The sequence below is a fragment of the Dermacentor andersoni genome, chromosome 6 (genome assembly GCF_023375885.2).
Source record: "Dermacentor andersoni chromosome 6, qqDerAnde1_hic_scaffold, whole genome shotgun sequence".
Classification (NCBI taxonomy): domain Eukaryota; kingdom Metazoa; phylum Arthropoda; class Arachnida; order Ixodida; family Ixodidae; genus Dermacentor; species Dermacentor andersoni.
Window position 1 is genome coordinate 168,511,379 of NC_092819.1, and position 72,089 is coordinate 168,583,467.

Below are 72,089 nucleotides of genomic sequence, written 5' to 3' on the forward strand. Positions count from 1 at the left end.
TCTCGATCCGTGTGACAAAGCTGAGCGAGGAGATGGATGTTCGTATTCATGAAAATAGACTAATGGTTTCTGCCAAGCCGTTTCCACCGTGGTTGTGGCGACCTATTGACTGTGACACGTCATTTGTGGAGGTAACGAAGCACGCTCCAGAGGCGCACATTCATATGCATTTTCTGGAATTACAATTTAAATACCCTTGTCCAGAGTATTACACAGATGCGTCTAAATCACATGCTGGCGTGTCATACGCAGCCGTCGGCCCATCCTTTTCCGAGTCCGATGTTCTGCACCCTCAAACAAGCATCTTTACAGCAGAGGCGTATGCAGTATGGTCGGCTGCAAAACACATCAAACAGTCAAAACTACGTAAGGTGGTCATATACACAGACTCATCAAGCGTTGTGAAAACATTGATGTCATGCTTCAACTACACAAATCCAGTAATTGCAGATCTTTTCTCTCTCCTCTGTACTGTTTATGCCTCTGGCCAACATGTAACGATATGCTGGGTGCCTGGACACAGAGTTATTGAAGGTAACGTCCTGGCAGACCGAATTGCTACCTCCTTAGGCACAAAAGCTTGCAACATGTCCGCAGCCGTTCCCGTCTCAGACCTAAAGCCATACTTACGGAAACAACTGAGAACCTACTGGTAGCATAAATGGGACTCTGAAACCCTTAATAAACTCCACATAGTTAAGCCAAATTTAGGATACTGGCCATCACTGACCAAGTCCAGACGAAGTGATGTCCTATTCTGTCGTCTCAGAATAGGGCACACTTACGGGACACATAGCTTTTTGTTGAGTTGCGGTGAACGTCCAATGTGTAGTAGATGTGGGGAGACACTCAGTGTTCAGCATGTCTTCCTACAAAGCCGCGAAACACTAGCCGAAAGGAAAAAAAACACTTCCCTTTAGCATACAGTCAGTGTATACCACTTCACCTGGCACTGTTTCTAGGCAGAGAACCGCTATTTCACATGCAATCTACCTTAGCCTTTTTAAACGACGTTGACACGCTCCACATTTTCTGTGCGAGAAATTCGTGACACGGCCTCTTGCGAGAGGCCACGGTTGTGATGTGAACCTTTGTTATAGCACATGCCTCCAGGCCCTTGTACTCAAGGGACCAGCTGAGGCTGTTGTGCTATTTGTAAACAACAATCACCTGTCAATTTTTATTCATGTAACGCTATTACACCATTGTTGTACATCCCATACTTACAGCATAGCCTACTTCAGCCATTCTCATATTTTTATTCCTTGTGTATTTTATGCAACGCATAGCTCTCAGTTTTAGGCCTCTCTAAAGCCATGTCACATCAGCCATTAGTCCATTCAGTACTCATCACCATTGCCTTGGTGCTCTTTGGCCACACTTGGCCCTTGCGCCAATAAACACTACATATCATCATCCTATTGGGTATCGGAGAGAACATCACGATATAATGCCTTTGCCGATTAAGAATAGGACACACTTACAGCACTCACTCTTACCTCTTGACTGGGGGGTATCCTCCCACTTGTAGTAAGTGCGGCTAAAATCTCACAGTCCTGCACGTTCTTATTCAATGTCCTGCAATAGAAGCACTGAGGAAAAAGTGTTTCATTTCCGCATATCGCGAAAATATTCCTCTTCACTCGAAATTTTTTCTCAGCAATGAACCGCTTTTTAATCCGAAACTAGTTTTTGAGTGTTTAGCTGAAACAGACACTCTCGAAATCATTTGGCCAGGAAATTTTAAGCTCACGTATAACAGCCCTGTACTCAAAGGCTTTCTTGAAGCTAAAGTGTCAATGTTATGTTTTTATTGCATCATGCTTTTAACGAAACCCCATTACAATACCCCACAGCACTACTTAGTCAGAGTCATTATTTTAGCAACTATATATTTTCCGCCATCCACAGCGACCGATCTTAGGCCTTTTTACAGCCATGTCACCATGAGAAATTCATTGTATAATTCATTGCCTGCATCATTCACATTACCTTTGTCATGGCGCTCTTTGGCCATACCTGGCCCTTGCGCCGTAAAACACCACACAGCATCATGGCTTGCGTTTCACCCATTCTGTTTTCGCTACCCTTAGGCAAGAGAAATTTCTGCTAGTCTCGCACTGTTTATAAGAACTTTTCTACTCCTATGCAAGGGTGTTATATTGTCAAGTTCTTGCGACTCTACTTCACCACTTGAACGCATACGTAACCGGCTTCTACTGTTATATGCTATTCCAGTCTTTATCACATGCGCAATATGGAATGAGTGCGCTCTGGAAGGACCACCGCTGCTTCACAAACTATTTTTTTACGTTGTATCATTAAGAACACTACATTTTAACAAGGTTGATTTTGAATAATTGCCTTAAAATGATGCGAACAATTCTCAATAATTTTAAATGGCAGAATCATTGCGTTCTTTCTTTATTTGTGAAAATAATGGCCGTTATCTTCCCTCAACCCAACAACACCATGCTAAAGAGTTCATAATATTAGATTTAAGGAACTCAGTTTAAGGATGTCCTATGTTCTGTGACTGCAGTCTTACGCACGATGTTCTTGTTATACTTTATTTACCATTCCCTTTTGCAACACCGAAGCGTTTTCTAGTACTAAAGCTGGAAAATGCACTTGCGATGGAAAATATTTCTGCTTAGTGGAATATTCACATAATGAAAGGGCATAATGAAAGGATTGTCGCGTAACCACAAAATTACAGTCGCGCAATCATATGACTCAGATAAATTCTGTGCTGCTATCATATATTGACGCTTAAGATTTTCTTTCGTTCTGCTGAGTGATCTCAGCCACCTTCTTCAGGTTTCATGGTATAGGAAAGATTGCAAAATAATCAACAAATCCCTGAAAGGAATCTCTAAAGAATGATGTTAGGGCACTATTGCACTACTTCATTTATGTACAACGAAGCCAAGTATTTTTTGTTAAGCACCAAAAGCACAATGCGTCAATAAAATTAATAATTGTGACGAACGGGGAGTGCGGAGACACACGTCGTGCACTTGAAATGTGCAGTCACTAATTTTGTTGCAGCCCAAAGAAAAGTTAGTGTTCACATCATCAAAATATTGACGCGTGTACTTATCTTTATCGGGCGACCACGTTTCGCCGCCTAACAAATGTAATCGCACAGCGCGGGATGCGCCTGCATGTATCCGAAGTTTCTGGAAAGTTATCGATGCTTCTATCCGGCTGCCTGTTGTCGCCGAACCATGTGTTATCTGATTTCATCGCGTGACGCGAATGGTGTAGAACTTTGTGGAAGGCACGCGGGTCCGAACGATTAGTCTGGAACATTCGACCACTGCAGTATAAAAGCCGACGCGCTTGACCCGCTGATCAGATTTCCGACGATCGCCGACCGTGTTCGCCGCTATCGTTGTGCTACAAGTGTAGCCTGTTTTTGTGGGCACAGGTTCGCCCAATAAAAGCTAGTTTTGTATTCCACCGTATTGGTGCTTTTCTTCACCGTCACTACCACGTGACAATATGTATACCACCATTTACGACTTCGATACAACCGCAGAACATATACGCTTCAAAAATATTTGAGCCGCACGCATTTATGCAAATACGTAGCAAATTATGGCCAATGTGATGCGTCATCTACATCCATCCACACTATTGTGGTCCAGCCAGTTTCTGCCAGGCGGCTACTCAGCCCTCTCTCGCAGCCAATAGAAGCAGGAGACGTCGTCCGATGTGATTCGATTTCAGCAACAATGATCCTCTGTTCACCTTTTGGCCGAAACGGTTCCGAACGGTTTCTCCAAAAAGTTCCCCTTCTTGTTCTCTTCCAACATCACTAAAGAATATTCTTCTGCCGCCTACACTCGCCAATGATTTCGCAAGATTAAATTGAAACAAAGCATTGACAGCTGCGTCTGTCACACTTTAGAGACTGTATACCATATGATGAGCGCGTTCTTTCAATATACGGCTGAGGGCACAATATTCTAGCTTACAGTAGATTGTCTGGGCTCTAGCCCCTTCTGAAAGAAAAATTTTGGCACATGAGGTGGCTTTACGATACGCTATGCACAATAATATCCATGCAAGGATTTGAAGACAAGGTCGGCTGAGCCAGCTTCACACCGGTGCAGCCGATCTGGGTATCTTGTAAGTTCTGGAAAAAAACAGCCCCTTCGCGCCTGCAGAGGGCCTTAGCGAGTCGCAAGAAGTATCAAAATTAATGTCTCAAGAAGACGAAAAGCAAGTGTGAGTCGCAGAGTAGTTAACAGTTACGGCATGGTTTTAATATTAGTCGCAAATTAACCGCATTGCATTACACAGCTAAAATGAGGCACCGCCATACATAAAGAAATGGTGATGCAAAGAAGCCATCCGGCACACTTTTGTGAAATGGGGATAGGTTGCATGGACTAAGCAGGACTGGCGCAACGAAACTATGTTTGGAAGGCTGCTCCGACTGCGCCCAGAGGAAGCGAGAATCAGTCGCAGAATATGTAAATGTTAGGGCAGGGGCGTTGTTAGCTCCAATATAGCGAAAATTAACCTCATTGCACTATATGCCTGTATAGGGTGCACTACCGCGGATATATACAGGATGAGGCAAAGCCGCCTTACAGCACATTTTTCGGAAATGGAGCGAGTTTTCTTGGACAAAGTAGGCATCGCGCAGTCGAACCAAGGGTATCCTCAAGGCGGCTACGGTTTTGTCCACAAGGAGTGGGTTTAGTCTTGAAATATGTAAAATTACCGGTGCGGACGTAATTCCCGCCAATAAATCCAGTATTAAGCGCACTGCACTATTGGCAATACAATCTCCCGGATGGCCCCACGTGGTCTCGGATTGAAAAAAAAAAGGGGGAGAGGATAAACCAAATGCCGATGCAAAAGAAGACAAGGTAGGCGCAATTGTGCTTCAAATAGGACATGACAAAAATACGAAACGAGCGAATGATGAACATGAGCAGGAACTGCATATAATATGAGCGGAGCATTAGACAGTCATCTAACCTAGCGTCGTTGTGCTCAGTGCCCCCTCCCCCACACTCTAAACGAAGGGGGGGGGGGGGGAGAGCGACCACTTCCATCACGAGGTGTGGTGCTTTTCTATGGCTCGTCCCTTTATTTTTCGACTAGGTTTCAAGATCGCCACGTGTCGCTTCGTCCTAAGATTTGTTTTTTCTCCGAGCACGGCAGCCACTTTCTCGTCGCTGCCACCGATGGGGCCGCAATTGTTTCGCACGGACGACGCGGAACCCTGCTCTCGTTGGAACAAGAAAGAAGATTACGCTTACCTTACAAAGTTCAGAAATTTTACTAAAAAGTCATCACGAATAACAAACAGAGCATATGTGCAGTTGAAAGTGTGCCAAATGGGAACGCACATGAAGCAGCGGTCGAGCACAGAAACATACCGAGTTCGTCCGTGTTTGTCGAGCTTATCACTGTGCTCTCGCCACGTGCCTCTTCGAATCCGCTTATTTCGTCGTCACTTGGCTGAGACGTTGTGGCAGACGCCACTCGCTCATGGTTTGAGATTTTTTCCATAAGAATATACCAGAAACAAGAATTACGGCTGCTGTCTCTAGACCACTGGAACATTTCGAAGAATAATAAACAGTTCGTGTTTGGAATATTCCGTTCTTTCCTTCGCAATGTATAGTGGGTAAGTTTTGTTGCATTAATTAGTTGGCCTTGGCTGCATTCGATTAAGAAATTATTAAATATAAACGAGCAATTGCGGCAATTTAAATTGCCCTTGCAAAGCGCAGACAGGTGTGAGGATGCTTTTCGCGTTTCTGTGCCACCACCCGACATTGCCTCATGAGGAAACTTTCGATTCTGAACCGTCACATTGAGCTACCAGAGCTGAAACTCGGATGAAATTAACTTTTTTCCACGTAAGACTTGATATTTATGGTGGTAATTATTATAACATCCATCTCATGTTTTGAAAAAATAAGGTACCATAGTGAGCATGCATAGGAATTAGTCGCATTTCTCCGTAGATTAAAATTCCGTTGCAAAGATGCATTTTTGCGTGACATCAAGAATAAGTATCCAGCCTTGGTGCTTCCTTTCGTAAACATTATTTTGTCATGATTAGGCCTGGGAGCCATGAAAGAAGCAGCTGAGATATTAGGGTGCTCTGATGGCAGGCAGTTATGCTGAAATACAATTATACAATTAGTAACTGTAACATAGGAGTCTTCATGGCAGCTAAACGCAGCCTTTAAAACATTGTAAAAGAAGAACAAGACGGACCACACAAACACGCTTGTCCTTCGACTTACGTGACTGTTCGCACGGCTGCCTTTACTAACAAATCCCTGCCACGTTGCTCAATCATGCAGGGCACATATGCCTTTAGTAGGTTAAAACATGTATTATAGTTTATGTACGTGATCTAGTAAGCCCACATGTTGTCTTTGAGGCCAAGTTAGTGTGTTTAGAAAAAGTTTATTTCGACAAGAGACGATACGAACACTGAGTCACAATCACGGCACAATTCTACCGGTACGATAACATGTAAGAAACGAAACACAGCACGTTTTCAACTTTATATTCTACTTTGCAACATGGAACAGCTCTCGTCAGTGGAGTCAATGTTTCGTAGATTGGCCCCCACACGCCACATTACACATCCTTCAAAGTGAACATGACTCTTCCCGTTGTTTTCGATTGGATATTTTACTAACATCAAGATCTTTTGAGAGCACCTGCAGAGATAATGATAAATATTCCTGCTCAGCATATGGCTTTTAATCTGTTTTCTGCATCAGCGAAGAAATTTAAGTGTACCATTAGAATTACACACATTTATCTAGTGAACGTAGCACTCGCTAATTACGCTGTGCCTGCTTTTGTATCCTTTCGGTAACTGCTTGAAGGTGCGTAAGAAATCGTCGTGAATGACATGAAACTCTGCAGCGACATCACGGTCAACGTTGAAGAAATAGTAATTGACATGCTGCCCAACTAAAACATTGAAACCGGCAGCAGTATTAGAGATTAGAATATAGAAACAATAAATGAGGAGATCCTCAGCGACGGGATGGAAACTAACAGAGAAAGTTACGAGCGCTGGACCGACGAGCTATTCGCAGCTGAATACATTGAAGCGTTGTGCCTTCCCATCACGTGGGCTACACACAGTGTTTAAATCGACGTCTCCTCTGCGCTCTTCAATAACTGCTTTTCCTGCACTTTAGATTTTCAGTAGCCGCGCCAACAAGTGGCACTTAGCCAGGCCGCGGTCAACGGGACATGTAGCATAAAGTTACGAGCACCGATTGCGATAGCAAGTTAGTAGATAGCTAAACTGAGTAAGGATAGTCGTTTTTTGGGCAGTGTAAACTTGTAAGCATTAGTTTAATAACTAACTTAAATATGATAAAATGTGTAAGCGCGACTGAGTGAGGACGAAGTAAGAAAGACACACACAGAGACAGCGCTGTCTTTGTGTGTGTGTTTCCTTTTACGTCCTCGTTCAGTCGCGCATACATATTTTCTGCTGCATTGCAACCAACAAGCGCGCCTACGTGTTTTAAATTTGCAAGCACGGTGCCCTGCGCGCGCAGTAAACATGAATGCATCTGGCTCGATGGGCGCGGAAACTCGCTGTCACAATGCCGGTGAGAGGAATCGCGGCAGCAGCAGCGATCGAATAGACCTTCGTGTATTTTCTCACTTCAATGCGAATGCAACGTCGAAAGCGCAGCGCTTTCGGAGCTGCCGTCATTACGCTTCCTCTGAAAACATGGCAAATTGATTTGAAGGTGATGGCTGAGTGGAAGCGAGGGGGTTCTCTCCACTCGGAGGCCTGGCGGAAAATGACGCCCCCCCCCCCCACCCCCGCATCCATCCAATCACCCCTGTGTCTCACCGATGAGCAAAACGTGAACAAGGTGAATGCAGGAGCCAACGTTTCGACAAGTGGACTTGTCTTCTTCAAGGCGACGTATGCTTTCCTCGCCACAGTATATATAGGTGGGGTTCTTCTAAAAGGGAGAGGCTGTGAGGCGGGAGGACGCGGAAACGAGGGAAAATGTGTTAGCGTGTCGAATTGAGAGTAAAGAAACTCTCAATTACTCTCAATTTACTCTCAGTTCGACGCGCTCACACATTTTCCCTCGTTTCCGCGTCCTCCCGTCTCACACCCTCTCCGCTTTAGAAGAACCCCACCTATATATACTGTGGCGAGGAAAGCATATGTCGCCTTGAAGAAGACAAGTCCACTTGTCGAAACGTTGGCTCCTGCATCCACCTTGTTCACGTTTTGCTCATGGTCTTGAATTTCCATCTCCCGCATTCCCCGTCTTTTTCCTGTGTCTCGCGTGTGACAGGAGCGGGCGCGCTTCCGGCCAGCCTTCCTCGCTCGCGCATGCGAGAATCAGCTGCGTTCGCGGGCTCACCATCGCAAACTTCCGCTCGCACTTACGGCATGCGGAGCCCGTCGACAATATTATAGCCCTTGGGCTTCACACGGAGACTCACGGCCCTCGCTTCCTGCTCGTCACATGCGAGACCTTCAGCTCTCCGCAGTTGTATCCTGGAGGCATTGACGCTGCTGCAACGGCAATATTTATCTCCGAGCGTTAGCGCCATCGGGCGCGCCCTACAACTTTCGAGCGGTGCTGTATCGAGCTGCTTTGTATCACCTCCCTCCCCCCTCCCAAAAGAATGGGGGGAGGGACGCACATGAAACGTTAATCGTTGCAAGATTCCGTTCCTCTCCTTGCAAAGTGTAGTTTCTTCACATTCATGCGTTAATAACGTGGCTTTTCCTGTATTTGATTAAGAAATTTTATATCTTGAACAACCAACTGCGGCAATTTAAATTCTTTGGCAAAGCTTATACTTCTGCGTGGATGCCTTTAGCGCTTGCCCACAAGCAGCTTTGATTGTATCATGACGAGACATTGAATTCATCGCTGTCACTTCGAGTTACCACAGCTGAAACTCGGCAGAAATTTTTTTTCGAGTAAAACTTAATTTCTTAGGTGGTAACCAATACCATAGTGTAGAGTAAGTATCTCGTGTTTTCATGGATTGCACAACAGATAAGAACAATAATGGGTATCGTTAGCATCTGTCCATACGTTAACTTTCATAGCATAGGTCCGTTGGTTCGTGACGTCAAGCACAAATATCCAGCTATGCTGCTTCCTTTGGCCATATTTATTTTCGATATCAGATGCTTGGACCCATGAGAATGCGGTAATAATAGGGTGCTATGATTGCATCCAGTTATGCTGAAATGTTGTGTAGTGAGGAAATGTAACATGCGTCCATTCATGGCGCGTAAAGGCAGGCTTGCAAGAAGAACGAGCTGTACAATTAAACGTCGTTGTCCTCGTTGTACTCGCTTTATTTACGTCCCTGATTGCACACCTGCCTTTAGAGACAACAAATCTCTGCCACATCGATCTCTCATTCCAGATATTTTTATTCCTTTGTTTAGTGATACATTATGGCCAATGAAATGTAGTGGAGAAGGACTGAACAATTAACAGTAATGAAATGTGCAGTAGGGTAAAGCTTATACTTATTCTACTTTATACAAGTACAGAACTAAGCCTACACGTGGTCTTCAAGCCATCATAATTTTTGTAATTATGCATTCGTCGTCACGGCGGCGAAGGCAACTCCACTGCCAATGGAGCAAACGTGCAATTGACAGGCTCAACCATGCCATTATATACGACCTTCCAAGTGAATATCGCTACATCCGCATTTTTGTATAATTACTTTGTTAACCTAACGAACCTTTAACGTATACTGCGAGATTCTTAAAAAACTTATCAGCAAATGCATTTTGATATAATGTCTGCAGCAGCGACGGAACATAAAGACGCCTTTAGCATTAGCAGCATTTATCCAGTAAAGGCAGCACTCGCTACTGCGGATATCCGGGCTTGGCAGACTTTCCATGTTTGCTAGCCGGGACTAGAAACACTGAGACAGCCTGGGGTAGGTCAACACCTCCTACGGGGTTGGACGCCTTTACGGCGATCCCCAGTCTCAGGGTACTGAGACGAGCCCGATAGGCTGCTTGCGCACTGGTTAGGCGCAAGCCTGAGGCAACGTTGGCTACACGATGAGCGTATAACCATCATGTGCACACAAACGCAACGGAATCGTCGAAAACAACATGAAAATCTCCAAGTAAATGGCTGACGGCACTGTAGAAAAATGAAACACTTGCCATAGCGTTTATTAGTCACCGGCGTTTGGGACCGGCCGTTAGCTCAGCGCAGGGACTCTCAGCACGAGCGACAGTCACGAGCAACACGCTGCAGAGGACAACCCTTTTCATCGTTCCAATCCTTCTCTATAATAGCTTTAGGAATCGAGGATAATGGTTTTATGGGCCGCGTAATCTTGTAAGCATTTGCTTACTAACCAAATTAAGAATGATATAATGTCTAAGCGGGTCTGAACGAGGGCTTAGAAATAAACGGACACACAGAGACAGCGCTTTCTCTGTCTGTGTGCTTCTTTCTACGTCCTAGTTCAGTCGCGCTGGCACATTCTATCATGGATTTAAACCAACAAGCCCGCCTATATGTTTTAAGTTAACAAAGACGATGTATTTGCGCGCACAGGCAAACATGAACACACATCGCTCGATGAGCGCCGAAACTCACTGTCAAAATGCTGGAGCGAGGAATGACGCCATCACCAGCAATCGAATTGACCTTCGGTTATCTCTCGCTTCAACGCGAACGAAACCTCGAGAACACAACATATACGAAGCTACCGGCAATACGCGCACTCTTCAAACATCGCAGGTCGCTTCCATGTTGAGGCCCGCGCGGGCGTTCACTTCGCTCACGTAACAGACGCTCGCGATCTACGGGTCTTGCACGGCCACGCCGTGGGCAGCCGCCGACGGAAAAGAACGCCCCCCCCCCCCCCCCCCTTCCCGTCCTCTACTCAACGCCGGGCTGAGAGTGAGCCGCGTTCGACGGTAACTCTCGCACGCTTTCACTCTCACCTACATCATACTGGGCGCGCCGCCGATTTTATCGACGTTGAAATTTACACGGAACCTCACGGCGTCGGCGACTGCAGAAATGCACCTGGAGGGTCCATATAATTGATATTGCAGTAAATTAAACATAGTAGGGTCGTCACGCAGTCACCGTTCGCAAAGCAGCCACGACTAACGCTGTTGGCTGCATGCATTCTGTAACCAAATGCGCGTACCAGACTTAGAATCCTCGGGACAGCACGCCGCACGTGATTCCCCATGTTGCTTGGTTTGCGGTATCGTTTTCAATGGCGTTTGCCGCTGTTGTTCGTGCCGCATTCTCCGTCTCATGGCGCTCGCTTACTGTTCGCCACATGCGAGACATTCAGCTCTCCGCAATTCTACGTGGAGGCATTGACCCTGCTGCTACGGCAACATTTATCCCCGAGCGTTGGCGCGGTCGGCCCCGCGCTGCAACTTACGAGTGGAGCATTACGTAGAATTGCAACATATCGCAGGGGCTCCTTGTATCACCTTCCTCCCGCCTCCCAAAAGAAAGGGAGGAGGGAGGGAGATGAAACGTTGATCGGGTAAAAATTCCATTCCTGTCCTTGCAAGGTGTAGTTTTGTCACTTTCACTGATTTAGTAACTTGACCTTTTCTGCATTTGATTAAAAAAATGAATAACTTCAACGAGCAACCGCGGCCATTTAAATTCTTTTGCACAGCTTAGACTGCCGCGCGGATGCTTTTCGCGGTTTGCCCAGCAGCAGTTTTGATAGTCACATGACGAGACTTTGAATTCCTCGCCGTCACTTCGAGTTTCCACAGCACAAAAGTCCGCAGAAAGTCTCTTTTTTCTTTTCGAGTAAAACTTGATTTCTTCTGTAGTAATCAAAATGTTAGTCTAAAGTAAGTTCATCTCGAGTTCACGAAAAATTCGGTCCTGATATGAACATCAGTGGGTATTATTAGCATCTGTCCATCCGTTAACTTTCATGGCATAGGTCCATTGGCTCGTGACATCAAGAATAAATATCCAGCCATGCTGCTTCCATTGGGCAAACTTATTTTCGAGGTGAGGATCTTGGAGCCACGAAACTTGGATATCAGGGCGTTCTGATGACATGCAGTTTTGCTGAAATGTTGTGTAGTGAGGAAATGTAACATGGGTGTATTCATGGCGCGTAATGGCAAGCATGGAAGTAGAATGAGCTGGACAACACGAACGCCGTCGCCGTCGTTCTATTTACGTCCCTGTTTGCACACCTGCCGTCACAGACAAGAAATCCCTGCCACATCGCTTTCTTATTCCAGGTATATTTATTTCTGTGTGTAATGTTATGTAGTGGCCAATAAAATTTAGTGGGAAATAGCCGTTAACAACCAACATCAATGAAATGAGCAGTACGTTAAAACTCATATTTACTATTCTTGATACGTGTGATCAAGTAAGCCTGCACGTAGCTTTCGAGGCATCAATTATTTCGTACTCGAGGTTTCTTTCCCAGCACATCTCAATGCCTAGTCTGTCGATGGAGCCATCATATAATAGATGGGCTCGCACATGTAACTATATAAGACCTTCAAAGTGTATATGCATAGATCTGGATTTTTGGAATTATATTTTATGAGCATAACAACTTTTTGAGAAAGGCTGCAAAGCTCGTGATAAGCTTTCTTACCAGCACATGATTTTAATACAATGTCTGCAACAACGAAGGACCTTAGCGCGCCATTAGCTTTGGCCACATTTATCTGGTAAACGTAGCGCTGCCTAATGCGGGTGTTCCGGCTTGGCACGCTTTCGGAGTTTTTCCTGCCGTGCCTACATTCGCGGTCAACTCCGTGTGGCAGTTTAGGAAAAGCTACGGGGGCGCAGCTTCTGCACACATGTTACCGCGCCAAGTATTCCGCCAGCGTTTGACAGTGCTTTCGGTTGCTCGGGACAGACGCTGAATCGACGCAGCTTTCACTTGCGGCGGTTTCGCGTTTGCCCAGACGCGGAAGGGAAAAGCCGCAAAATAACTAAACTTTTACATTCAGTGGCGCGTTTTGTCCCGTATAACTGCCGCTAATCAGATGCCTACGTTTTCTCTTCTGTTGCTTAAACTAACGTGAGTGAAAACACGGCATTCTTTCCAGGAGCGCTCCCTCCTGTGCGCGCTTCACTCCGTAGCTTTCCCTTCATTAGACAGTTTTAGTTTAGCCTACGCTATAGGGAGTATGCACTGAAACTCGGCCGCAATGTGGCGCTGCGGTTCCCCGAGCCCGGCGCCATGCTTGTGGTTGTGCCGCAGCAGCAGACGCATGCTTGCAGCTGTGTTCCGTAAGTGTTGTGTGGTGTTCCCTAGCATTTAGTTTTCTCGTGTGTTGCATGTGGCGTTGGTTGTTTGCAATACTGCTGCGTTGGAAGCTTCCTCTACGGATACACGCTGTAAAGACTTGGAAAAGTGCCCACACCGGAGCACGTTGTTGCGCGACAAAAAGCTGCTGTGTACGTCTCATTCGGCGCGACTGCAGTGTAACATGCAACTCAGCGACTACGCAAAGTCGCTGCCTGACCCCGAGCGCAGCAGATACATAATCAAAATCGCGAAATGCGGCGGAGATGACCCGTTGGCGCTGTCCGATGACCACTTTACGAACGATGTTGCTTTTTATCCAAGTGTCGACCGTGCGGACATCAGAGACTATCTAGTCCACGGGACGAGCTTCGTGACGCGGGATCAGCTAAAGAGCTATAAATCCCTGGAGGCTCATAATTACGTCACCAGTGGTCTCGTGGAGCCACCAAGAGTGAAAGTTCGTGATGGCAACGTCGTCGTCGTTGGAAAGGTAGGCTGTACTTATATAATGTACCGCATGTCAGCGGCTTGGGGCATTTTTTCAGTCGTCCAGAAATATAGCGATGGAGCAAGCAATGTATGTGGCGCCCAGTCCGTCGCACTTGTCGCTAGATCGTCGGTGAAGTTGCTGTAATGTTGTTCGTGCTTCATACGCCTGATTTCGTGTTCACAGTGTCTAATCGCGTAAGCTAAACACTGTGATGTATCTTTTCTCCCTGCGCAGGTCCGCCACTCTCAGGCGTTCAGAGATAAGCTGCTGCTGCCGTGGCTGTTGATTAAAGCTGACGGGGAAGTTTTGTGCGCGCACTGTACGTGCATGGCCGGCCTCGGGGAGGCGTGCTCACACGTTGGTGCAGTGCTCTTTTATTTGGAGGCTGTTGTGACACGCCGGGATGGTCAATCATGCACAGATGGGCAAAATGCATGGCTACCGCCTCATCTCGTCAGTCTGGAATGCCGACCGGTGGCAGAGATGGACTTCGCGTCTTCCGCAATGAAAAAACGCCGCCTGGACGACACTGAGGCTGCCCCCCGCGACCCACCAAGTGTTGAAATGCCCAAGCCGAGAGAGGACGAGATGTTAAAGTTTTTCTCGTCATTGAGTAAATCTGAGGGTAGGCCAGCACTTCTCTCGCTTGCCCAAAAATTTGCTGACCCCTACATTCCCTTGGGCTTGAAGTACCCTAAACTCCTCCTCCGCAATCTGCAAAGGAAGCAGTGCCCAATTTCCTTGGAGGATGTACAGGCAGAATGCCGTAATGTCTTGCAGGACCTCTCAATTGAGCCTGATGTAAGTTTCTTCGTCTCTTTGTAGCTTGCTTACAGCCATACCTTGCCAAAAAAACTAATTGTGCAGGTTGTTGTTGTAATGTGCCGTGCATCCATGTGTCAGCATCTGTTCACAATTATAATTTATGCTAAACCTGCACATGCTGCCTGGGCACTTTTCAAATGTATGCAATATTGTCATGAATCTACAACATCCTTAAAGCATTACAGCAAAACTAAAAAACAATCGAAAGGATAAATATTTGTGTTTGTTTGCACATGAATTGCAATTTCCTGCAGGTGTGTGTACTGATCGAGAAGCAGACAAAGGCCCAATCTGCATCCGAGAAGTGGCATTTATTTCGGACTGGACGCATCACAGCTTCAAATGCAGGAGCGGTATTTGCAACTTCATTGACCAAGCCTTCAAAGAGCCTGCTGAAGAGACTGTGCTACCCAGAGGACTGCAAATTCCAGACTGCAGCAACTCAGTGGGGAAAGAAGAAAGAAGCTGCTGGGAGGGCAGCTTACATAGAGGCAATGCAGAAGCACCATCTAGGCTTTAAGTGTGAAATGTCTGGCCTCCACATAAGCATAGAGCGACCATTTCTGGCTGCAACTCCTGATGGCCTTGTACATTGCAATTGTTGTGGAGACGGCCTTCTGGAGATAAAATGTCCATACTCTGCAAAAGATGCACTTATTTGCGAAATTCCAGAGCGGCAACGATCTTATCTTGTAGTTGATGGCAATGATGCAAAGTTATTGAGAAACCATCATTACTTCAAGCAAGTAATGATGCAGATGTTTGTCTGCAAAAGAAACTACTGCGATTTTGTAGTATGGACACAGAAAGATATTTTTATTGAAAGAGTAATGTTTGATAAGGAGTTCTGCAACGAAATTGTGGATAAGTGTGCATTGTATTTTGAACGAGTTCTCCTGCCTGAACTTTGTTTCCGTTATTGGACCACTGCTGCTGAAGAAGTAGTAGTGGAGCAAAGTGCAGGCAGTCAGGATGATAAATATTGCCACTGTCAGCAGCCAGAATATGGAGACATGATTAGGTGTGATGGGAAGCATTGCAGTCGACAATGGTTTCACTTTCAGTGTGTTAATTTGAAGAGGGCACCTAAATCGCGGAAATGGTTTTGTAATGACTGCAAGAAGTCGTAAAAAAAGTATTCTTATTATCTTATTATGGGGTTTTACGTGCCAAAACCACTTTCTGATTATGAGGCACGCTGTAGTGGAGGACTCCGGAAATTTCGACCACCTGGGGTTCTTTAACGTGCACCTAAATCTAAGCACACGGGTGTTTTCGCATTTCGCCCCCATCGAAATGCGGCCGCCGTGGCCGGGATTCGATCCCGCGACCTTGTGCTCAGCAGCCTAACACCATAGCCACTGAGCAACCACGGCGGGTGTAAAAAAAGTACTGTACATTTACTAGATGCTTTGCACTAAGGACACATGTCAGTCAAATGGTACAACAGAGTCGCACAGGTTGGTAAGTGCGGCACACACAAATACAACCTTGTCAAGTGCGCTGACTTTTATGCCGTTAAGCACCTTCGGCTCCAAAAATTCAGTGGGAAGAGTGCTTTTGAGAATGGAGTACTTGTTCCTGACTAACCCAATAACTCTTTCAACATGAATCCTAACATTTGCTAGCCTACGTGTTGCCTCAACAGAGTATGCAGTAAGCTGCGGCTTCCCTTTAGTGAAGGCTGGGATTTCCAGCTTCGCTCCACACATGCCCACGGCATCAGAGATCAAGAAACCCCTGTCAGCCAGCACAGAGTCGCCAGGTAGCAGGTTGCTAAGAATGCCACACGATTCTGTCAGCATTTTGTCACTGGTACGCCCACCCCACCCTCTTGATATGTACGTAATTACACCTTGTGGAGCGATGCCAATTAAGTACTTCACGGTGTTTGCATGCTTGTACGTAGACCATGTTAATGATCTAGGTTCCATGGCTGAAGGTCTGTCCACAAAGACTTCAAAACAATCCAGAATCACAGCTACTTTCTTGCCAAATGTTTCTTGGAATGCCATTGGCATCGTTCTTTGAAGATCTTCATGTTCTGGCCATTTGATCAGACTGCTGAGCCTAATGTAAGCAGCATCAAGCCACCTTTCTACTGTCCTCGTTACGGTTGACTGGTGAATGCCAAACCTGTAAGATAAAACTGCTGAGTTGTTATGTGCTTTAGTAAGTGTTATTGAAGCTAATGCAATAAAGTTCACCAGCACAAAATGGCTATTGCATGCTCAACTGCAGTTCTGCGTAGTGCAGGAACCTTAATGTTACAAATGAATATAGGTATGGCTGTTGCCCAGAATAAGATACCTGTATGCAAGATCTTGTAACGGGACGTTAAGCCGCAACCTCATTAGGAAAACGACCATTTCCTGAAATTTGCTCAGGCGGTTTCGTAATGTATGCCTTACATGAGGCTCAACTAAGATGTAAACAGCCTCCAAAACTGCATAATTTGGCAGCCCTGTGTAAAAAACAACCATGTCTGGGTTGCTGCGGAGCACATCCCTGTCTCCAGGGGCTGCCTTTGCCAGGCGACTGCGTGCAATATCCAGGTCATGCTGAAGGCGGTGGTTTTCTTCCTCCAGTGAAGAGATGTGGGCTGACAGCAGGTCAGCTGTCACCTCTTTGTCTATCATGCCTGCATGATAAATTGAATGTGTGATGACCATATGAAGGGAAAGCACTGGTGTCAACACAATGTATAATGATGTTACTTGTTTCAGCACCTTTACATGAGGATTTTTATTATTGTAATAAATAATGACCTTGAATCTGCCTGTCAGACTGAACTGTTTGTTATACGATTAGCTTTCAGTGCAAAAGAAACCGCATCCCTAATTTTCACACCCATAATGGTCAGATTGTACTGCACATATCGCACCTACACCAACAATAAGCAAAACGAGAACAAGATGAAAGCCGGAGCCAATGTGCCGACATGTGGACTTGCCTTTCTAAAAGTGACATGTTGCCTTGAAGAAGACAAGTCCACTTGTCGAAATGGCTCCTGATTTCATCCTGTTTTGTTCATCGTGTTGAATTTCCATCTCCCGCATTCCCTGTGTTTTTTCCACACCAACAATATAATTTTTGTTAAATATTTGAAACATTTCCAGCTTAAAGGATTGTGTTTTAATCAAGTACATTGAAGACTTTACGTCTGCTCACACCGCTTCGGCCAAAATCAGGACATGCAGGAACACAGGATTTGCAAGCCCTAGAAACAAAACTGTGCGATACTTGCATGCAGAAGCTTGGTTATTCTGCAGATCCGCTTGCAGGTGGCACTGAGCTGTGGCTAGATTTTCTTGTAGAACTGGACATTCCAAGCATGAAGGCTCCTCGGGAGCTGCAAAATGAAAGCACGCAGAAAGGAAACAAACTAGTTGAAAAAAAGCAGTCTTCAGTGGAACCTTCGCAACAAAACACTTTGCTTGCGTGCGCAAGTCTTAACGGGCTGACTAAATGGTTTCTCCATTTACAAATTATTTTGTGTTGCATCTGCATGCACCGTTACTGTTAACAGCTTCAAACGCAGTATTCGATCAGCTGTGAGAATTCAAAGACAAACGTCCTTGCGCACATAACACAGAAGCCTAAATGAGCAATTGCCATGCTCCAGAGCTCCATACTCTCTTAAGTACGAATGCATAAATGTTTACTTAGCTTACATGCATGGCCTACAAGGTGTTGCATTGCAGTTTGTTCTGATGAGGGGGATTCTTCGTCACCTGCACAAGAAATGAACACTGTAATTTATGTGAAAGCAAGAGCGTAAACTGGACGTTGCCCCCGGCACCCTCGCCCCCCCCCCTTTTTTTTTAATGTTGTGCACTGCAGTAAATGCGTGCTGGCTCGCGTATATTAAATTACACAGACGCAGTACACAAGGTTCAATAATGGACAGCTTAAGGTTGGTCCAGTGCAATATGCAAATTAAAGTAGAAGAATGTAAGTGTGAAGTGACGCCTTCGTACTGAAAGAAATCTCCTCGGCCGCCGTTCCTGCAGCGATGGGCGCCGCGTTCGTGCTCGCGCTCTCCGGTCGCTGCCTTAATTCAAAGGCGTTGGCTGCAGAACTCGCGCGCCTTCGTTGCTTGAGTCGCATATACCTGTAAAAAATTAGTTCGATTAGTTCATAATCACTTGTTTGACTGCGTACAAAATTAATTTGCACCTGTCGCTTGCGCTTCTTCCAGCGTGCGTCGTGGACTTGTAGCCGAGATTGAGGCTCGGCGCCCAGTCGGGATTAGCCTCATCCATCAAATAAGCTGGTCGTCCTGAAAAATATAGCCCACTGGTACGTTACAGAGCTGCATGCAAAGAATTGCGCTAAAAAACTAAGCTTTAATGCCGCTGCCGTGCTTACCTGTGATGAAATGCGCCCCGCAAACTCGGTAATGCGTCGCCAATTCGTCCAGGTCTTTGCGACGAATTCTGCTCAGCCACAGAGCTCTGCGCCTTGAAGACAGCTCAGCTGTCCTAAGACACTGTCCTTCTTTGACTTTGGGCACGACATAGAAGCCCAGCGGTTGAAAGTTCTCATCGTTTGGTTTGTTTTTTGACCGGTTGGAACAACCGTAGACGGCGCAGTTCACCATTGCGGCTCGGCGCGCAACAACGTGCTCCGGTGTGGGCACTTTTCCAAGTCTTTACAGCGTGTATCCGTAGAGGAAGCTTCCAACGCAGCAGTATTGCAAACAACCAATGCCACATGCAACACACGAGAAACCTAAATGCTAGGGAACACCACACAACACTTACGGAACACAGCTGCAAGCATGCGTCGGCTGCTGCGGCACAACCACAAACATGGCGCCGGGCTCGGGGAACCGCAGCGCCACATTGCGGCCGAGTTTCAGTGCATACTCCCTATACCACTGCGTACGCTACAAAATAGCGGGCCGTCACTGCGCATGCGTGAAGGCGTGGTTTGCAGAGCTTGCTTGAAACATGGCGGCGGTCCTGGCTACCCGCTTCGAATCGAATTCGGCGTTGCTTTTGTAAAATGCGCTTCGTTCGTACAAATGACTATAAATGGCTTTCGCTTAGTCTCAGGCCGCTTCGATGACATAGTATTATGGATAACCTTGTGGCGTTTTCGAGATCGCTTCTAGTTTCGAACGAATCGAAGCCTAACGAAAGAAATGGCTTTTTGGATGTATTTTATGCGCGTCGCCTTTGTAACGGGGTGGTGGGTTGCGCCACCAAGCTCTTGCTATTATACTGCTTGGTGTCCTACCTCAATATTCGAGAAACATTCGAGATGTCATCGCCATCTATTGCTACAGTCGTGAGATAGCCGCAAAAAAGGCATATGGCCTCTGAGGTCCGAAGACCTCGCACACCAACTAAAACTGTAAAAAACGTGCGCTGCTTAGTGTGCGCTATACTATAGCATATCGCGTACGGTATAGTTGCGTATGCTAAACTAAATCTGTGTATTATCATAGAATGTTGTCCGCCAGCACAAAAACACTGAGACAGCCCGGGTTGGGTCAACACCTTCTAGAGAGTTGGCCGCCCTTGGGTCGATTCGCCCCTCATGTGCTACTGGGACAAACCGGATGTCTTGCTTGCGCGCTGGTTAGGCGCATGTCTGAGGCAACGTTAGCTACTCAATGGGCAAATGACTATTCTGTGCACAAAAACCTTATCGAATCGCAGAAAATCAGATGAAAATCACAGTGGAAAAAAGGAGGGGGGGTATGCGCAGGTCACCGTCAAGAACATTGAAACCGAAAGGAACGTCAGAGGTTACACTATAACAAACAATAAATGAAGACGTTCTCAGTGACGTGATGGAAACCGGCAGACGGCGTTACGAGCGTTCGATTGATGAGCTATACGGAGTTCATATATCAGCCCAATGTTGGCTCGAGTCTGTTTGATAAAGCAACCGTGATGCATCACAGTTTGCCGCTTCCAACTTACTCCACTGCCCACTATCAGCGTCAAATCATTCTAGAAGGCGTCATCGAGGATCTCCTCAAAGAATGCCGCATCATTCATTGCACCGCTACTGCGTATCATCCGCAGACTAATGGCATGACCGAGCGCTTTAATCGCACTCTTGGTGACTTGCTGGCCATGTACGTTGCATCCGACCAAGCCAAATTTGACCATGTTCTAACTTTTCTGACCTACGCTTACAACACCGCCACGCTGACTACCACGGTACTTTCGCCCTTCTTTCTCCTGTTCGGACGCGAACCTTTTTCCACAATGGATACTGTCTTTCCGTACCGCCCTGACTCCACGGAAACAACTACCCTATCCGAAGCTGCTGCACACGCAGAAGAGTGTTGCAAGCTTTCCCGTATATTTACGTCAGAAGACCAGCAACGCCAGAAGCACCATCGAGAAACTTCCAATGCTCCTGTATCCTATGTTCGTGGTTCGCTAGTGTGGCTTTGGGTTGCAGCCTCTACCCCTGGACTGTCACCAAAACTCACGTCGAAGTACCAAGGCATATACCGCGTGATCAACCAAACATCTCCAGTAAACTATATTGTGGAACCCCTGGAGCTACCTTTGGATCATCGCCATCGAGGACGCGAAGTTGTGCATGCCCAGCGTCTGAAGCCCTACTATGATCCGCCTGTTTTGTCCTACCCGTAGGTCGCCGGGACGGCTTCCTTTTCCGCTGGGGAGATAACTGTACTGTAAAATAAGGAGCATTGGGGCTGTGGCTAGGAGAGAGACAACCAACGGCGACGAGAAAGAACAACCTGGTTTCGGTGCTCGGTCGGCTACACTACCTCTCGCTGCTCCAGCGTTCTAGTCGCGAACGCCTACTGCTCAAAGCGCTTCACGACCATATATACATATACATATATATATATATATATATATATATATATATATATATATATATATATATATATATATATATATATATATATATATATATACTGAACATATACGTAAGATAATTAGTGGTATTTGCAATAAAAAGAATAGCAACGACAGAGATATTTATGGCATCAAAAGTCGCACCATCACGCGGAAAGCCGCTAGGCCAAAACCTTATCTGCGCAAGCTCAAGAATAACGCCGCCACATGTCCATCATGGACTGCCTTTTTATCTGACGTGGTGCGACTTTTCAGTTGATAGTCGTTTCAGTTTCAGTTTTCAGTCCTTGTCTGTTTCCTTCTAAGTACGTCCGTGCCCACCCACGCCTACATTTTTCTAAGGCATTGAACTGTTCTGCTAAAAAATAAAGGCAATAAAAGTGACGTGGGACTCTATCGGCCAAGCTCTATGTTACACGGGTTCACTTTTCAAGTATAGTTGAAAAAGTTATTTTTGAATGAGTTCAGCTTAAACGTATTCCAGTATCGAACTCTGAATACACTCTAAAAACTAAGGGAGTGCCGGGCACTCTCTTTGAGGGAGTAGCTGCTTGTCCCATATTTCACTCTCTTTTCGAGAGTAGATCGACCCTCTTTGAGAGAGAGTAGGTCAACTCCTCCTGACAGAGTTTTGTTACTCCACCGCAAGGGATTGCTAGTACTCTTCCGCAGAGTGATAATACTCTTCTCACAGGGAGTGCTAGTACTCTTCCGCAGAGTGCTAATACTCTCCCCGCAGGGTTAATAGTACACCGCCAGACCGAGTACTTCTACTCCCCCAAACAGAGTGCTTGTACTCCTTCAGATAAGAGTGCTAGTACTCTTCCCAATACCCTCTTAGCCAAATCCTGGTCACGCATGCAGGCAGAAAATCAGATCAAATTAGGGCCGCTGATATACTGTTCCCTAGGCGGCTCCTCAGAGACACTGGCCCGATTCCAAGCGGCCTTCAGAATAGGCGTGAGCAAAGTTATGCAGGATTTTAAAGTCATGTTTTCCTGGCTACCGTGAGGCGTGACTGCTCTGAAGCGGCCTAAGCGTATGCGTCGCGAACGCCACTGAGGAGAAAAAAAAAAGCGAATTAACACTTAATCTGCAAATATCTTCGCAAATTTCACAATCAGGAGTCACACAATCTAATTAGAATACAATTGTCAAGGGGATCACATACTTATCAAGATTCACAATTCTCTATACATCATGTGGATTCGAACCCGCGTACACTCGCATTTGTACAACTCAAAACAGACATCATAACCATTACACCACAGCGCCGTCACGCCCGGTCGTGTTCTTTTAAAGGTTATATATATACCAAACGTATTTGATGAATCGGCTGTGGTTGGTGGGATTTCTCTGCAGTGTGCTGTGCTGTTGTGTACTGGAATACGTGTGCGTTTGCATCATTTCCATTCCTTGCTACGACTAACGAAGGAAGACAACGTAGACGACAACGTGAGAACTATTCACGGCTTGTCGTCACCGCAGGAAAATAACAAATGTGCCGTTCAGCTCATGATCGAGTGCTTCTCCAGTCCATGTTCTCCAAAATACGCGGATAAAAAGTATTGCACCAACCATCCACGTATGTGAATTTAATTCGCGCGTATACTGGTGAGCAACTGCGACGCCAGTACCAGGCATTTCGACGTGCCTCACGCTGCCGTGTAGGCGTTCTTTTCAAGTGCATTAGTTTAGAGTTTGGTTCAGTCCGCTGTGAGCTGTTGTCCTGCATTAGCAGCGGATCGTTAGCGTTTTGAAGCGCATGCATTCCAGCATTTGGAGACTGCTTATGCCGATAGCCGCGTCAAATGCATTGGCACGCATGTTTAAATGACTAATGTGTCCACTTGTTACGCGTGCACTGCTCGTATCCTGTGGCAGTGCTCGTTCTAAAAGCTTCGAAGACCATCTACACTCATGCGTGTGTTCAATTTATATATGCACAGGATGGACTTGCCGGCTAGTTGGTTGAGCATTTTAGAAGAAACAGCGCAACACAAGGACGACGCAAAAACATGCCACACCACGAAGCGCTGGTGTGGTTGATGCTTTTTTTCGTCCTTGTGTTTGCGCTGTTTCTTCTTCCACGATACACGCACACCACAGGTACGCGAAAGTTTAGGAGCATAAGTGGTTAACTCTGTTTTCCCCGTTTTCTCTCAGTGTCAATGGCACAGTGCGTTGCCCGGAATTGTGCACGCTTACCCCCATATGCAGAAATGCATCATAACTTGAAGCCCATGCTTGACTTGATCTAAACGACGCAAGTCGTGAACGCACCAAAAGAAAGGCAGTGAGCGTCTTGGGGGACGTTCGCACCAAGCGTCGTTTATATCAAGTCAAGCATGAGTTTGGATTAAGATACATTTCTGAATACGGGGGCTAGACATCTGCTTCTTCCAGAAAATGTCGAAGAAACGCCCGCCAAAACCAGGCACATTCGTAAACTTAACTAGGCAATACGAAGCTCCATAGAAAAAAAGAAGAGTGGTATTAAAAGCTTTCAGTATTTTTCTTTACTCCAAAATAGTTGCGCTCTCGTGGCTTCACTGTACAGAGATAGTGCAGCGTTAGCTAGAAAGCATGAATTTCCTAACTCCATGCCAAAATAAGCTTGTAAAATTATTTAGGTGCTAGAATCCAGGGTTTGTAGCGATCCTTGAAAATCCTTTATTTCTAGAATGCCATTTTCAAGGCATTGAAAACCCTTGAATTTTTAGAAGTACTGGAAAGTCCTTAAACTTGTACACTTGGCTAGACTTAGCAGACATTGCCAAGCGCTTTTTTTCCCTTCTGTGACACTCTTTCGCATGTCACAGAAAATTGTCTCTGGAGGTAATAGAAGGAAAGCGACATCCTTAAAGTTGAAATTACAAAGGAGCTGCAGATGATGATGATGATGATGTGTTGTGTTTAGTGGCGCAAGGGCCAGGTTTGGCCAAAGAGCGCCATGAGGGAGCTGCAGATACCAGTTTTATGCACATGGAACCGGCGACAAATGTGCTTGGAGGAGCAGAAGCAGGAAGCTGAACAGTTGAGGCATTCGAAGAGAAGCCGTGAAGAGTAAATTGAGAGCGACAGACACAATAAAAAGAAATAAGAAATGACTATTGCTTATTTGATGGTGAAAAAAGCTGAGGCAACAGATGACATCACATACACTGTCAAACCAAACAGTATTCAAAAACTGCAAATGTTGCAGGTCCAAGTAGTTAATTGTGCTATTGCAGAAAAACTTTGAGCGCTTTCTTGAAATGCTTCCTTGTGTGCGTTTAGTGGTGGGCGGTGAAAGAAAAATTAGCAGTCTTTCAAATGTTTGAAATCACTGAAATGCGATTTGTTTTGTTTTCTTTAGTTTGCATTAAAGTTAACGGTGTTCTTGAACAAGTTATTGCCTGTCGAAACTACTACACACATTGCACGAGGTCCTTGAAGTTACTGTGTCGGGGCCTCGAAAGTCCTTGAAAACGATTGAATTTTTTTCTTCAATATTGCTACGAACCCAGTAGAACAACTGTCATGGAGTAAAAACCTTGGCTGAACAGGGGCTTATACACAGAGCACAGGAAGACTAGAAATGCAGTAGTAGGCATGGAGGGCCCTGAAAAAAATGTGCCACATCCGCTCGTCTGCCTTATGTTTCTGCAACGACTGTCGCATTTTTAATAGAAGTGCACTTTCTGTTCTACTCCAATAAACGCAACATTACGAACTCCAGTGTGGGGCAGTCCTTCAGCCAATGCAGAACTTTTTCTGTACATCCGAGTCAGCTCTGTCATTTTTCCAGCATTGTAGTACAAGATTTGTTAAACTGGTTTAGCAGAATATGAGCAGTATACTCTTAAATTAGCTGTTTATTTGTATGCACAAGTTCAGGTCCTCAGTTTGGTTGCATGACAAATTTCCATACCTCAATAGATACAAGAAACAATTTTATTACAGTTTAATAAAATCCAAACAGTAATAATCACAACAATATAATGACATACATTTCTTTTGGTACGTATACAGCCCATGTCTTGGCAGTGTATAAATTCAACTATACACCGCAAGTACTGTGTCCTGACCACTATTATTCACATGTGTAAAACCATCACAGCAATTCAACAAATATCACAGTAATTAGTGACATACACTTTGTAACTGCTTTACATGAGCATAATGTATACAAATGCTCCCTGTGTACCTACACATGACTAGTGCCACCCGAGTACTATTACTCACAGGTGTAAAACCAACAAAGCAGTTCTTTAAAAAATATCACAGTGCTTAGTGACGTACATGCTGTAACTCCCTTGTAGAAACTTAATACAAACACGTGAGGACACAGAAAGCTAGCAGTGGGCATACATGGGAATACCACCACCTCAATACTAATTCACAAGTGTAAAACCAACCAAGCAGTTCTTTAAAGAATATCACAATGCTTAGTGACATACATTTTCTAACTAGCTTATATAAGCTTTATACAAACATGAGAACATACACAAAGCTAGCAGTGCACCCGCATAGAAGTGCGGCCATCTGAACACGATTATTTGCAAGTGTAAGCTCAACAGAACAGTTCGTTATAGTGACGCACATTTTGTAACTGCCTTATACAAGCTTAGTGCAAGCACAAGAATGCAGAAAAATATAAATTAAAAACTTGCTCTATGCATACACAAACAGATCAACACAAATGGTAAACACCGCTTTGAAGACAAATGTGACTGTGGCAAAGCGCAGTGCTGTGCCGGTTGAAATTGCCACCCACAAAAGTATTGAGCAATGCTTAAACCACAGGCAATAAAGTGCTGAAAGACTGCGTCTCTAACGTAACTATTTTAATTCAAATTTCTTGAATATAGGGCTCGCTTGCAGATAAGGCATCTGATCCAACTGACCTGATTTTACACCTGCTACATGCATACAATGCACTCAGATATAACTGGTGATAATAATTATAAAAGGCATTTAAAAACTTGATAGTATGATGAAGATGCATGACTAGAAAAGTTCTGTCCCCCTCGTACTTGTTAAAAAGGTGTAAGTACGACACATGTTCTTTTTTTCCTCAATTTTTGCATTAATGAACAGCCGGGAACCTTGAACCGACACAAAAAAAAAAGATACTGCTATGTTAATAGTGTTATGAATAATTTTTTGTGAAAGCTTTTTTACAGACAAGTTGCAATCTCGTTTCTGGAGGTTGAGCTGTATCTTGCAAAATAACTTGAAAAGTGGTCACATGGGAGCATGACACTGTATCATAATGTTAGTTTCAGTTGACTCTCTTGCCCTACAAGTCGCTGCTCACTGTGGCCAGTGATGCAACAGCAGTGTCTGTGTGATTTTCATCACACTTCTGTCCTATGCCATTCTTACCAGAGTTGGCGGCACATAGATACCCAAATTTCGATAGTGTTGCTTTCTCAGGTGGTTGCTTTTGATTTGCTCAATATCAGTTGGCACTTCAGCTGCATCAAACTTCTTTTTTACCTCTTCAACAACAACATCCACAACAATCTTATGACACCTGTGTTGTCCTTCTAGTTGCCTACAAAGACCAGTCAATCTAGCAACAACACTGACAGTCTCTACTATCTTGTAATGGGGGAGAGGTGTGTCCCACCATGTGTTCCACATTGTTGTCACTATGTGGGCTGGCTGGGGAGGCAACAACTGTAATATGTTTGCATTTGCATATATTAAAGTGATGCTTGTACTGTGTTATAACACCTAACTTAGTCTTGCACTTGCTGCACAATAACACTGGCTCACAGTCGTGGTGAAAAGCTTTTGTATGTTGAGCAAATGAGTTGTATCCACTACAAAAAAAGTCAGTGATAGCACACATGTTGCTCTACCAGGCCTGGTGTGGTTCCTTCTGACACTGCTGCTGATGCTGACGCGCTGCTGCTTGCCTCGTACACTGTTGCAGCTGCAGTAGACATGGCAGTCTCTGTATCTATTGCTGCCGTGTCATCTGTCATGGTAACTTCCAAGTGGTATCGGGCTCACTTCTGCAACAGAGATGTTGTTTGCCCCTTGAGGGCTCTCATGATCAGGGCCAATAATTTCGTAGGCATTGTCTCCTGCATCGAAGAACCAATAAGAACAGCATGAATTAATAAACATAGCTCTAAAAAGTACGGACATCAAGACTTAACCACAAGCTTTGCACATAAGTGACCAGGCTTAATGAATAATACTTGCAAGAGGAGTTGCACAATTGTTTGTGTATATTACAGTAAAGCCTCATCAGAAGATATTCAAGAGGCACGGGAAACATGTCTCTCGAAACCAAAAATTTTGAGACACTGAGGAGCCAGACTAGATCACTTTATTATGCATCATCACTAAAGTATGTTTTGATATATCTGAAGGAATAAATGCTCAGGGTGGCTTAAAGGGCCCCTAAACCACTTCTCGACATTTTTTGAACATTTCAAGTAAACACGCGCATCGAAATCAGAATGCCGTCACGATCGACGAAGCCAAATGCCAGAGTGCGTAGCACTGCCGGAGCACCACAATATGAAGAAAATGACCCCGTGCGCCTCTCTGGACCTATCCTGCACCCCCCAGTTTGTCCTGACGTCACCAGGCTGTCTCTGATGATGTCACCAGTTTCCGGTGCTGTCGATTGGTCGAACGAAAGTGTACGACTGCCAGCAAGGCCTGCAAGCAAATACACTCTTTCCTCGTCGCGTTGCGCGCGATGCCATTGTGGGCAGCCAATGGGGGCAAAGAACAGAAACGCCAACAGAAGGGTCTCCCTATGAGGCTCTTCAACACGAGTCACCATACAGTTCCGTTGTATTAGCGCCACCCCTCGCAGGACGACGGGCCAGCGCGGCAGCAACAGAGCTCGTTGATGTTGGCCTGTCCCGTAACATTTGGAGGTGTACTAGGCAAGGAAAAGACGATACTGTCCATATGGCGTGTACCAGATGAAAGAGTAAAATGAGTGGGGACTACTTTTCGATAATCAAACACGCGTAGCTCCACTATTACTGCACCGTATTGAAAAATTCTCGTGGCTACCTGTTCATTGCCTTATTGTGTAGAACTGCAACACCGCAACTAAATTTCAACCTCGGTGGTTTAGGGGCCCTTTAAAGAAGACATTCACAGCTTTTTAGTGACTAGATTGTGTTAGCTTCCTTCCCAACTTCTGTAATTTAAACACTTCACTTTGCAAGCCTTGTTGCTCGCAGTACCTTTGAGGTGCTCTTAGACGCTCGTCAGCTTCAACTGCCGACACTTTCTGCCCTGCACTGTGCTCGTTGCCCTCCTTTTGTGGTTCATGCTAAAAGAGACATGCGCGATTGACTTGTGTAAGGATTGCGTGATCTTTACGCCCTTCGGAGCACACAAGGTGCACAAAGTGAATGTGTCTGGGTTGTGTCCCTTCGAAGTAGTGAATACTTAAAAAGTCATCCTTAGTCACAAAGGTGTCTCTTGTATACAGTATTGTTAACGTGGCAAACATCGGAAAACCAACCAAACCATTTTCAGATGTCTCTTACAACCAAGTGCATCTTGTAATGAGATTCTACTGTACTGAATATTTTTCAACTATGGATCATCTGCATGTACATATAGTCACAAAGACATGTTGTGTGGAATGGCGAATCGGGAAACAGTTCGTACTCTTACTTTTTGTCCCTAACATAAGCAGCTGATAACAATATGATAAAAAAGCAGGCAATGAGGCTAGAATGGAACATAATCCTTCAGCTCTAAACAGTTTTTTGGGCCCACATCATTTCCTCATATGACATAAGGAAACAACTTGATTGCAGTAATGGCTGCATGTGATCTGAGTTGATTGAAACAAACTATACGTAAGGTTGTCCTGTATGTAATTTTATCAGAGTGCTTTTTAGATGTCCTGCTGGTGATCCTAGCTGCGCGATGCTTCTCATGCTTGTTGGCACGATTCCTTTTTTTCCACTCCACTTTTTTTTCAGATTTTCTCCCCTTTCCCTTCCCCCTTGTGTAAAATAGCACACTTGAAGTATCAAATCTGTTGAACTAACGTGTGTATCAAACCTGTTAACATGTGTGCTTCTCTGTGATCTGTGTTGTATTTTTGCGCTGCACAATTCAATTCAAGATGAAACGTCCCTGCCTTTAGTTTAATTGTGTGTGTGTGTGTGTGTATGTCTCTCTCATGTTTTGAAATATATGTACATTCAGGAGTGCCTGCATGCCCTTCTCTCCTGCTCCAGTGACGAAAAGGAGAGCCTGTTTATGCACCATAGTAAAAAATTCAAAGGTTTTCGCTGTGCCCATTACATCCCTCATCATATGGATCTGTCACAATACAGAGTAGCAGTGGTCCATAATACTAGCCCATCCCAACATAATTATAAATTAACACATACCGACATGCTGCGAAACAGCTGTTGCAAAGCCGCTGGTGAAGGCAATTTCCGCAGCACTGCAGTGGTACAGCCGAGTTCCACCTGTATAGTGACAAATCCATATGCGTGTTAGCAACTCAGTAGTTGCTGATGGTTTCATAAGCTTTACACTACACAATAAAGTAATCTAGACAACTTTGTTGGAACAAATGCACATAATTAGGACACCACTTAAACACTAACACGATTAATTGCCCCCAATCTCTCACTCACTAAGGGATAATACTACTGAAACATCGGTGGAGAGCTCAGATTAACACAGCCCATAAAGGACAAGCGTTCTTTCAGGAAAACAGCTATAACAGCGGTTAGTTTTCTTGATCATTTTATGTGGTAGCTTTGATTTAAATGTCATGCAGTACTATAAAAAACGAAGTGCCGCATTTCTAGCAGCAGAAGGCGTCGTCAGGCTCATGGTACAACACATTTTTGCACTGTTTGTCAGTGAGCCGACACATACAAAGAAAACCGAATTCACACATACATATACAGTGTCAAGTGCACTTCTCCTTCTGAAAACGCAGCCACCAGTTCCAATGTTGCTGAAAGGAAAGGTTATATAAAGTGCGAGACTGCATGGAACTGCCACTTATGACTGTAAATGTATGGTCTGCTGATTGCAGAGATAGTCACATGCTATTCCTAGTCTCTTTTAGAAGCATTACTAAAGAATAAATTAAAATCTATTCATAAGTCACGAATTTCATGCATCCACAGTTTGGCTAAATAACCTGTGAGAAAAAGACATGTTTACCTGGAATAGCAACCTTTTTTCCTGCTGCAAAACTTTCCTTCGAATTAATGAAATAACTTTACAGCGTCATAATGCATTTCTCGCAACTACTTGCCGGCAGTGGCGAGTTAGTGTTTATATCCGACTCATTGGGCGACAATACTGCCAAACACAAATGCTTCACGGACACGAGAACACGTCCCACGCAGAGAATAGCAACCATATATGCCTCTGTGAGACATGATTGCACCTTTGTGGTCAAAATGTACATTAGAACGACATCACCATCTCATTAAAAAAAAAAGCCTCCGTACAAGGCAGCCGCCAACTGCATAATGTGAAATTGCAACTGATGTCCACTTACTGGTGGCCTGTGTTTGAGTCACTTTTGGCAGTTGACTGGGTGCTGAGAAATGCACGTCCTGGGTTGTCCCTGCAAAACATACAGGGTTATGTCAAATGTTGAAAATATATATATGCCGGCATTTCATCAGGCGCAAAACAAACGACTAAACTAATAAACAACTGTAATGTAAACAGAGTACACATCATAAGATAGGCTGTCAACTGTTAATGCATTACGCAAAAACCTAATGCATAGGAAAGACTATATGTATACACACGAAGCTGACACACAATTTAATTCGCTCTAGGTTTTTCCGTGCAGTATATTCAAATTATTATGTCTCGTGGTTAGAGCAAAATTAGTGTAAATTACGAACTAAATTATCTACCCTGGAAACTTTTCTTCAATATGCACCTGTGCGCGCTTCGAACGAGTAGCGTTGTAAAATTTATGTACATGGCATTTAACTTAGTTGCTGAGCACGGACTTCCTTTGCCCTGTGTCGTGTACAGTGAGCTACATATATCTGCCCCCCCCCCCTTTCTTTTGTACTAGCCATACTGCGTGCCACTGCACCTATACGCACGTCAATAAACCTCACGACACAGAAATAAAAAAAGCGCCAATCACCCATGCCTGCATGTTGTAGTGGGCCTAACCTAACCAAGCATGGGCTGTTGCTTTTTGTAGTAAACACAGGCACCGTGCTCATTGCAAGTATGTATCATGTCGCTAAGCAAATATGCAATTTCATTGTACCACTATTTTTTTATCACATGGATATATGTGTTGAGAGGCAAGACAAAAAGCAGTCACTTCTCAGAACTAATCAGCTTTCTTAAAACGCATTTTTAACTTTTCAATGACACTTGCTGCTATGTGTTTGTCTCCAGAGAGCATACTTGATTTGACTTTCCAATCAGAGACATTACATAAATATACCATGTTAAGATGACTGCCTGGAGCACGTGAGAATTTTCATCTTTGTGTAACATACTGTATCTTGATTTTGTTGACATTTGGTCAAATGGTACACCCAATATACCCACATACTAGTGTTCTTGTCCAAATAACATGCCAATGTATTTTGATTTTTTGGCATTGGCTCCTCTGCACTACGTGAAGTCGCGCTGCACTGGCTCTTTCACATCCTCGTGTCCTTGCAGCTGCCTTCTTGCGTTATATAAAGCGGGTGCCTGAAAAATATCGTATGCAAAAGTCAACACAAGGGCATGGTGCAAAACAACATCAAGACAGTCAAGGCCATGGCAATAAAAAAGTCTTAGCTCTTAGTCTTCCTAGTGAAATGCATGCAAAACATCCAAATGACTGCAACAGTCAACTGCTAAACTAACTTCAATTTTTAGATTTAAGCAAAAAAACAAATAAACCACAGTTCATACTTGTTTTTCATGAATGTTAGAATACTCCTGCTAATGAATAGAATATTGGTCATTTTCAGACGTCATAGATCTGTCGTGAGTCTGGTGTATCGCAAACACCACTTGTGACACATCCTAAGCACGTGCCCAGTGTGCCCCCCCCCCCCCGCACCATCCCTGGTTGTGCCACTGCTGAAGCCATAATTTGAGGATTATAGCTGCAAACATGATGCTCAGTAGGGATGAAAATATTGTCCTTCAGCTCAATGGATATATGGATTTGCCTATAAAAAAGGGCAACAAGGCTTGTTGTGGCAAGCTTACCCACATTTCAATACTAACAAGTTCACTGCGGCCTGCATCTAAGCTTACTAAAAGGCATGAACTTATTTTCATGCATGAGGTGCGCAGTGGAGTTCATTTTTGACAGACCCGACTACTGCTGCAGTTTGAAATCTAGCATTTTAGATTCTTGTAGGCATGTAAAAGTTGCAGTTAAACCGCAGTTATTAGTTTATTACACCAACCTATTGTTCTGTGTACGACAGACTGGTAACACGGAATTAAAGCAACATTTTATTTTGATATTTTTTCTCTACTAAAAATATTCAAGCGATAAACACATCTTGATCTGCCATGCTATAGCAAAATGCACACATTACGCTTGTAACCCCCAGAGGAAGGCTGATTTAGCTGTTCATATGACATAACTCTGACACGCCAACTCATATTAGCAAATGCACAGGCATGTCCAAAACAATAAGCGTATGCAAAGCGCCCCCGCAATTGTAATTCCACACAGCAGCCGTTATATTCGTGCCGATGCGTAACTAGCTGCTCGACAATTCACCGAGTTCGTAGACATAAGCATCCTTTCAGTTTCGCACCGTGCACAAAAACCTCAACAGGAGACAAAACCAGACCTATAATCACACCATTTCAACATGAGCAAAAACAGTTCAGTCTTAGGGATAAACACTGTGAGAGCGATTTAGTGCGCGACGGCGACGAGCGACGGCTTCGAGCGACAAAACGGGCCGTCGCTTGAACAGATGGCTCGGTTCTGGAAATCTAGAAAGCGTCGCTCGTCGCCCAGAAGTGCTATGAGCGACTAGCCAATAGCGCGAAGCCGGAACTGGATGTACGTACATACATCGCTCAAATACTACCGATTGTCGCGCGGAACGAGCAAATGATTCAATTTTTACACGTGCAAGGATAAGAACGTACTGCAAGCCCTCCGGAAATATTTTATGCTACTTTTTATAGTAAAATACATCAACGTAAATTACTAAAGCACGCGTCACGCGTGACTGCAGCCCTCATGCCGGCAACACCGGGGAGGCGTCGCTCAAAATCGTCGCTCGCACGGAGTACGACTTGTAGGCGACGAGCGAACGCGACAGCCATCTCCGTCGCGTCGCTTGTAGCTGCCGCGCGCAAGATCGCTTATATGGGGTTTATACTTTTTTCAGCATAAAACATGGATTCCTCATGCGTTTTCAGTAAGTTCAAGATAACGCGCCCAACTGACCTCTTGCAGCATGCAGCTGAATGCCGGCGGCAAAGTTTCTAACTAGCACTGGTGCTGCACGTAACTTCAGTGGTCGCAGATTCCCCCTGCGCGAGACACCGTCAAGCGCGCGGTTTATTTATAAAAAAAAGCATGCTGCCAGCAAAATGACGCCTTCTATTATGTGATTCCTTAGTTCAACAGCGTTCCGTACACAGTAGACTGCCAAACTGAATAAATTCAAACACACAAAACGCACGCTAATCACGCTCCGCATAGGCTCGGAATCACGGGCTGGTGAACTAACCATTTTAAGCGTCCTCTCGCCTCGCGTCTTATTGATCATACCATAGTTCTGGCAGCGTTTGCGATTTTTAAAGCTCTTACGGACAACGGCAAAGTGATAAAATCGCATGCAGTTATCGCGACGACTGGCTTTTTCGATTGACATCGAGAGACACAGCGCGTATGCCTAGTCCTTTGTCAATCGCGTCGGCTAAGCGCAGCGACGACTTCCTGGCGATAGCATGACATATACGGACAATGTGCACCTAAGTTAGAATTCACTTACCGTGGAGGATTTGCTGTTATATCCAAGGCATGACGAACGACTGTCGTGTTTTCGTGGCGACGCGAGATGGCTGATATACGATCTGCCTTGGCTGGCCCATAGAATAAAGAACAACTTTAGAGAAGGGAAACTGTACCTTCCGCAGTGGTTCGAAAATAAGCAGCGGCAGCGCATGGAACTTACCTAGGTGGACGCCAGATGACGCTGCTAAAACAGGAAGCGGAACTGCGCATTTTTTTTTTTTAGAGCATCATTCAATATGGCCGCTTTTTGCCGGTCGTGTACGCTTGTATCCGCTCGTACGCGCCGTACTCGCCTCGGCTGCCGCGTAGCCGGTGCGTTCTAATTGCCAGGAGAGCAAAGAGCCTCTACTGACGCCCATACAAACAAGCCACAAGTGAGTGAACAGAACGTGCGACTTTATTGGCAGAAGACAAGCAGTGTATGTATGTACATTCTCGTGCAATAGCAGAAATAAAATTTGTATGTCGAGATACACTGGAATCTTTGACGCGAGCTCGTAAACGGCTCACCGTCGTCGCCACACATGGCGGTCTAGTAACGAGCGAAAACCAGCGGCTCATGCAGATTGGTCAGTGTCCCGCCTGTTTGCAGCGGCAGTCGCCGTTAAAGATGAGCAACTAACACTGCGAAACAATCGGGTGAACCAGGCATCTGCTGCCACAGCCAACACAGCGACATGGACTAACCGGCATTTTAGCCTTAACTCCTTTCCAACCTGCACGTTACTTTTCTTTCGGGGGCCGCTAATGTGTGGCTCGCACTTGGTGTCCCACATTGTCTCAATATGGACAAGTCGCTTTCGTGGGCATCACCTTCATCAGCCACTTTTGCGGGCCTTTGCACCCAACTTCACACACGTCGGACCATGTAAGCACGTATGCCGGTCTCCGTTCGTGCTTAATCGCGGCCGAGAAAGGCAACAGGCACAATTTGACCATGGCTGCAGCAGGAAAGGCTGAACGTGAACGGGGAGCACGAATCACGGTGTGTAAATTGGGAGTCTATGTCGCTGTGCAGATTGCAGGAGCAAATGCTTACTTCGAGAAACTGCTTTCCAGTGCAACTGACCAGGCCGCTACATCCGATAAGCATAACATGGCGACCGTAACCAAATGAGATAACAGCAAAAATAAACGGCAATCATTCACCACATAGTGTTCAGAGAATACGTTATACATTGGCTACAAACCATACGGCAACAGTGAGCATTCACATACACGGGTCTCTTAGGATACATTCAGCTGCCTACTTACAGGCATAATGCTTGCCTTCGTCGCATGTGGTGGTCTGGTAACGAACGACGAACAGCAGTACAAACAGATTGGACAGAGCGTCGCACCTGTTTGAACCGACAGTTGCCGTTGAAGATGAGCAACTTCCATTGCGAAGCAATCAGGTGATGCAGGCATCTGCTGCCACAACCAACACAGCGAAATGGACTATCCGGCATTTTAGCGTTAACTCCTTTCCAACCTGCATCTTTCTTTTCTGTCGAGGGCCACTAATGTGTGGCTCACATTTGGTGTCCCACTTTGTCTCAATATGGACAAGTCGCTTTCGTGGGCATCACCTTCGGCAGCCATTTATGCGGGCCTTTCTACCCATGCGGCTATGAACTTCAAACACGTTGGACCATGTAAGCACGTATGCTTGTCTCCATTCGTGCTTAATTGCGACTGAGAAAGGCCGCAGGCACAATTTGCACATGGCTGCAGCAGGAAAGGCTGAACGGGGAGCACGAATCACGGTGTGTAAATTGGGAGTCTATGTCGCTGTGCAGATTGCAGGAGCAAATGCTTACTTCGAGAAACTGCTTTCCAGTGCAACTGACCAGGCCGCTACATCCGATAAGCATAACATGGCGACCGTAACCAAGTGAGATAACAGCAAAAATAAACGGCAATCATTCACCACATAGTGTTCAGAGAATACGTTATACATTGGCTACAAACCATACGGCAACAGTGAGCATTCACATACACGGGTCTCTTAGGATACATTCAGCTGCCTACTTACAGGCATAATGCTTGCCTTCGTCGCATGTGGTGGTCTGGTAACGAACGACGAACAGCAGTACAAACAGATTGGACAGAGCGTCGCACCTGTTTGAACCGACAGTTGCCGTTGAAGATGAGCAACTTCCATTGCGAAGCAATCAAGTGATGCAGGCATCTGCTGCCACAACCAACACAGCGAAATGGACTATCCGGCATTTTAGCGTTAACTCCTTTCCAACCTGCATGTTTCTTTTCTGTCGAGGGCCACTAATGTGTGGCTCACATTTGGTGTCCCACTTTGTCTCAATATGGACAAGTCGCTTTCGTGGGCATCACCTTCGGCAGCCATTTATGCGGGCCTTTCCACCCATGCGGCTATGAACTTCAAACACGTTGGACCATGTAAGCACGTATGCTTGTCTCCGTTCGCGCTTAATTGCGAGTGAGAAAGGCCGCAGGCACAATTTGCACATGGCTGCAGCAGGAAAGGCTGAACGGGGAGCACGAATCATGGTGTGTAAATTGGGAGTCTATGTCGCTGTGCGGACTGCAGGAGCAAATGCTTACCTCGAGAGACTGCTTACCAATGTAACTGAGCAGGCCCCCACATCCGAGAAATGTAACACGGCGACCACAACCAAGTGGGGCAGCAAAACCAGATTCTGCAATCTATCATTCAGTGTAGCTTGCGCAAAGACCCAGGCTATCGAGGAAGAAGAGCAACCATCAACGAGACTAGGAATATGGAAAATGAGAAAGCTTGCATTCAAGAGAGAAGCCACCCTGCTCTGCAAGCATTGAAGGCCAAAAACATCAAGAAAAGTAAAATGGTGCATAGCAAACAGTGCGTAGGTTAATGCAAGAAACATGTCGATGTTGCATCAGCTATTTCAGGAGAGGAATTGTGCATGACAACATGCACTAAAAGGTACTGCTACAGATATGTTATGCTACTAGACAGTGACTGGTATTAAGTATCAGCGAAGAATCGGTTGACCTTTATGTTTGGATGAGGATGAATGATCTCTAACGAGAATGGGCAATGAAAAAGCTTGCATTTATAAAAGAAAAATTACACTTGGCACAAATGGAATTGACATGGCCAGGAAGCTGATTAAGGGCAAACTGATGGAACTCTTTTGGCCAGCGTCGTCCGTGCTTGATCAGAAGTTGCAGGCGCATCTGAAGACGAAGAATTTCCATAAAGTCCTTTTTGAGTTACCTGGATGACTAAGCCAATTTGTCCGCGCTGGTGGAATGGTGGCTGAAGCTCTTTTCAGTCTTGACACAGTGCTCTGCAGACTTGATATCTCATGTAAATTCTTCTGCATGCGCTTTGTTCGTGGTGTAAAAGCCTTGCAAATTCAGCTCCAGCCCCTTTCTGTTGGTGTGGATAGGAGCTCCTGTGATGACCAAGGTATGCTTGGCATGGACTCTGTTGGGGCAGAACGGTGACACATGAGATACAGCACAGATTAGCCAAACTCATGTGTGTTTTCTTTTATGTTCGAACCAATTATACTGAACCATAAACATGAGCAAACATTCATTTCTGCTGCAAACAAATGGCATGTATCTCAAGACTAGCAAGACAATACAGCATATATCAAGCATATTTATTTCTGAACCACATGTTGTTTACCTTGTAGTAGCAGCCAATGTCCACACAATGGCCTTGTTGTAGCAGGCAGCAGCTTCTGTTTAGTGTGTGGAGTGTGTTGCTTTATACTGGTGCCATCCTCATTACTGCATGTCTGGAACAGAAATTTTGACTGAATCAGAAATTGAAAAAAGCACAATTTTGCAATATGAAATGCAAGAAGGTGTGACATATATATTGTAATGGTTTGCGACTACAGAACACATGCAAATATACCCTGTCTGTTCTAGGGCGCTTAAGCAGCACGTTAAATAAATATTGCTGTTGTCCATAAATTTATGCCTGCCTAACTATACAATGCATGTGAACAGTTTAAGTATTATTAATATCACAAATGAGAACATTTGTGCGTTCATTTATACACTGGAAGAGATCACACTGCTGGTTCCACAAGCAAATACATGAAAGTCATGAAGCTATTAAAACTGATGCATTATTTTTCTGCACGAACGTGATGCACTGCTGCACTACTGCAAAAATAAATGCCCTACGGTAAACCAAACTGAACAGCAAGAACATTTGGAACCAACAAGTACGAAATATGAGTGAATTATCACGCTTGCAACTGTTTAATACATTAAATTCTGTACTTTCACATCATTTTACCAAAGGATTATTCGATTTTGTGGACGAAAAAAGTTGCCGGCGGACTCGAAAATAAGTTTTATATGTATATTGTTAAGGCTACCCAGTCACCTATGGCCACGGCTACAATAAGATGAAAAATGAGGCGCGCGTTCCGATATCGCTCTTTCTTTCCCAATTGTGTGTGTATAACGACAGCCTCGCCAGTAACGGTTTATTTAGGAAACAGCAACGGAGGATCCCGACTGCCATATGTTGCGCAGGATCTAGTTCGTTAACTTGTCTCCGCCTGTAAGTTAATGAGACGAATATTATATAACGATTCAAGCAGCGGTGTTAAACGACTCACCGTTATTACCGTTGTCAGCCGCACCAGAATCCAGCTCCCGTTTCGATGCAGACGTGTTCCGAATGGCTCACGACCGATACCCAACTTTCGGGCTTACATGTCCGCTTGCAAACACGTCACTTCACCCCAGGTTAAATAACGCGTGACATCGAAGCGCAATAAACTAGTTTTAGCGAAAAAGAAGCAACCAGTCTGAGCGCACGAACGAATGAATCCGTGCCGCCATGTACTCGAAAATACCGGTAAAAATTTTAAATCCAGGCCAGAGGTCACGTGAAAGATCGATGATGCTGAACGCTATTTGCGTTTATAATGACAAAGAAACAATAAACTTACTTACAAAGAATACAATATCAAATTATCAATGATAATTTCGCCCTTTTTTTCATGTAATAAACGTGCTTCGGTAATTGTAGGAGAAAGTTTGCAAAAAAAATTGCACTTATTACGGCGCCTCCAGCGGAAAATGTTCAAACTAACGTAAGCATCCCGAAGTGATATTACTATGCTGGTTTTGTTAGCAGCAGCGCGTGGTCGATTTTTTCGCCCTCTGTGGCCATTTGTTGAACTTGAGAGTGTGCGGGGCCTGGCTGGCCTTTGCTGCTGCTGCGCAGCTCGGCGGACGGATCTACTTTCTCCAGTGCTGTGTTGTTCCGCGATCTTGAGCGCGCGCGGCGGAGCCACTCCGAGTGAAAAATTAGAGCGCTCGCTACGCGTTCCTTTGAACTGCGGCGGCCTGTTCTCTTAGAAGCAAAACGATGTGTTCTTTGCTCAGCGTGCATGAATGATACATTGCCATGTTCGGGGCCAGCCACCTACAGTTGAAGCAGAAGATTACGCTACGTTTTGTTTTCTATTGCCGCAAAAGTCTCTCTTTTCTATTGCCGCAAGAGTCTTTTCACTCTCTCTCTCTCTGAAGGGGAGAGTGAAAAGCACATTTCACTCTCTCCTTGGTGACAGAGTGAACAATGCATTTCACTCTCCTCGACATTTTGCGAGAGTAAAACGACGCTTTGAAGAGTGAACCGGCAGCTTCACTCCTGCGATACCCTTCCTAGTTTTTAGAGTGTATGAATTCCGCGAAGGCCCTAGCACTGAGCACGCATTTCTCTCTGAGAAATAATACATTTTCCCAATTGGAAGATAGAAATAATGCACACAGAATTTTCGTAGAGCTGCCAAAATCTTTTGACGATATGATTTCGAACGTTTTCTTAAGCCAACTTTAACGATGTGGTAAAGGCGGGGAAGGCTCACCTCTAAAACGTTATTACCAGGAAGAACACACGGAAACACTTTCAATTACTGAATCACTTTCCGACTCTCTTCATTTATCATCAACGAAGCTCTGTAGGACCGTTTTTATTCACTGTAATTATTTAATATTAACATTATAGTGAGTAAATACAACGTTGAAATTCGTTATATACGCCGACGATACTAGTACGAATTCTTAACAGGCAAATGAGTTCACAATGTAATTGATGCAGTTATCTCACTCTAAGAAAATTACGTGAGTGATCTCATTGCAATAGTCTTCGAAGTAATGTTGGCAACACCTTCTTCTAAGAAGCTTATTTTATTATAGAGTGTTATATTCTTATTTTAGAGTTGAGAATTTTGAGGTCTGGGCAACGATGATGCATGAATATTAGCATAAGATAAATCAGTTGCAAAAACAATGCCTTCAGACAGTTGAAGACGTATGTCTGCATTAATAAATGAACAGCCTATTGATCAAACATAATGTATTCCCTGGGACACACATATTTGATTATATTTTTGTACAACATTTAAGACGGAATCATTTGTTGACAACGCTTAGCTATTTACAAAAACAAGTACGTTACAAATGATAAGGCACGTACGTAGCACGAAACTATCATGAATGAGAACGTTATAGACAATTTAATGTTTACAAACAATACGTAATATGCACACCAAGAATAATATTATGTTAAACTATAAAACATACATATAGAAAACCTGACATCAAGGGAACTTTGAAGGGAAAGCGCTTTTGCATGTCGACTAGTCGCGCCGACTAGTGCGGTATCCCCGTCTCAAAGGGAGAGGGTGCGGCTGTTATTAGGTCCGTTCGATTTCCTGAAACATAACCAGTTCATGGCGGTTCACGAGAACTTCCGAAATTGCACAACTCGGTTTCTTCAGTGCTATCACAGCGCGACACTCGAAACGAATGTCGAGGTGCGGACGCGGTGCAGATGTGGTGCAGTCGTTTTGTTGTTTTTCCGACCCCAGTGGACGGAGTGCATAAGTTTCGGAAGTCGTGAACTGCTGTTATGAGGACGCACGCAAGATAGCTTATAACAGCGTCTGCGCATGTGTGCTGCGTCGTCTGCTGCGCCGCTGTTTCGCACCTGTACGTCTGCACCAAGTCGGCACCGACAGAAGAGAGGGTGAAGCAAAATCATGAACCAAACCTGCAACTTTCCTTCAACTTTTGAAACAAACGGCGTGGTTCAGAGGTCACAACGGCTACACCGCTGAAACAAATGGCAGTGTGCAGCACCTTGTGATTAACTGGTCCATGTGGATGAGGCGGATCGAACGTACCGACTGTTTCGGACGTAGCCTCTTTATGCCTGCTTTTGCCCTCTCTTCAAAACTGAAAGAGGGAACATTTGTTTCTCGAAAATATTCCTAACAGAGGTCATCTTTTACGGCGATCTTGGTGTCCTTCGTGTATCTGGAAACGAAATCTGCCGTCACCTCCGAATTTCAAGGTCGCCTTATCTCTCCTCGATGCCACCATGATCACACATGCTATTGCATTGCAGCTCAATGACTAAATTTTTCCTTTCTCTCTTTCCGCGTGGAATCACAATATATGCAATATAAACATTGCGGCGAACTCGTTGTCTAGTATCTGCAAAAGTTACATGGCGGAATTGTGCGTCGAACATTGATTGACGCATAGCTGCCACTGAAGGTGGCCACCGGCTGCCCTTCTTGTTTTCGTCAGGTCAGGATACTGCGCATGAAACTGGGGTACGGTGGCACAACCAGACATGAAGGGGGCAGGGGTGTATCGCGAACACGGCCTGCCCATTTGCGTAAGCCAACACTCAAGTGATGCTTTGTAGATGGATTTGTCTGATATGCTCGCCTGTGACTTCCGTTGTTTTGGTGGCTTTGTTCATTTCGCCTTGTCTGCCTTTAGTGGACAAAATCTTTAAGGAGATCTATTCTTCCCTAAACGCATGAAGACTCGGAAAAATAAGTAACCTAAATTAAATTATATTCTGCGGGTTTCGCGTGCCAAAACAACCATAATTATGTGCCACGCCGTAGTAGGAGACCCCGCAATAATTTCAACCACCTAAGGTTCTTTCACATGCCGCCAATGCACGTTAAATGCCGCAATTTTATACCGCTCCATCAGGCCTAGCACATACATAACTCTGAGAACTCTTATCATGTCTGCTAGTTGCAGTGATTCCGGCAATCGAGGCGTCTGTGGTCCAGTCGAAACGCGTCAAGATTGCTGAAGCGACTCGGCGCCGCTGGCTTACCTCAATAAACTGCTTAAAGATGTTTTATTCCGCCTCTCGATGCCTGCGCCCGTGGCGAATCATGATTACAATTTTGGGCTTCTGTACTAGCCGTCCTCCGATCCAATGCTGTCGTCACACAATCTTATTGATGTTTACTTATTTAATTACAGAAACGCAATATTCATTGTAAATGATCAGCTTCCGAAGTCACAAAGCGTTTCAAACCTTAAGGACCGAGTTTAGGGACATTTATGTACTAAGACCCGTTCTGGGTTACAAGGCTGAACATTCCGGTCAAACTCCACCGTATTGTCAAATTCTATAACTGCATTTTTTGAAAGTTAAGCAGACGAACCATAGCAGGCATCTTGGCCAATCAGAGCTAACCAGAGCGGAAATTCAACAAGAGGGCAGAATTCGAGAAGGTCTTGCGAGAACTTCGGGCTAAATGGCCCGGTTTCTACATAATCTGGCGCCAGAGTCCCTTGTGGTAACTTCAGATTGTTGATTTTGCACGTAAAATTCCAGAATTCAATTTGATTGTTCTTGCGATTATCGTACAAAACTCTGGCCACAGCAGGGCGTACCCTTTCAGAATCCTTTTAAAAAACTTCGTCCCCATTCAGACGCAGCGCCCTCTAAAATATATTCAGACTTGCTCACCCCTCCTGCTGTGGCCCCTGACGCCTGACGTCACAGTTTTGACCAACACCTCGCGTATCGCGGACGTGTCCCCAGGTATGCCCACGCCGTTCGAAAGACGCCTATCGCTAAGCCTGCCCAGCCCCTGAAGCATCGTGCTGGCGTTTCTGTTGGCGACCGGGAAGGAAGTGTTTTCTGCATCCCTGAACTGCTGCGTCACGATGTGAAGTTTTGTGTTCGCGGAGTGATCCCGTTAGTGTGCGCCTACAAACTCTCGCAGTGGGGCGACGCCACGTGCCATACTGTCCCGGCCACTATGACAAGGGACCGAAGGTTCGAGTGCTCTCGTCCCCAAAGGCCGGACCAAAGAGTGACGTGGGGGGGCTTCCCTTCGTGGAGATGACATCGATATTGGCGTTCTCGCCTTGATCCGAAGGTATGTGTACGTCTTCGCAGTTAAGTCGTTGCAGTTAGGTCGTTCTAGAAAGCATCGCGTCCAACATGTGCTCGGTTCTTGCTATAAAACACTGATTTCGTATATGATTTGGACTTACTATATCGTAAGTCTTGATAGTGCCTAGTTGGTTTATTTCTGCTTTGAATCCTTCGCTTTTTACCCACCGTGGTTGCTCAGTGGCTATGGTGTTAGGCTGCTGAGCACGAGGTCGCGGGATCGAATCCCGGCCACGGCGGCCGCACTTCGATGGGGGCGAATTGCGAAAAAACCCGTGTACTTAGATTTAGGTGCACGTTAAAGAACCCCAGGTGGTCAAAATTTCCGGAGTCCTCCACTACGGCGTGCCTCATAATCAGAAAGTGGTTTTGGCACGAGAAACCCAATAATTTTTTTTTTAATCCTTCGCTTTGACTGCACCGCTTTGTTGTCGCTTTTCGGTTGTGACGTGGAGAGGGCACTGTCGCTTTAATATAGCGCACGTGTCTTCAGTGCTGTCGTTCTTTCTATAGAAGCGTTTGGACACGTCATCAGTTTGGACGCACGCTCGAAGTAAGCTGTACACTTTTCTGGAATGTATTTCCTGACCAATGCTTCGTCGAAGAAGTTCGATGACGCATGTACAAAGACGAAAGACGTATAGGGGATTGGGTGGCACTCATTCTGGCCGATTGCTGGCGGCGCTGCCACCGAGTTCTTTGTTCTTCGTTTGTTTCGCGATGAAAGCTCACAAATTAAACTCGTAAGCGCTCGTTCGCCGAGTTCGCTTTTTTGCGCCGGGCGATAGCGTTTAACATTTGTTGGCCGTTGAAAAGTGGTTACCACAGAAAAATAAAATAGTACAGGTGTCAATATATATTCTTAGCAGCAACATAGGCAGAAAAAATGTCCGTTGGTCGAATGATAACAAGGGCCATCAAAAGCAGAGTGTTCTGTTTGCACGCGCCTTATCACACGAGCGTCTCGTGCCCATGCAACGTATATTGTCGGAACATAAGCTTTATTGCCTATTTCCTTGTTTCCGTTTGTATGAAAAAACCTTAAGAGTCGTTAAACATTTCGTTGTTTCGCTTGGACACCGCCTCTTTGTAACAGCTCCGATTACTTCGTTGACAAAGGGGAGGGGGGTAGACGGTGGCGACAAGCGTTATGTACTGCGTAGTTTATTTCTTACCGCAGCTCCGGCGGCATGTTTACAGTATTATAATCACACGCCGGCATCTCTACAGTACATTTCCCTACTCTGTTTCCCTGAACTGCGAACTGCCGTACTGCAGGTGCAGTTGGATGCCTGCACACACACATCTCAAAAATTTCCTCCTTTTGTAGCTTGATATATATGGGGGTGGACGGGAAGCACTAAGTCTATTATTTATTTATTTAGTTTATTTATTTACCCTCAGGGCCTTTCGGCACTAGATATGGGGAGTGGATTATGCAACAAATAAAAAGAAAATAAATTATGAGCTTATACACAATATTTGTTAATTATAGAATGTTAGCTGAAATTATGATAAATACAGTAACAGAACACGACATTTAAATGTAACATTAAACGAGAAAAAAGGAAAACGCCAACACAAGTTCGTACTTATGTTTGCTATTAAACAGTGTTAGCTGGTGCTTTTCGAAAATTGTCAATGTTATTAATCGAAACAATGTAAGAAGGACGTTCATCCAATCTTTTGACGTATACGTGGCAAAAATGAGTGTAAAAATATGTCATGTTACGTTGACCAATTCTAACTTTATGCTGATGATCAGTATGGTGAGATAACTAATGCGGTCGTGACATGAATTTTGGATGAAGAGTTGGGCGGTGATACAGCTTTTGAAAAACTGAAACGCGGGGAATTTTCGGCGTGTTGCTATCGGTTGAAGACCAAGATTCGATTTCGTTTAAGATACGCTAGCACCACGGTTGTAGTCCCAAAGAATAAAACGAGTGCCGTTGTTTTGTATCATTAGTTCAAGGGAATGTGCTAGGTTTTCGTGAAAGGGGTCCCATAAAGCTGTAGCGTATCTATATAATATACTGTTCACGTTTCGTTTTTTTTTTTGTCAGTGGTTTCGACAACGCTTCGCGTGTCGAAACAAATACTTCTTCTCGCCTCTTTCCTGTAAGAGAGAAAAATGATTGTTATGAATAGCTGCTCTCTACAAAAAATGTCATAATACGAAAAACAAAAAAAAACGATTCATGCTAGTTGGGAGAAAGGTCAGATAGAAATGCGATGCGAGTGTTTGGAGGAGGACGCCATGCTTCTTTCGTTGCACTGCTCTTCAGGAGACGCAGTGCTATCCTTTAGGTATACTTCGAAGCGTCGAAGTGCTGGGAAAAAATGGTATTTGAAAGTTCGACGACGCACACGATGTTCGCAGCATTATTTTACATTGTGGCAACATTGTTACCGCTGGGACACAAAGGACTAACCAAACTCCCCACCTAGGCATTGAATGCATCAGCAATCGTGTTTTTTTTTTTTTTGTCGAACTTCCTGCCTCTCAACGTTTCCGGCAGGGAACGAAATGCCTAAACAAATTTAAAGCCTGTCTACTTAAAAACCGCCCACGTGATCACAGCGCGGCTGTCACACCGCTGCAATCACGTACAGTGGGACGCCGCCGTTTTGCTCCTGCTGTCAGTCCGTGCTGCGCGAGTTTCGAATTATAGCCGTGTGCGCACCTCGAGTGGAAATCGCTAACGCACCCTCGATTGTTGAAGATCCGGTGCGTTGCAGCCATTTTGTTATGTTGCACTTTGAGAGGTCGCTCTCTCCGTGGGTTCTTTCGTTCGTTAAAGCCGTCGGTCGTCGTGGATTTAACACGTCCTTTGTCATTTCAAGCACTTTCAGCCAAAAGTATGAACAAGTTCTCGAGTTAGACTTTTTGAATCCGTTTACAAAAATAGACTCTGGTGACCCCCGTAGAGGGTTCTTACCGCGTGCAGAACATATGCTCGTATATTTCAGGCAGTTAGGTTACCGTTGGAAGGAATTTTATTTTTAGTCTTACCATACAGAAAGACGTACGTCTGTAGCCGTGTGCAGGCATCTCAAGAGGTTTTGAAGTGGTTCTGTGTTTGGTGGGTGTTAGGGATAACTTCGGCGAGAAAGAGAGCACAGTCCAAACACAATGCGATACAGCAATAAGGAAGCCTGATAGATCGTAATTCAGCAGAAAGACTTTAAAGTAGAGAAAGCAGAAGAAAATATTCATATTGTAACTCGCAACGGTGACGCAACAGCATGATGGTCACAACAATAAAGGTCGCTTTATTCTAGCATTTGATTATATAGGCGCGGGACTGTCCGCCGAGAGTGTATGGGCATTAGATGCTCAGCCATGCTACGGTAGCCTTGTCGCATACAGCCCATACAACCCACAGAAGCCGCGCACTCTCGGCTTGGATTCAATAAGATCACTTCACCTACCGTGATTCCCCACGCGTCGCGGAATCGCTTTGATTGCTCCTGTCGCACTGCTTGCTCGTAATTGCTCGTGTCACGTGGCACAACTCACAGGGTGCTCTTACGAGAGATCATCCCGTTTTACCCGAATTTCTGCCCCAAAACACCGAACAAAACAATTACCGATTGGCGTAATGTTGAGACACCGGTGACTAGTTGATCAATCACGCTCCAAGGATGGACCGATGGCCTTCATGAAAAGATTAAAACATACAGAAGCTGCGAGCCTGCTATCGAATTTCACGTCATCCACCCTTGGAAAGCGAGGTATTGGATCCTCCGTCTCTGGCGCAAGATCAAACGCAACATGTTCCTTCCGAAACGCATCTCGCAACCGAATGACACCATTGCACAATATTCTCACCATAGCACACGTGAGAAATGGCATTTCGTATGTGATGATCTGAACAATACTTTACAACTTTGCGAAACGTGTCACATAGCTTGCGAACTAATTGGCCCCTCAGAATCGTTGACTGCCACTACCGCAGAATTCAGCAGCAAGATCATCCTGTTGTAGTATGCGTCCAATACGGAAATTTTTGATGCACTTTGTAACAAACTTGTCGCAGCCGCAGACACTTCTATTCCGGATATGTTGGGGCCTCTGCGTCCCATTTAGACGGCGATGTAACGCTTGCAGAGCTCAATCAGGCAATAGCCGCTGCCTGAACAAACACGGCCACATCACCGTGAGCCGCCTCCACAATCACTCCGAATCAGACTAACAGCACGTTCACTACCTAGCACGGGAAACCGTATGACACCGATAACCTGCGGCCTATTTCTCTCACATCAGGCGCGCACAAGCTCCTAGAAGACATAATCTTTAGTGTATTTAACCACCATCTCCGGGAATTCCACCAGCTATGCTCACGACTATTCGGCTATTCGCGACTCATCTGCAACTCGAGATGTGCTGCTCAAATTTTCCGAAGAAATCCAGCATTCCTGCACGGCCCAACTTAGAGCCACACTTGCTTCTTATGTGAAGAAGGCATTACAGTACACAACCCATGACAACGTGCAGGACGAACTACAACGGTATACTGGATACAATGGGACACGTACGTGCAATAATATCCGTGACATAATGGGAAAAAAGAGGTGAGGTGTGCAGACAGGTCACAAGAGTAGAGAAGTGGACAACACGAACGCCGACTATCAACTAAAGGGAACATTGAGGCGAAAAAAGAAAGAAGACACCAAACTCATCTGCGCAAGCTCTGGAATAGTATCGCCACGTGTAAGTCGGATACATGTGCCGGTCTACGGGAGAGATAACTGTTACGGCACTAACCAGTTACATTAAGTTATACCGCGTCTTATGGTAGAGGCATGACATATCTATAATGGTGGAAGTGCGTGCATGAGTCAGCCTTCGATTACTTTACAAAAGGAAGAGATTAAGTGCCTTAACAGTTATCTCTCAGGTAGGCCGGCACATGTACTCGACTGACACGTGGTGATACCATTCCAGAGCTTGCGCAGATGCGTTTTGTGCCTTCTTTTTTTTTCGCCTCAGTGCTCCCTTCAGTTGACAGTCGGCGTTCGCGTTGTTCACTTCCCTACTCTTGTGTCCTTTCTGCCCGCCTCACCTCTTCTTTGCATAATGAATCTTTACCAACTAGCTCAGCTTTCTGTCGTTCTAAATAATCCGTGACATCGTTCGTGCTCCGGCTACGAGCATTGTCGGCGCTATTCCCGCCTCCCCCTTCCCCCCCGCCATTCCATCATCCTAAGAGTGGAATACCTCAAGTCTCGGTATTACATCTTAAATATTTATTTTTGCCGCGTGTAAGTTGCATTGCACACATCGGTCGATATGCTACATTGATTAGGAAAACTGTGCCGATGCTATTACGATGTGGATGAGCACATCGGGATAGGTACCACCGCTAAACTCTTTACTTTCATATTTGAAATCTGCCCAGATGAGATTAGTCATGTGTGGCAACAAAACAAGCTGTCTCAGCCGTAATCCAGAGTAGATAAAAGCGTGAGATGACTACCGGCAAAGCATATTGGTTGGAGGAATTACGACGATTATTCTCAACCACTCACAACCATACGCGGCGCGCCGGACGCTGGCGGCCTGGACACTACACGTGGCGCCTTCTCTCGAATGAGGCGGCGTATTACTCGCGCCGTGGAACACACGGACCGCTGGCATTGATAAGAGCGCAGGCAACCAGAAGATGGCAAGTGTATGGTGCACTTTGTCTGACTTTTGAACGTCGCTATTGGATATGACCAATTAAGCCTTAATGTATAATGGGTTACAACTTCAGTGATATTGTGAACAAGCATTATTAAGAAATTCAGAGCAATATTTTGCTTCCAATCGGGAGTTATTCTGTTCCTTTGTTTTAGATCTATGGCAATGTTGTAATTTGTAATTTAAAACAGAACAGTTCCTCATACAAAGCGATAGCTGCAATACTAAGTTGGTCGTGGCCCTGTTGTTGTCTCGGGATTTTTTTTACTCTCAACGCAACATGAATGACCTGAGACCTGAGCACAAGCAGTATCTTTCACGACGCGAAATCATCGGCGACGATCTGTCCGTGCCATTGCTCCAGGACTATACACAGTGTACAAGTAAGGCAACCGTGCGTACAGTTTAGTGAATCCGGGAGACCACAGTGCTGAGCCACGTGACCGCTCTTGTACTAATTACGCCGCGCTCATCTTTGAAGTGGCCGACAGACCAGGCCATAGGTGGCAGCACCATCGTCGCCATATTGTGGATGGTCAATCGGCTGCGCGCATTGAAATATACATAGGTGGCGGCGCTTTGCTGTGCGCGATTTGAGCTCATTTTTTTTTGAAACGCACCGACTGCAATCAAGGTTTACTGTATTGCATTCCCATGCGACACTTTTGTACGAAACACACAAAAAATACCAACTATGCGTGGACAGAGAGCAAAACACAGTTTGCTCTAGGACATCAATGGTACCTTTTGTTTGAGTTTGGCTCGCGTTTTGCCCATTCTGCTTTTCGCTACCATTACGCGAGTGAAATTTCTGCTAGTCGGTTATAAAAATGCCTGTATTCCTGAGCAATGGTGTTAAATTGTCAAGTTCTTACATCTCTACTTCACCACTTGTGTGTCACATAACTGCCTTTTACTGCTATTTCATCTTTTACCAGAACCAGATGCGTAATTACGGGACTGAGCGCGCTATGGTAGGTTCACCACGTGGCTTCACAAAGTTTTTTTTTTTTTTTTTGCGCGCAAGCATTTGAAAGATATTATTTTAGCCACAAGCTTGCTTTTGAATAATTATTTGCATGAGAATGATGCGAACAATATCACATAATTTTAAGTGCAAGCCTTATTCCGTTGTTTTCTTTCTTTGTGAAAATAATGGCCGTTATCATGCGTCAAGCTAACAACACCACGCTACAGAGCTCACATTAGCCTCAGGCAACGTAGTTTTAAGGCGACATGTGTCTAGCGACTGAAATATTACGCATGATGATCTTGTAATGCTCTATTTGCCATTTCCTTTTGTAGCAGCAAAGCTGCAAAATGCACTTGCACCCTCTGAAACAACCCTCTAAAACAACCCAGGATTGTCTCATAACCACTAAACAGAATTATGCAATCATATGAGTCAGGTGCACTCTATCCTCCAAAATCAAAACCGCGCTTAAGATTTTCTTTCCTGCTGCTGTGTTGCCTCAGGCAACCTTCTTCGTGTTTCATGGTATAGTAAAGATTGCGGAATAATCAACACAATGCTACAAGGAATCCCTAAGGCACTGCGTTCAGGTATTCTAGCAGCATTTCATTTTATTTCATTCATTTCATTTATTGATACTGTGAATTCCATCAGGGATTGTAACAGGAAGGGCTGTATGTGATAAATAGGAACATGGTATAAGGTGTTACTAAACTTTATACAATAAAAAACTTGGGCATATAACAATTTGATTACGTGATTATACAAGAGAATAAATAGAACGGAGAGGTTATGACAACAATAATTGCAGTTGCAGAAACCAGTTACAGGGTCAGTATTGAGGTAATAACAGTCACGCAACATTCAAGGTTACAATAATGCCAACAAGAAAAGAAATGTATTGCATCATTGCCGTAATTATAGTCAAGCACAAACACCGTTAAAATAACAAGGCAACAAGGAACTACGTAAATAATGAGAAGAATTATTGCTGCAATGCGTATAGTTGACCCGCAGTCAGGGTACCAAACGTATCTAAGGATGAGCTGTCAGTGATACATGTGTTAAGATTATTCCATTCGCGTGTCGCCCTTGGAAAAATGAGTATTTCAAAATATAAGTGCGGAATGAAAATTCGCTTAATGTGTGTGTGTGTTTATGACGAGTTAATCTATTCGAGGACGTTGATATGTATTTCATAATGGGCAGTTTAAGTTTATTGTGTATTAACTGATAAATGATTTTTAGTCTACCAAGCTTGGCTCTGTTATGCACTGTTAGAAGTTCTGCCCGTTTCAGAATTGCTGTTGGTGAGTCTGTGATGGAGTGTTTATTATATAAGTATCTCAGCGCTTTTCGTTGTACCCCTTCAAGTTTTTTAATCAGCTTGTTAGTAAACGGGAACCAAACGGTGTTGGCGTACTCTAGAACCGGTCTTATAAGTGTTTTATATGTGAGTAACTTTGTTTCAGATGGTGCTAGTTTAAGGCGTCTGTTAATGAAGAATATCTGTCTTATTGCGGTTGATGAGATACTGCTAACGTGAGAATCCCACCTGAAGTCAGATGTTATTGTCACACCAAAGTACTTATGCTCATGAGCAGATGCAAGAGGAATGTTGTTAAGGGTGTACTGGAAGGCTGATGTATGTTTTTTTCTGATTATAGATAATAAAACATTTTAGATTGATATCCATCTGCCAGTCCTTGAACCACTGGGAAGCTGCTGTTATGGCGTTATTTAAAGTTCTATGGTCATCAAGGCAGTTAATTTCCTGGAAAAGAACGCAGTCATCTGCAAAACGTTTGATATTCTGTGAAGCATATGCTGGTAAGTCATTCATAAAGATTAAGAATAATACTGGGGCTAAGACACTTCCTTGGGGTACTCCTGTTGTAACCTTAGTTGTCGCGGACCTCTCGTTGTTAATTTCAACAAATTGTGTGCGATTACTAAGATAGTTTTTAATCCAATCAAGGATAGGGCCGCTTCCCAAAGTTAGTTCTAGTTTCGCAAGAAGTTTAGTGTGTGACACGCGGTCAAATGCCTTCGAAAAGTCTAAAAATATGAGGTCCATTTGTTTCTGGTTATCAATGCTCTTGGATATGTCATGTGTTAATTCAATTAATTGCGTAATAGTAGAAAGGCCTTTACGAAAGCCGTGCTGACAAGGGGTTAAGATATCATTTACTTCTAGATAAGCATTTACGTGTTTTAAGATAATATGTTCTAATAACTTGCATACTGTGCTGGTTAATGATATGGGTCTGTAGTTTGAAGGATCAGATTTATATTCTTATTTGTGTATTGGTGTTATTTTGGCAGTTTTCCATTCCGTACGAAGGGTACAGGTGGATAGTGATTTGGTAAAAAGGAGGATTAGGAATTTTGCCATCCACTCGGCATATCGATGAAGGAATATGTTCGGGATGTTATCTGGCCCGGGTCCTTTTTTTTGCGTCTAGATTTAGTAAAAGATTTAGTACTCCTGTTTCTGTTAGAATTAATGTTTCCATCTTTACACCAGTGCCGGAGGTTATTCCTGGTAGTTCTCCGTTATCAGATGTAAAAATAGTGCAGAAATAATTATTCAAAGAAGTCGCAGCGTTATTGTTATCCGCAGAAGATGTCGGTCTTTCATCTCGTTTTTTATAGTTTAAATAACGCCAGAATTTTTCGGGAACATTCTTTATAAAGTTAGGAAGTGTGATTTGGCCTTCTTAATTTTTGTTTTCAAATCGTCTACGGCGTAAGTTAATTGTTGAGCAGTTCGTTGTGAGGGATGGGATTTTTTGTTTCTTCTGATTCGGCGAACTTTCCATTTTGCATGAAAAACGGTCCGAGTTATCCAGGGGTTATGTTTATGAGTTTATTAAGTTTTCAAGGGGACGTAGTTACTGATGCAATATGACACAACGGACTTAAATTCGTGCCATAAAATTTCCATGTCTGTGTTTCCATCATATGCGAGTTGATTGAATGACGATAGTTGAAATGACGGTGTATCAGTGATGCTTGTATCGTCAGCTCTGCTGTAGTCATTATACGTTTTTGTTGGTTGTGAAGAGGGTAGCGAATCTTGATACAGCACCTCACACAATACTAGTTTGTGATCTGACAAGCCGGTTGAGACTTCGAATTTAGCGTTATGGATGGGGAAATGATTGCTTAAAAATACGAGGTCTAAAATGTTCGAGCTGGATCCTTGTACACGCGTGGGTTCAGTTATTATCTGGGTTAGGTTGAAAGAAAGCATAATGTCGAAAAGAATACCTGCGCAAGGTGAACGGTGATGCAGTGTGTGCCAGTTGATATCAGGGAGATTAAAGTCGCCTAGTAATATGAGCTTGGTCCCCTTCACATGCTGCTGCATATACACGTGCAATGATTGCAATACATTCATATCAGTATGAGGACTACGGCAAATGCATCCAACTATGAAGGTGGTGTTGGCAAAGCAAAGTTCGCAAAATACAGCTTCAACCCCCTCAACGTCAGGTAACTTAACGTACGGAATTTCCCTTTTTATCAAGGGAGGGAGGGAAGAGAAAAGTAGAAGGCAGGGAGGTTAACCAGAATAACGTCCGGTTGGCTACCCTACACCGGGGGAATGGGAAAGGGGAAAACAAAGATCACAGGGAGAGAGAGGAGGGAAGGAAAGAAGGAAATTGCGGCGAGTTCGCTGACGCGTGTGGTCTTACAGAAAATGCATGCACCACCTCGTACTGGCCGATCTTTGCGAATAATTACGTAGTTTGGGGGAGTAATTTCGAAGTCTTTGACTTCTTTGGTTAGCCAAGTTTCTGTTATGCCTATTAATTCCGGTTCGAAAGCTATTAACATTGATTCGAGGGGTCCGAGCTTACTACTAACACTTCCAGCGTTAATATTACCGAACGTTATTTTGGATGTTGGTGACGGCGGGGACGCAAGGTTCGCGCACTGACGTCTTGGTTTTTTGTATTGCTTGAAGCGGACGTAATGGGGCTCACCTCATTATTTTCCTCGTTCCAAGAATAAAGGCAACTATTAATCTTTAGTTTGTCGTAGACCAGGGCCACTTTATCACCGGATTCCTTCCTTGCTTTTCCATATTGCCATAGCTTCTTCCTAATATCTCGAACTCGCGGTGAGTCTTCGCTGATGGCGTAATCAGTATCATTGAGTTTTTGACAGTTACGCCAAATTTTTGTTTTGTCTCGGAAGTCTAGGAGCTTAAAGATTATAGGTCTTGTTTTGTTTGCCATTGGTTTGCCTAGTCTGTGGATACGTTCTATTGCCACTGCTTCTAACTTCAAAGTATGCCTAATGACCTTTTCGTTCACTGCGCGTTCCAGAGATTCGGTATTTTCTTCTGTACCTTCCTGCATACCATACACAATAAGGTTTGACCTTCTGGATCTATTCTCTAGATCGTCTAGCCTTAATTCTAAGGACGATACCGTTTTTTTGTAGGCTAGCGATTTGTTTAGTGAAAGCTGAAACATTAACTTCAACGCATGACAGACGTACTAGTTTTTTATCTGTCGATGTCAGTCGTTCTTCCTTTATTGTCTTTATACCAGCGGCGATTTGAGTTAACTGTTCGGCAAGGCCCGAAAGGTCAGGCCCGGGATTTATCTCGACATCTCCGGCAAGCAATAACAACTTTTAAAGGTACACCATGTCATACAGAGAATCGAGAAGCACTGTAGGGCACGGCAGCACGACGAGAGAGCGCTCACTAGAGCGAAAACACTTTCCAAAACGTCTTCTTACCTGCATAAAGAAGACAAGCGGGTGAGCCATCTGCGTGCAAGCCCTGCTGCCGTGCCCTTTGGGATGTGCTGGGTCGTCGCCGGCTTTTATGCTCCGTGTGAGGTGAGGGGCCGTGCTGGACCGCTTCAAGAATGTTCTGCTGGAAGAGACGATGACGGGTTCCCTTCCGCAAATGGTAGGAAAGGAAACGACGAAAAGTGTCGTTCTGAAGCACATGCGCGTCGAGAATCACGAAAGGCTGATTTGGTTCTTGGTGTCCCGCTGGTATCTGCAGCAGGCTGGCGATAATCTGCATAAAGAAGACAAGCGGGTGAGCCATCTGCGTGCAAGCCCTGCTGCCGTGCCCTTTGGGATGCGCTGGGTCGTCGCCGGCTTTTATGCTCCGTGTCAATTATATGCAACGAATCCGGGTGTTTTTTGTGAAGCGCCAAAAGCTTCATGGGGCAATAAAATTTCAATGATTCTGACGAAAAGCATAGACAGGTGTGAGGATGCGTTTTGCTGTTGCCTGCCGGCACCCAACATTGCATCATGACGACCCTTACGATTCTTAACCGTGACATTGAGTTACAAGAGCTGAAACCGGAAGAAATTTTTTTCGCGTAAGACTCGATTTTTTTTTGGTGGTAATTATTATAAAACCCATCTCGAGTTTTACGAAGAAAAGGTACCATTGAGAGCGGGTATAGTAATTACTCACACCTGTCTATAGATTAACGTTCCGCAGCAAAGGTGTATTCGTGCGTGACATCAACAATCTAGCCTTGATACTTCCTTTGCTAAACTGTTTTGTTCATCATTAGGCCTTGGAGCCATGAAAGAAGCAGCTGATGTATTAGGGCGGTCTCATGGCATGCAGTTATGCGGAAATGTCGCACATTCAGTAACTGTAACATACGTGTGTTCATGACACTAAAGGCTGGCTCCAAAACATGGCAAAAGAACAAGACGGAAAACAAACGCCGTTGTCTTGGTTGTCCTCGTTCGACTTGCGTCGCTGTTTGCACAACTGACTTACAAAGAATCCCTGAAACATTGCTCAATCATCCATTGTACATTTATTTTTCGTAGCTTAACACAAACATTACACTTTGCGTGTGATCTAGTAAGCCAACACGTTGTCTTTGAAGCAAATATATATATATTCTTAGGTGGCAGATTGCGCGACGGCGGAATGGCGTCAATGGAGGCGAAGTTATTAGATTGGCTCCCACACAGCACGTTACACATCCTTCAAAGAGAATATGGTTGTTCCCATTGTTTTCGAATGAAGTTTTTACTAAAATCACAAATTTTTGAGAGCGACTTCAAAAACTACGATAGCGTTTCCTTCTCAGTGCATGCCTTTTAATCCACTGTCTGCAACGGCGACAAAACATAGGTGCTTAATTAGAATTACCGACATTTTTCTAGTCAACATAGCACTCGCTAATGCCCTTGCTTGGCATCCTTTCTGTAACTGTCATAAGGCCCATATGAAATCGATAGAGACATGAAAATCTGCAGCGAGATGGCGGTCAACACTGTAGAAACAATAATTGAGGAAGTACCCAACAAAAACATTGAAATCGGCATGAATATCAGAGAGTACACTATAGAAACAATACATGAGGAGGTCCTCAGCGACGGGATGGAAACCGGCAGAGTACGTTGCGAGCACTGGACCGACGAGCAATACGCAGTTCATGTATTAGCCCAACGTTGGCTCGAGCCTGGACATCGTAATGGTTCCCGAAGCAACCATGATGCCACAAAGTTTGCCGTTTCAAGTAGCTCCAGTGGCGACTATCAGCGTGAAATCATTGTCAAAATTCCAACGCTAGGAGAAAGAATGTATAGAAAGTATTTTTTGTAAATCATCCTTCGACAATTATGTGGCTATTCTTGTAACATGGCGAAGCATGAGCTTATGGCGAAAGTCAGAAGTGATTGTAAACGCCAGTTTTGCCGGTCGAGTGCGTCTGAATGAAGCGAATTCAAGAAGCACTTAGAAGGGGATAGCTTTTGATATCAAATGCCGCCAAATGGCAAGTGACTTCTGAGGAAAATTCGCAAAAATGTTGAAGTTTCACGTAAGGTAAAAAAATTGGCACTAGATGGACATTAACAAAAAACTACTAGAAAATATAGAAACCCCCCCGCAGCTTTCTTGGAAAGAAGCCCTCAAAGCTGAAGGGAAGTTTGCCCAGGTCAGAGGATAGAATCGGAGACCAACGCCTTTCCGAGTGGGTCGCTCTAACATCTAAGCAAAGCAGGAGTCTAGCACATTGCAAGGGTAAGTCGAATTGACGGGCAAAATGTAGCTTCCAGACAGCAAATACGACAACTTAATTCGGGGAAAACGTACAAACGTGCAAGAAGTAATTATCATAAAAGAGGACGGAACTGCAAAGAAATCATTTTCTTGATACAGGAAAAGCGGATGTGAATGTTACCTTTGTCCAAATATTGCAGCACCCGTTGAAGGTGCGAGGATGGGTGGCATGGGGAAAAGTATGGGTATCTAACACTCGAACCTAACCGCGTCAGGAAGCACCAGTACAAATATTATGGAGAGAGAAGTGTCTAAAAAAACCACTGAACAAACCTTTTTAAAGGCAGTTTTTGCCGAATTTCATGCATACATGCGTAAACACATCATCGTACGCGCAAATATTGGTGTAATAACACTATGGATTAGGAGTTTTTCAGCCCATATCACTAGAACTTTTCCGTAGTGGGATTTATCGGTAACCATCACCGGTCTTAGAAGAAAGAAAAGTACGCCGAGTTGCATGCCGACATTGGATGAAATAAAAGTAACAGGCACAAATGGTAGTGGTATTGCCGAGTTGCCAACAGCGTCCACCCCGTGAGATGCTGTCTCACGGGGTGGACGGCTCAGTAAGGGTGTAGTACCCACCCACGCTGCAAAGCGAGCACCTTATGTGCGGCTTTCTCAGCCGGCGCCTTGGTGCCGGTTTAAACAGAAGAGAAAAATAAATAAGCGCAGCGCGCGCTTCAGACGCAAGCTCGGCAGGCGCAGTGTCCTTGTGGATGCCTGCCACGTTGGTCGCCCAAGCTGCCATTCCATTCGGCGCCTTCGCCCTTTTGCGGAAATAAATGTAGAACGACGGAACGGTTCATTGGCCGCCGTCACGTCCTCCAACGCGGCCTCCTGTATGTATTCGAGCATCAGGTAATGCATCGTGAGGTTCCAGCAATCCTCGTTCACACTGTCCAATTGCAGGCGGGAATCCTCGCGACAATGGCAGCACGGCACGGCGTTTGACGACGCCGGCTATTAGCACGAAGGCGTCCATGTCCTGAGAGCTCCTGACGGCCTGTCAAATCATGGCGGCTGCCTCAGCCGCACTGACCGACGACAGCTGGGCAACATGCTCTTGGAGTGCGCTGAGGCGCTGGGCTTGGGCCGGCGCTTTGGCCGACGACCAGCAACAAGGTTTTCAACGTTCGTAAAATCAATATCAGAATAAATGTGTGACATCAATTTTGATATATTGAAGCGTTGTGCTTTCGTATCACGTGACGTCTCGGCTGTTTCCAGCATGTCGCTCGTCTACTCAGTCGACGTTCTTGCGACGCACTGGGCTTCACCGTTGCCGAAAGAAGAGGAAGAGTGAGCGTGACTTTTAAAAAACGTGGACATAATCTGTCGAAGCTGGTGGTGGATTTCAGAAGATAGTATCCCGTTATACCTGCACAGATGCTGTGCTAAGGACGCTTGCTAGTTAGCTATAACGGATAAGGCCGTGAGTCCTGTGGTTGCTGTATCGTTGCAGTTCTTTCACCATTTGGCGCTCTGCAAATTTAACTACTTTCGAGTGCATGTATCGTGCGTTGGTGTATGAAAATCGGTCCACCAAGTCACAGCCAATGATTGCACTGTTTTCGAAATTAACCCACTTTACACAGCCAGATTACTCAGCCGACGTAAAGTCGTGAAAAAAGCAAACAGAAAATTAAAGAGAGGTTTGATTTCAAAATACGCCTTCAGACTCGCCTAATCCACCCGTGTGGATATGCTTGGCACCGTGCCGAATTCATGTCTCCTGTTCGATTTCACTTAAGTAACCAAAGCCTGAGCTTGCGCGGCACGAAATGAGGTGTCCTTATGGCAAATGCAAGCGGACGTTTAAACGATTATACACTTGTGTTTCAAACTAGGTTCCGCTTCTTAAATATAAGATCGGGTCCTACAACAGTAGATGTTTCAACACTTTGAAATGTTCCCGGCAGAAGTCTCAATTATTCAATTATTCAGCGAGAAAGCCTGCATCAAAATCGGTTAATTGATTAAGCGCTAAAATAATGAATGAATAATCCTTATGCGAAGGAAAATTAATTCACCATCCGTATATTTTGGTGCCAGCGCGGCCCCGTTGGAAAAAATGCAACGGCAGAACCCTCTATGATAAATAATATTTATTCGACGCAAATGGCACCGGCTCCGCCTGACTTTCACGTCTCAAGGCCAGGCCACACGCATTGACATCAAGAAACAGGTAACGTAACCACCACCGCCAGAAGTAGCTCCCATGCCGACACAGAAGTGGCATTTCCTCCACGTCGCTCTTCTATCTACCAATAGGCGACCCACCCGACACCCCGATAGAGGCAGGCAGTGTGTTATGTATTACACTAAACATGCTCTCAAGCATTCTAAGACATCCTGCTTCAATGCAGACGCCAGCCCACCAAACAAAGGGGCAGCAACAGGAGTCGGAAACCACCATGGACATACGATTATGAAGTCTATAGAAGTAATAGCTGACCGTGACCAGGCTGAAATTGAGGCGGTGGTGAACGCCCTGAACGCCTCCCACACCTCCTTCCTGCGACTACTCCCATATTTTTGCAGACTCCATGGAGGCCGTTAGGCGTCTGCAAAATGACAACTTGATAGCATCCATGACCTCACACTTCACGGAGTGCGTATCTTATCCCATAGAGATAACACGAACACCAGGCAACGCTGCATTGCCAGGTCATGACAGAGCTGACCAGCTTGCCCGCCGAACTCTTTACCGGACGCCTTGCATTGGGCCTGCACATGCAACAGAGTGTCGACATTGATTCCCCACCATTCAGATACCGTCCAAAGCGTTGTCGGCTCCCTCCTCTCAAACCATCCCTCACGAGACGACAGGAAAGATTGATCCGACAGGCTCAAACGAGCCCGTTGCGTAATACTGCTACGCGCCATGCAATATTGTTACGCGACGTACGAGTCAGACGGGCAACTATTTACAGGTCATATTTACAACAGCGGTTGTAGCGCTGACCTGTCAGATTCACAGCATGAGCCCAGTTCGTTCTTCCTCCTGTTTTCTCGAATGATGGTGCCCACGTGCCTCGTTCACGCAGTCAAATACCACACGCGTGCAGCATAATTCACCGGTGGCAGAAGCAACGTCCCGAAACATCTAAACGTCATCACTGGGAGCGTGATACTGCTTCAGTCGTGTACGTGCACGATATCACTCGACTGGTAAGCAGATGGGGCGTCAGGGGCGATATCATGGGTAACGGGAGTCACGGCACGAAGCACTCGGTATGGGCCTGCGTAACGAGACAGCAGTTTTTCTGACAGACTGAACTGACGCGACGGAGACCGTATAGAAGCACCGAAGAACAAGGCGGGAAGTTCACGTCTCGGTGTCGCCAGTCGTACAAGCGCTTTTGACTCTCTTGGATTTCAGAAAGCGGTCACGGCCCACGGGCAATTTCTCTTGCGTGGACACAGCGGGCGATGGCGTCAAGTGCATATTCACTGGTCGGTGCCGCGTGGACAGGGAGGGTTGTGTCGAAGGGCAGTGCTGGTTCTCGGCCGAACAGAAGGAAAAATGGGAATAACCGGATGTGTCGCGGAGCGAGAAATTATAAGCAAATGTGACAAACGGTGGAGTGAGGTCTTAGTCAGTGTGTTCTGAAGAAACATATTTCGCGAGCACGTCTGTGGGAGTGCGATTGAGACGCTCCGTGAGGCCATTTGTTTGCGGATGGTATGTCGGGGATAGCTTGTGCCTCGTGGCACAAGACATCAGGATGCCGCGTTAACTTTTAATAGGAATGTCCGGCCACGGTCTGTGACAAGTTGTCGCGGAGCTCCATGTAATAAAATCACGTTGCCTAGATTGGATTGGATTGGAGCCAACTTTATTTGTGCCTGCAGTTGGGCGCTCGGGCGCCCAGACGATTGCCTACGTCATCTACGAGGTGGCCGTTACTCGGCGCGGGTCTCCGCTCGCCGTTACCGGCTCGCTGGGTCCCTGCCTTTCGAGCGCCCCGAGGACCTGCTGGACGGCCCAGAGCTGTTCGTCTTGGTCGTAGTTCTTCGCGGCTGCCTCGGCCGCGGTGGGATCGTTCTTGATTTTGCTTTTTCTGGATTTTAGCGCAGTCCCACAAGATGTGCGTGTAATCTGCCGTCTCCATCCGGTGGACTCTGTACTTATTGGTCGGATATGTCCCTGGGTACATGCGATGCATCAGTCCCGGGCTCGGTAGCGATCCAGTCGGAAGCTGTCTCAGTAGTACCGCCTCCGCTTGACTCAGCCTTGGTTGCGAAAGTGGGAAAGTTCTGCGAGCCAGGCGGTAGGCCTTCGTGATTTCGTTGTTGTCCGTCATGCGGTCCTTGGTTCCGAACCACGTTGGACGGTCTGTCGCCGAGGTGCAGTTGGTTAGCGCTCGCGCTGCTGCGCATGCCGTCTCATTGTGGTTCCATTGCGTTCCGACGCGTCGTCCGCGTGCGCCATAGAATAAAATCGGCGACATCTGTGGCGCAGCTTGTAGGAAGCGCTCGGGTGATAGCGTAGCGCATGACGTAATCCGTGGCCACAGTGATCCACCTGGTCCCAGAGGAAGACAAAAGAAAAGGGCCAAGGAAGTCCAAACCAACCCGAAAGAATGGTTTCGCGGGAACGTTGAGTGGTTGAAGGTACCCAGCAGGGAGCGTCGATGGTGTTTTGCTTCACTGGCAAAGAAGCGTCGGCGGATTCGGTCGTAGGTACGTGGCACACCGAGGTGACCGGTAGTGAGGAGGCAGTACAGGGCCGTCGGGCTGAACGTTGTGGCGGTAGAGTACGCCATCTTGAAGTGTGAATAAGCGGAGGGAACTGTCGGCAAGTGACGATTCCAGGCGGTCAGTGATGAAACGCAAGGGCGGGTCACGGCGCTGCTCGTCGGCGACATGGAGCAGTGGAAAAACAGAGAAAACACAGGCGTGGGTGCCAGTGTCAGACGTAGAGGTGGCGTCTTCGACTGCGTAGCGAGAGAGGCAATCTGCGTCCTGTTGTTGGCGTACAGACTTGTAAGTCACTGTGTAGGGATATTCTTGTAGTCGGAGGGCCCAACGACCCAGCCGGCCAGTAGGATCCTTGAGCGACGAAAGCCAACAGAGCGCATGATGGTCTCTGATTACTGAGAAGGGCTTGCCATGTAAATATGGGCGGAACTTTGAAACAGCCCAGACGAGAGAAAGACATTCGCGCTCGGCAATCGAATAGTTGCGCTCTGCAGTTGTCAGGAGCCGGCTAGTGTAGGCTATAATGCGGTCGTGTCCGTGTTGGCGTTGCGATAAGACGGCGCCGATCCCATAACCCCTTACATCGGTTCGGACCTCTGTAGGTGCGGACGGGTCAAAGTGAGCCAAGACCGTTGTATTGGTGAGAATTGTGATAAGGCGTGAAAATGCGGCACCCTGAGGAAAACCCCACATAAAAGGCATGTCTTCTTTCAGAATTTCAGTGAGTGGTCGAGTGATTGCTGCGAAATTTATCATGAACCGTTTGAAATAAGAACAGAGCCCCACAACACTCCGAACGTCTCTGACAGACTGGGGTACATGAAAAGCCGTTACTGCTCGAACCTTCTCCGGGTCGGGTTGTACGCCGGAAGCATAGACGAGATGTCGGCGCCCGAAGTGGCACTTCGATGAGTTTAATTAGAGCCCAGCCTTGCGGAAGACGTCAAAGATAGCTGCGACACGCTCAAGGTGCGTCTCAAATACAGGAGAAAACACAGGACGTTGTCGAGGTAACAAAGGCAAGTTGACCCTTTGAAACCTAGAAGCAGAGAGTCTGTGATCCGTTCGAACGTGGCGGGGGCAATGCATAAACCGAACGGCGTAACCTTGAATTGGTAGAGGCCATCCGGAGTGACGAAAGCGGTCTTTTATTCTTCTTGCTCATCGACGGAAATCTGCCAATAACCAGATCGAAGGTAGATGGACGAAAAGTATTTGGCACCGTGAAGACAATCTAGAGCGTCGTCGATTCGTGGTGAAGGGTAAACGTCCTTTTTAGTGATTCCGCTTAGGTGGCGGTAATCAATGCAGAAACACCACGTGCCATCTTTCTTTTTGACGAGCACGACCGGCGATGCGCAAGGACTCGACGAGGGCTCAACAATGCCTCTGGCGAGCATCTTGTTTACTTCCTGCTGAATAACTGGCCGCTCTGCCGTGGACGCGATACGGTCGGCGGTGAATGGGAACAGCATCATCAGTGTTTATCCGTTGCTTAACAAGAGACGTCTGACCAAGTGGTAGATTGTCAGTGTCAAATATGTCGCGGTAGGAAAGCAAAAGGCTATATAGGGTGGCTGCTTGGTCAGGTTCGAGGTCCGGAGCGACCGTGGGGCGTAATGGGCCGTCGAGTTTCAAGGCGTCCTGCGGGTAATCAGGAGGATCTTCAGACGCGTCGGCTACAAAAGCAGTGACGTGGTCGTTTGTCACTGACTGGAGTGTGGCCACGGCTATCCCTTCAGGTAACACTTGCTTCGAAAAGCCAAATTTGATAACGGGGTGACAAATCTGATTAGCGGCAAGGGTTATGACGGATTGCGGAACAGAGATGTCGCGCGCCAAAAGAACATCACAAATAGGTGCGATGACATGGTCGCCATCAGGCACGGTTGCCGTTGAGGCCAATTCGACGAAGGTTAGGGCTTTTGGAGGTAAGCGAACAAACGCTGTAGTGCAGAGGGTGTACGATTGTTCGGGGCGAACGTCTGAAGGAAGAGGAAGCTTGAGGCGCAGCGTACCGTGGAACACTCGGTGAGGGCAGAATGCGTCGTCAGAAAGTCGAGCCCGAAGATTAGGTCATGAGGGCAACTTGTCAGCACGGTAAACATTCGCCTACTAACTAAATTAACGATGATGGAATGTGTAAGCGGGACTCAATGAAGACGTAGAAAGAAACACACAGAGACGGCACTGTCTTTGTGTGTCTGCTTCCTTCTACGTCCTTCTTCAGTCATGCTTACGCATTCTATCCCGTATTCAAACCAACTAGCCCGTCAACTTGTTTTAAATAACTTAACCAGCACAGTGTCACGCACGCACTGGTAAACATGAACATATCTCGCTCGATGAGCGCGGGAACTCGATGTCGAAATTCTGGAGTGAGGAATTGCGGCAGCAGCAAGCGAATTGACTTTCATGCAGGTCTCGCTTCAGCGCATACGAAGCTACCGGCACTACGCGCACTCTGCAAGCATCGCAGATCGCTTTGAAGATGAGGCCCGCTGGGGCGCGCACTTTAGCCACGTCCCCGATCGCTTTCAACACACAGGAGCGCCTGCAACACGTCCCTACAGCCATATATTGTATGAAACTCTATGCCTACAGCGTCCGCCAAAGGCGTCTACTACAGCGTCCGCGATTCGCGTGGTCAACGCCGTAGTAGACGCTGCGGTTGTCTCCAGCCTGTGCGGAGCGGCGAGCGAGGACGACAACGACGCACCGCAGGAGCCGCCGGAGAACGCCCCTTCTTCCTCGCCTCAACCCCCTGTCTCGCGCGCCACAGGACTGGGCTCGCAACCGGGCCGCCTTCCTCGCTCGCGCATGCGAGATGGAACCGCGTTCGCCATCTCACCCTAACATGCTTTCACTCATGTTAGAGCCCAGCCTTGCGGAAGACGTCAAAGATAGCTGCGACACGCTCAAGGTGCGTCTCAAATACAGGAGAAAACACAGGACGTTGTCGAGGTAACAAAGGCAAGTTGACCCTTTGAAACCTAGAAGCAGAGAGTCTGTGATCCGTTCGAACGTGGCGGGGGCAATGCATAAACCGAACGGCGTAACCTTGAATTGGTAGAGGCCATCCGGAGTGACGAAAGCGGTCTTTTATTCTTCTTGCTCATCGACGGAAATCTGCCAATAACCAGATCGAAGGTAGATGGACGAAAAGTATTTGGCACCGTGAAGACAATCTAGAGCGTCGTCGATTCGTGGTGAAGGGTAAACGTCCTTTTTAGTGATTCCGCTTAGGTGGCGGTAATCAATGCAGAAACACCCCGTGCCATCTTTCTTTTTGACGAGCACGACCGGCGATGCGCAAGGACTCGACGAGGGCTCAACAATGCCTCTGGCGAGCATCTTGTTTACTTCCTGCTGAATAACTGGCCGCTCTGCCGTGGACGCGATACGGTCGGCGGTGAATGGGAACAGCATCATCAGTGTTTATCCGTTGCTTAACAAGAGACGTCTGACCAAGTGGTCGATTGTCAGTGTCAAATATATCGCGGTAGGAAAGCAAAAGGCTATATAGGGTGGCTGCTTGGTCAGGTTCGAGGTCCGGAGCGACCATGGGGCGTAATGGGCCGTCGAGTTTCAAGGCGTCCTGCGGGTAATCAGGAGGATCTTCAGACGCGTCGGCTACAAAAGCAGTGACGTGGTCGTTTGTCACTGACTGGAGTGTGGCCACGGCTATCCCTTCAGGTAACACTTGCTTCGAAAAGCCAAATTTGATAACGGGGTGACAAATCTGATTAGCGGCAAGGGTTATGACGGATTGCGGAACAGAGATGTCGCGCGCCAAAAGAACATCACAAATAGGTGCGATGACATGGTCGCCATCAGGCACGGTTGCCGTTGAGGCCAATTCGACGAAGGTTAGGGCTTTTGGAGGTAAGCGAACAAACGCTGTAGTGCAGAGGGTGTACGATTGTTCGGGGCGAACGTCTGAAGGAAGAGGAAGCTTGAGGCGCAGCGTACCGTGGAACACTCGGTGAGGGCAGAATGCGTCGTCAGAAAGTCGAGCCCGAAGATTAGGTCATGAGGGCAACTTGTCAGCACGGTGAAAAGGACAGGAACTTGGCGGCCAGCAGTTCCTATGAAAGCAGTGCACATACCCCTGACTGCAACAGTGACGCCATTGGCGATGCGTACGGCTCGAGTGATGGCAGACATAAGAACTTTTTGAGGCGACGACATAGGTTAGCGCTCATTATGAACACTTGGGCTCCAATATTAATTAATGCCGTCAACGGAACACCATCTACGTCTACTTCAATAGGTCTGTCTTGATGAGGAGCGTCAACGGAGGATCTCGACAGGACGAACGTGATGCAGCACTACCTCCAAGAGCTGCATGGCCTAGTTTTTCGTCCGTCAGTTTGGCGAGGAAAAGCGGCGAGGTTGTGGTGACGGGGAGCGACGGCGTTGAGGCGACGGCAATCGCACGGAGGAGTGGCTGTCAGGGGTATCAGAAGTAGCGTACAGATGGCGAGGTGAATAACGGCGAGCGTCGGCGTATGGGCGAGGAGCAAGGAATAAGCTCCAGTACGGCGGCACTCAGGTGGTGCGGCATTGGCGGGCTACATGACCAACACGGAGGCAGCGGAAGCAGATCCGTTTGTCGTCTGATGTTCGTCATTCAGCAGGATTGCGTAGTCTGGGAGCGAAATACTTGACATTACAGGCTGTGGACATCGGAATGGGTGCCGAATCAGGTCGGCAGGCAAAGCAGGTGGTAGGGATGCCAAGGTTTGCAATTTCTTGCCGCACAACTGCACGAATAACGGAAATACTCGTGACCGCTTGGTCAAATGTACCGTCGAGGGGTCGTAGATGAAGGGTGGCCGGATTTGCCGCTTCAGTCTCACGGCGAACGATACGTGTGACGTTCTCTTGAAATGGTCGAGTGGCAGCAAGAGCGGAGCAAGAGGATGTGGCAGGGGTGTTTGGGAGCCGGGAAAACTGTGGGACGACGCGGCGGCTTTTGGCTACCTCGAAGCAACGGTATTCTTTGACGATGGCGTCGACGGTAGAAAAGTCGTTATAGACGAGCAAATTGAAGGCGTCGTCCGCGATGCCATTTAGGATATGGCGCACCTTGTCAACCTCCGTCATGTGCTCGTCGACTTTCCGGCAAAGCGCGAGCACTTCCTGTATGTAGGAGACATACAATTCGGTCGACGACTGAACACGGGTGGCAAGCTCTTTGCGCGCAGCGTGTTGGCGACCTGACGGGTTGCGAAATAGGTCGCGAAGCCTCTCATTGAAAATGTCCCAGCTGGAGAGCTCCACCTCATGGGTGTGAAACCAGACACAATTCCAGGTAGCTGATCTTGGTCCCGAGCAAAGCTGTCTTGCGGCGCTGGAAGGTCGTTGGAGAACAACCCGTCTCCTCCAGGTGAGCGCTTCCAGGCGAGGAGATGACACCGGAGGCAAGTCAGCCATTGGACAATGGAGCCCTTAGAGGGTCCTCATTGGCCGACGGGCGCCTACCATAGGATGAAAATGACTACACCTGAGCTGGCTCGACGATTGCCCGAAAATGACGTGACCCCGAGAGACCGATGGGGTTAAAAGCGAGAGACAGGGAGAAGAGTTTTTTCTTTCTTCTTGCCACGGGCCGCAGTGTCCGATTTGCTGCCGGCCTTTGATGACTTTGACTGTTAATTACTTTGTGTTATTACTGTAAATAATGTCAATAAACCTTCAGTTTTCAAAATCCTCCTCGACGTCAGCCAACCCCCGCACTCAACGGCAAGATCTAATAGGGGGAAGGCTGTTCCAGTCTGTGGCGGTTCGGAGGAAAAGAGGCACTTAAGGTGGGTTTTAGAGCACGTGGGCGCGCTACTTGAAATGGATGGCTAGTGCGATAAGATATGCGCGCTGGTGATGTCTAAGGCTCTTGATTAAGAGAAGAAAAGAACTTGTGGTACAGGGAAAGACTGGAAATGCGACGTCGACATGAAAGCATTGACAAGCCGGATTTTGATTTCAGAATTGACGCGATGGCGTCGTATGAGTATAAGGTATGAATGCATCTAACAGCACGAGTTTGAGCTGATTCTAATGCGTCAGTGAGATAAGCTTGATGCGTGTACCAGATGGCTGACGGGTATTCTAGTTTCGGCTTGATGAGTGGCTTATATCATAGCAATTTTACACGCGGTGAGACGTTCCGTAGATTCCGTTTTTGTTGTCCCGGACTATCCAAGACTCCCCTAGTCACTGTGTACGACGCCCTCATTGGTTGGCAGCACCACCTTAGGCAGTACAGTGCAGTCAGTGGTGGGTGCTCGCTTGTCAGAGGCTTTGTTTTGTAAAAAAATGTCCCGTGAACTGTTTATCGCGTTCCTTGGATAAATATTTTAGGTTAAATATTTAGCCACGTTGAGCGCCCGCAGCAGCAAAAAAAAAGAAGAACACGTGTCAAAGTATGCGTCCACGTAGAATTTCGTCCACTTCAGCCCTTCATGCTTGAACGCGCCGCGGTTGATTACTTTTCCTCTATGAACATCGCTGGAATTCTTGAATTTTCGGGGCCCTGCTTGGGTGGAATTTCCCATCAATTGTTCAGACAACCGCACCCCGGCACTGCGAATGGAGTCGAGAATAAGAAGCACCTCTTTATTACGACACAATTAAGAACTTCCAAATTGCTCTTGAGATAGAGGCTGTTCTCTACCAAATATTTTAAGAGCGGAAGAATGTTTCGGAACCATTATAAACAAGCATGCAAAACTTTATACTCTGCTAAATATTTTAATCTGATGTATTTTACAACTATGACAGAAAAAAAAAGGAAAGTGTCAACCCAGTGTCGACGCTGTGAAGGTTAAGGCTGACGTGTATGGTTGCTCAAATGATTCAATGAATAAATGCTAATTGTCTCTCTTCTGTCCCTTTTAGTGGGATAGAAATTACATGGACACTCCAGGCGGATTTCTGCAGTCGCTGTGAAGTTTCGTATGAGTAAAAGCTTGTGAGAATGAGCCGGCGAACGCGGTTCAATCTCGCGCGAGCGAGCAAGCGAGCGAGCGAGGAACGCGGCCTGCGTGCCTCCCCTGTGGCGCGGGAGGAAAGGGGGGCCAGGCGAGGGAGGAGGGGCCTTCTTCTCCAGCGGCTGCCAGGGTGTCTCGCTGTCCTCCCCGCCCGCCGCTCCGTACAGATTGGAGACGACTGCGGCGCCTACTATGGCGTTGGCCGCGCGAATCGCGGACGACATAGGAACGCGTTGCCGGCGCTCGTGTGTCTTGAAAGCAGTCTGCGACGTGGCCAAAGTGCACGCCCATGCGGGCGTCATCTTCAAAGCGATCTGGAACGTTTGCAGAGTGCGCGTAGTGCCGGTGGCTTCGGATGCGCTGTGGTTTCGACGTTTCGTACGCTTTGAAGCGACATATGCCCAGAGGTCAATTGGCTCACGGCGGCTGATGCGATTACTAACTCCACACAGACGGTTTCCGCGGTCATCGGGCGATGCGTGTTCATGTTTACCAGTGCGCGCGTGACGCCGTGCCGGTTAATTTAGTTCAAACTCGCTGACAGGCTAGTTGGTTTGTATCCTTGATAGAATGTGTAAGCGCGAGTCAACATGGACGTATAAAGAAGCAGACACACAAAGACATCGCTGTATCCGTGTCTGTTCCTTTCTATGTCCTCGTTGAATCACGCTTACGCATTATATAATTGTTAATTTAGTTAGTGAGCGAACGATTATAAGATTGTGCGGCCGATAAAACTACTATCCTTACTACAGCTACCTACTAATTGGCTATCGCAATCAGTGCTTTGGCTCTGGGGCGTAAGTGCGAATTTTTCACTTAATTATTGCTCTGATCGTATCGTACTCCACACGGCATTATGGTGGGCCCCGTCGAGTTTCCGCAGCCGTTCTGAAACGTACGACACGCTCGTTGTGTTCATGAGAAGTCTCGGCGGCCACGCATCCGCATTGGGCCACCTTCTTACGTCATCAACCGCGAACGTGGCTCGACGTCCTGCAGCTCCTGGCGGGCGCGACACGAATCACGCATTTGGACGAGACGGGGAGGAATTCAATTTTGAACCAGCTTGCGAGACGGGCCTCGCGAGCTCCGGCTTTCTTCTTGTCACGGCGGGCGCGTACTCATTGGATCAACGGGCGTCAGAACTCTCGTTTGCCTGAAGAAAGCACGCAGCCTCAGCGCTTGCGTTTTCTGTCTTCAGCGACGACCGACGCGGCATACTGCCGTTACGAATACTCAGATAATACGATACCGCTCCACACTAGGGCTTCGTAGAGGGCCCCCAATGAACAAAGAGACCCCGAGGCCGTCGCTCCGTTTTCGCCTAGAGAGCTTCTTTCTCGCGTTTTCCCTAGCGAAAAAAAGACCTCAGAGATAAACGTGGTGACCCTGTGGTTGGGAATTTTCGCCCTGTGGGGTCTTTTCGTTTAGGATTATTGCCTCTTTTACCCTTTCTTACCTTGACTTTGCCTTGGTACTAAGGTGGACGACTCGCATTGCTTCGTCGGCTGTTTTATTGGCATCGCATAGACACATTTTTTTTTTTTGCAAGCAGTGCCTATTGAAAAATATAAATCGTCTGAAAAAATATCAGTGCCAGGTGGATGGCCAGCCAAGCTGTCGATGTGGGCCCCTTAATGGGAAACTGTCCATCACCGTGTGTCAAATGCCATATGCACATAAACGGAAGGCAAAGCGCGGCTAGACGCTCCACCACAATGTTGAGCCTCGGATGGTGATGAGGCTCCCTGGAAACGTTCGGCTGGATTCTAGCCACGTCGGCGGCGCGCGTTCTCGGCCTCACGGTACTCTGGGTCCTGGCGGGCGCACCGAATTGGATAGCGGCCCGCTCGTCGTCGGTCACTTTAGCCCGCCGTCGCCGCACATAGTCCCGTTGTTGCTGCCGCCGACGACCTACAGGGGCACGCTGTTCTCTATCCGTGAGGGAGCCGGAACTCGATGGTACCGAACCTAGTTCTTTTTCTCGCAACTTGCCCGGGTGTTCTCGTTTGAGTGCCCGGATAATGGCTCTGCCTTTTAGCTCAAGAGCTCACTTGAAGGTTACCGGTAAAGAGAGCTAAAAGCACTCCATGCTTAAAAAAAATGTAAACGAAACCACAGGGCCGATCGGCGTTGTTGGCTTGGTCGCGCCAACAGCGTCTCACGGGGTGGACGGCTCGGTAAGGGATTCCTTGATCTATTCGAGCATCAGGTATTGCCTCACGAGGCACCAACAATCCTCATTCAGGCTGTCCAGTTGCAGACGGGAATCCTCGCGAGAATGGCAGACGACGCGGCGCTTGACGACGCCGGCCATTTGCATGAAGGCGTCCATGTCTCGAAGGATCCTGACGGCCTCTCGGCCGCACTGACAGACGACAGCTGGGCAACCTGCTCCAGGAGTGCGCTGTGACGCTGGACTCGTTCCAGCGCTTGGGCCGAGGACCTGCAGCAAGATTGGCAGAGTTCGCGAAATCAGTATGGGCATAAATGTGCGACATCTATTTTTTTATATTGAAGCGTTGCGCCTTCGTTGCACGTGACGGTTCGGCCGATTCCTGCATGTCGATCGCCTACTCTATGGGCGTTTTTTCAGCGCCGTTAGCATCAGCGTAGCCGAATGACAATGCAGAGTGAAGGAAAACTGAAAAAAATTTCGCAGAACAAATTCTTGGCATGCTGCATTGAATACCCTCTGACGCGAAAGGACTTAAGGAATCGGACATGCCCCGCTTATTGGAAGCCCTCATCATGCCACACCATACCTCTATCATCTGCCATACCCTAGGCTAACGCAGCGGCAAATTCAGCGGCTCGAGGCCGTCTATCGCAATGTCATCAATGTGGCCTTGGGGCTTCCTCTCGCCGGTAGAGTTGGCAATATCGATTAATAATTAATCGTATAATCGATTAAAAGTATCCCGCGAAGGTATTATTCTTCTTCGACGTCTACATTTTAAAGCGAAGCTTTCTTTGT

General features: G+C 46.2%; 2 protein-coding genes and 2 long non-coding RNA genes across 4 annotated transcripts; all 4 read right to left on the reverse strand.

Annotated features, from left to right (window-relative positions):
- Positions 1-14,918: 14,918 nt before the first annotated feature.
- On the reverse strand, positions 14,919-16,851 carry LOC140219135 (uncharacterized; the record flags this gene model as incomplete). The annotated part of the gene is made up of 1 exon (XM_072289024.1): positions 14,919-16,851. A coding segment is annotated over one exon (795 nt), but the record flags the coding sequence as incomplete, so codon positions are not given.
- LOC126525221 (uncharacterized) lies at positions 16,838-19,482 on the reverse strand. Its single transcript, XM_072288885.1, has 6 exons — positions 18,998-19,482; positions 18,806-18,908; positions 18,607-18,740; positions 18,301-18,360; positions 17,874-17,978; positions 16,838-17,267 (listed from the first exon to the last, which is right to left on the reverse strand). The coding sequence occupies exons 1-6, from the start codon at positions 19,227-19,229 to the stop codon at positions 16,894-16,896; spliced, it is 1,008 nt and encodes a 335-aa protein (XP_072144986.1). The 5' UTR covers positions 19,230-19,482; the 3' UTR covers positions 16,838-16,893.
- Positions 19,483-25,397: 5,915 nt separating this feature from the next.
- LOC129382693 (uncharacterized) lies at positions 25,398-37,522 on the reverse strand. Its single transcript, XR_008610740.1, has 4 exons — positions 34,446-37,522; positions 30,998-32,175; positions 29,862-29,942; positions 25,398-27,563 (listed from the first exon to the last, which is right to left on the reverse strand). It is a non-coding gene; the product is annotated as an uncharacterized lncRNA (long non-coding RNA).
- Positions 37,523-37,806: 284 nt separating this feature from the next.
- Positions 37,807-39,396, reverse strand: LOC129382694 (uncharacterized). Its single transcript, XR_008610741.2, has 3 exons — positions 39,061-39,396; positions 38,109-38,220; positions 37,807-37,901 (listed from the first exon to the last, which is right to left on the reverse strand). It is a non-coding gene; the product is annotated as an uncharacterized lncRNA (long non-coding RNA).
- Positions 39,397-72,089: the final 32,693 nt, after the last annotated feature.

Bases quoted from the DNA above. Each gene is read 5' to 3' on its own strand.
- LOC126525221 (XM_072288885.1), bottom strand. From the start codon at position 19,229: ATGGTGAACTGCGCCGTCTACGGTTGTTCCAACCGGTCAAAAAACAAA. The intron at 18,909-18,997 runs GTAAGCACGGCA...TATATTTTTCAG, and splicing joins CGGGGCGCATTTCATCACAG to GACGACCAGCTTATTTGATG. The intron at 18,741-18,805 runs GTGCAAATTAAT...AATTTTTTACAG, and splicing joins GGAAGAAGCGCAAGCGACAG to GTATATGCGACTCAAGCAAC.